Below are 72,089 nucleotides of genomic sequence, written 5' to 3'. Positions count from 1 at the left end.
AATTACCCTTAGGACATACCCCCGGGAAAGATAGATGCATACCAGAAGTTTGGTACGATTTCACAAAAGTTTGAGGGAGTAGTTCAGTGACAAGACAAGACAACACAATACAACACCGACACTGCTGGCGTGTCTTGGACAATTGCAAGTATCTCCTTTATACAACTTTTTTCATGCCACACCGCATGATCCCAGAGCGAAGAATTCCATTGCAGAGACAGACACCACAGACGACCATTTTAACAGGTAACCTTTTCCGATCACCATGCAAGCAGAAGTTGTAATCATGCATAATCATTGGCGTACAGCACACAGTCGTATAACTGCCAAGCTGCTGACATGAAATTTCACTGCAATAATACAGAGCTGAATCAAAATGTCCGCAGGCCGCCATTAAACAATTGACCCCAAGCGTTTCATTCTCCATGACCTCATTTCCTTTCCACCCACGCATCACTTGTGCACTTAATTCTCTCGCTTGTGGGTCCACCTGCTACAAAGATGAATTTTTTTTTTTTTAAACCTGAAAGCCTGATTCAGACTTATGCAGAAGGAGGGTAAATACAAGAAATATAAACTTTTTTCCAATCCAGAATCCACCATAATGATGTTTCAATAATGTGTGATTTCTCTTTCTACCTGACACTACTTCCAATGTATTCTTCTTTAGGCCCACCGATTATACAAACCGTGTCTGGTGGTTCCGGGGATGGATGAGAACCAATATTCAAACCCAACCTGGACAGCTCAAAGACTGGTGCACCACATCCAAGCTGTCCTGCGAGCCATATCGAGTGGATCCAACCAGGCACAACAGTTTCTTTCCTCCCCTCTACGAGACATCTCAAAAAGATTTGTAAATTGTTTCAGCAGTGAAGACTGAAGAGCAGCTTGTGATGAGCATACATCAGCAACAACGGAAGCATACATATCATTTTCTCCTTTAATTATACTTTACCATAGATGATTCATTGGCTGCGTTGTTCTACATAGGATTGAAGAATAGGAAAATAATAGGAAAAAGAGCGATTGGTTGGGGGGGCTTGGTCGTGGGGAAAAGGAGGGAGAGTTGGGGGTGCAGGGAAGGCAATACGAACGATGTCAAAATTCAATGTCAGTACTCAAACCCCATGACTCACCACGAGCATAGCCGGAAGCTTCGATTTGCCCTTCAATTCTTTCATATGTTTGTTTCACTGCTCCACCTTCTGCCCACACCTTCAACCCACCCAGGTGCTTATAGAAGTTATTGAGGGATTAGGCCTGAACTTGGTGGGCAGTTGGGGTGTGTGACAAGGACGAATTGATTCGATTTTGGTAAAGATCCTAATAGGAATTCAAATACACGTTTTATTTTAAAATTTCAAAGTGATTCTTCACCATTGAGCGATAGGGCTAAAACCGAAATATAGCGCAATATCTCAAAAAGTTGTGGACAAAACGTGGACAGGTTGGGTGTGTGAAAAGGACGAATTGATTCGATTTTTGTGAAGATCCCAATTCGGATCTGGTTGCGAGGATTTTTAAAGTGATTCTTCATAATATATTAAGAGATAGGGCCAAGAACGATATATATATATAGCACGAAATCTCAAAACGTTGTGGAGTCATAACAAAACTTGGTAAATGAGTTGGTTGGATGAGAAGAACAAGCCGATTGGATTTTGGTTCAGGTCCAGATCCAGATCCGAGACCTATCAGTGGATTGGAAACCTAAACTGTTCAGCCTGGCGGAGGTATGAGCTCCATCGAGTGTCGTTCTACTCTTCCTTTGCCTTACTTGTTCTTCATAACTTATCACAACCTCCCGACTTCAGTTCCGAAGGGTAACGAGTCGATGTATGTCAACATGCCCACAATTCTGCATTGACTGGACCCCTCCACATATTTCACTGAACTCGTCTAACCACCCATTGGAACGAATATGGGAAACAGTCCTCGGATCGTGTTGTATGATTTTAAATAAAATATAGAACTTCCAGGATTCAACTTCACTATACCAGACAAGTTGGTCTGAACGGTCGGTCGGAGCCAATGGTGAGTGGACCCCAAATCTTGGAGCATCCGGGCAAATGTGTGGCTTGAGGGGCGCATTAAAGAGGGCTATATATAAAACCGGAATGATGTGTCAATCTCCACAATAAGATGGTAAATACATACTAACCACGAGTAAATCACCGTTGAGTAATTTGTTATAAATATACTTACCATATACATAATCCATGAAGGTAATTACAATTCACTTCCTTTAATTGTAGAGAAATGGAACAGCTGGTTTGAGGTCAGAGTTTCGATTGAAATGTCAATTTTACAAGTTGCAGCTGCAGTGATCATCCGCTTGTTACATCGTGAATTCAGGTCCAGCTGGCACCTTTGTTACATCTCAGGGAAGTTCACCTGTTTGAATTGTTCTATTTGGCGTCCCCATTCTGACTATGCAGTTCATGCTCAAGTGTTACGTTTTGTATTCCATTGATAGGCCGGATCCTGATCTGGATCTTCACCAAAATCGAATCATTATGGCCTTTTTCACACACCTAACTCATCCACCACGTTTTGTCATAATCTATCGACAACGTTTTAAAATATCGTGCAATATATCGATTTTTGCCCGATCTCTCAATTGTGAATAATCACTTTAAAATTGCAGTGTCTGGATCCGGATCCTCACCAAAATCTAACCAAATTTGTCCTTTTCACACACTCAACTCACACACCAAGTTTGTCCGATTCCGTCCATAACTTTTAGATATATGATGCTATACTGTATATCGTTTTGGCCCTATCAATATTGTGAACAATCACTTAAGAAATTTAAAAATCCTCGTATCCGGATCCAGATCCAGACCAAAATCGAATCAATTCGTCCTTGCCACACACTCAACCTGTCCACCAAATTTCGTCCAAATCCGTCCATAATTATTTGAGATTTCCTGCTCAAAGGTAGACAGACAAACAGACGAAGGTGAAAAAAGAACCTCCATCCATCTTCTGCTCCAGTTCCTTCTTTGTTCTTTCTAATTTTTCTTATTCCCTGCTCTATATATCTTCCATAACCATATCTTCTGAAGGGATTGCCAGGATTGCCAGGATTGCCAAGAGGTGCAAATACTTATCTCTTAGCCGTCTAGCCTGAGTTCAAATCCTGACCAAGATACAAACTGTCATCGATATGTTTTATTTGTTTTTGTGATTTTTTAATTCATCAATTAGCCATTCCTCTAATGGACATTAAAGCGGATGTTATCACCGGTATCCCAACCAAATTACAAATCCCTGCCCTGCCAGACTGCTGGGAAGGCAATGGCAAACCACCCAGTATAACCCTTTTCAAGTAGGCAAGAACCTGCCTTCAGACAGGGCACACAATCAATAAATCAATCTTCTCAAGATCTTTTCTTTTTTTTCACTCACAATTGTTATATATTTGTAAGTCTCCACTCTCTTGATGGTGTGCGCGTCTCTACTCTCTAACCCTAACCCTAACCATAACCCTAACAACTCGGGCGTGGATAGTGTGCCTCCATTTCTCTCTTTCACTTATCTACGGCATTTCCATCTTCAAGAGGGTGGCAGACATCTTTGATTTCCTTTCACCATGACAGGACATGTCAATTTAGAACGACTTTCCATTCGTTTGAATCCATCCAAAAATGGCAGAAGTGCTGTTTTAAATCATCAATTTGAAGCTACAAAAAGGCATTTTCAAAAAGGAAGAAGCAGGAAGTTCAACTTTATGTTTGTAAAATTTGAAGGGAGCGGAAGGGCAACGCTATATCGTTGAATGAGCCACCGATATGCCATCGGATGCCACCGATAAAAAATTTGCAGAATGGAAACTGATTGGAATTTTAAAAAGAGTATAACATTACTCATTTTTGGGTGAGGGGTCAGAGAAAGCATCACAGGAGGAAAGGAGGGTGGAAAAAAAAACTTCCAGAATGAGTCACGGATTTACATATACGATGAGCCTCGCTTTGAGTGCCCCCGCCGCACCTGCTCCTAATCCCATCTTAAAGCCACCATCTCTCTCTCTCTATTCTTTTTTTCTTAATTATTCTCCTTCCTGAGCGAGGCCTACTCAATATCTGCAGGACTTTCTGTCGGTCTTTGAATATTTGTAAACACCACAATAATGTGTTTTTTTTATCATTCCTTCCTGTTTTCTTGTGGCGCTTAATCCTCGCATTGTACTGCGGTCCTCCGCGGGAGCTTTCCAGGAGAAAATGCCATTAAATTTAAATGCTGTGTCTATGGTGCTCACATCTGGCAGCATGGGCATTCAGCGGCACACAGGGAATTAAGAGCATTCTGGGGAGAAACGCTCCATTAAATAGGAAAAGTTTCACTTATCCCGCAATATCTTCGTGTCTTCTTCGTTTCTTGTGCATTTACACGCCATCTAAAGTTCATCGCAGAGCTTTAGTGTTTTAAACGGTGCGCGAAATCAGATAGCTGATGCACGCCCACACGTATTGCATATGCATATAACTCCACACATCATGAACCACCACAGCTCACATAGTAAGCCTAGTGCCTTACCCCGACGTCGACCCCTATAACCCAAAGTCTAACCGCAACCTCCACCGGGTTCTGCTTGGTGGGGCCCTAGACGGCTCATCCATCAGTAGGGGGTCGGCACGCTTGTGACGCCAGCAGAGTTGTTGACCCGAAGCAAGGGTACCCTGTGATGAGCGTCGGAGCAATGCTACGGGAGGGGTCCGAGGGTGGGGGTAGTGGGCGGGGTTGGAGGATAACGTGACCACAACGTTAGCGATGCTGCCCGAAGAGATGAAATGGATTATGACGAGCTCGCGTCAAATCATTTACGTAAATGCGCATCGCTTGCGATGTCATCACGTGACTCTAACGATGATAAATCATTATAATGTCTCTTTTTCAAACCTCACTCCATTCTCACTCCCGGTCCTGTCACACACGGTGCTCGAACAAACTATTTTAAAAACAACAAAAGTCGTGATTGAAGCTTATTGGGGCAATTTAAATGCAAATACATCACATTGACGTCCAAGCGTGAAAAGACAGGTCGGGATCGATGGCTGCATCGACATAGCGAAAAGCGAGCAGTGAAGTTCTTCTAGTTGAACATGAGCTCGTTGTGCATCATTGTGAATATATACATACGTACATATATATACATACACACAGACACACACACACACACACACACACACACACACATATATATATATATATATACGTATATATATATATATATATATATATATATATATATATATATATATATATATATATATATATATATATATATATACACAAAGAATTAAGTTAAGCACCCCCCCCGTTTTTTTACAACCTCGCACATTACAAGTTTGTTGTCGTCAAAACAGTGTAATATACCCATGATATTGCTATATTTTCTGGAGAAGTGATATTATGGTCACATAAAAACATAACAATCATGCCGTTTTCAATATTTTATTCTGAATAATTTAAGGTGAAAATTTTTGGGAATTTTAGGCATATTTTCACCTCAATTTAAGTATGGAGCTATAGGTCCATCACGGACAGTGTGGATGACGTTTATGTTTTCTAACGTACAGTCATTGTTCTGAGAAGACCTCTAGCGATCTTTGCGTCAATAACGTGTGTAGGACCCACGTGATCGGATCACTGACTCAACCCTACGTCTCATAGACCCTGTAAGCCGTCGTATGCGTTGCTGTGGCAGGTTGAACCCCCTCGAGCACGTTTGGGACATGTTGGGACGACAAATTGCGAAGATGGTCCCTCCAATAGCCAATCTGGATGAATTGGAACGTGCATTACATCGGGAATGGAACAACCTGCCACAGCAACGCATACGACGGCTTACAGGGTCTATGAGACGTAGGGTTGAGTCAGTGATCCAATCACGTGGGTCCTACACACGTTATTGACGCAAAGATCGCTAGAGGTCTTCTCAGAACAATGACTGTACGTTAGAAAACATAAACGTCATCCACACTGTCCGTGATGGACCTATAGCTCCATACTTAAATTGAGGTGAAAATATGCCTAAAATTCCCAAAAATTTTCACCTTAAATTATTCAGAATAAAATATTGAAAACGGCATGATTGTTATGTTGTTATGTGACCATAATATCACTTCTCCAGAAAATATAGCAATATCATGGGTATATTACACTGTTTTGACGACAACAAACTTGTAATGTGCGAGGTTGTAAAAAAACGGGGGGGGTGCTTAACTTAATTCTTTGTGTATATATACAGTATATTGTTGCGGACGCGGTTAAAGATGTTATTTACCGAGCAGTTGGTATTACCGCGACCGAACAGTTATTCCCCGACTAATACCCGATTCAACCAGACGTTGGCCAAATCGCGCTATGCCAAATCAATGATAGAAAGGACACGACGACTGGGAAAGAGGAAACGACGCAAGGGGTACAGTTCTCAAGACCTCCGGAGGAGGGTATAATTACAGTGGTGGAGAAAAGGGGTAGATTACAAGGCAGTGAGGTAAAGACACAGAAGAGATGGGCACTTAATTACCGTCTCATCTTATCCCAGACAGACCACAGACAAACGGAACAAGGCTGACTTACACAGGGATTGATGGCAGGAAGGGACAGGTAGTCGATAGCACAAGGTGCACCTTGGCTCGGGGACAGGATAAAGCACGGTCCAGAAGATGCGGGGAGGCCTCACAGCGCTCGGAGGGGACGTCTTTCTTGCTTCAAGCTCAGCGCGCATCTGACGTCACCCCCCCTCTCACCGTGCATGCTCAGCGGTGAGTGACACGCCCTCGGCTGGTTGGTTCCGCCCCACTGGGGCCGGTCCGCCGCTTCCATTGGGTGTGGGGGTTACTGGGCTCCGCCCTTGACGAGGAGCTGACAGGGAGCCCCTATTTGGTAACCCCGTCGAGCACATGTTTGATGGCGGCTCGTTGGGAAGGCCTGGTGCCCTCCCAACACCCCCTACCAACCAAGCCGGAGTGAGGACACGCACTTCCTGCACTCGTTGTTGTTGTTGTTGTTGTTGTTGTTGAACTGTGAGGAAGAGCTGCGGGGAGGTATTGGGAGGTCCTAAACTTCCTAACGGTGCCATACAATCACATTCTGGTGCAACGAAGGGTCAGAATTAATGGAAACGAGTCCTTAACTGACATAGACTAAGAATAACTAGCAAGATGTCCTATAGTTGTCTTACATGAGATGCGGTGAACCTGGGCATGACATTTAATGGGGGAAATAGGGGGAGGTTGGGTCTACAGAGTGTTGTTTACAGAAAATGGGACTAGGGAATGGGGGATTGGGGATAGTTGGGAAGTATTGAGGAAATAGGGGAATATTTACAAGCGGATATGGATGGATGCAAATCCCATATCCGCAACACTGCACCCTTCTCTACCTCGGGGCGGCCCGACCCGATAAATTTTTACCTACTTTAGTGTGGCACTCAGATGTAGTTCCCTCTACTATTAACTCAACCCTGAGTGCGACAGTTTTACAGATGTTCACAAATGAGTAGATATGTCCCCCTGCGACGTTGCACCCTTCTCCTAACAGAAACACACCCACAGGATAACCGAATCGCGGAAAGCATCCTCAAACTAAACATACAGCCGGTAGGGAGCATTATTTATACAACACTGATATTTACACTACGATCCAGGACCTGTTCTTTGAGGAACACATGCAGATGTTATGCACAGGGAGAGCACGCATGCCAGCATCGATACACCAACCCACGAGTGCCATGTGGCCCTACGGCCTTTAATAATGTGCAGAGCACCCCGTCCAAGCACCAAAAGCACCACCCCATTACGCACAGTCAGCACCATCCGGTGCACCAATAAAGTGTTCATAAAAATGCACAATTAAGTGTCCATGGTCACCGGTGGTGTCGCAGCCGGCCGATGTTCTGCCGCTGGTCTTGCCTTCATGGAGTGCACTTGGCCTTCTGGCTTCTTTAGAAATAAAGAAAGGCGCCAACCGCGTCCATTTCTGAATTGTGGCCGTCAGGGGGGCCAACTAAAAGTGGTTCACCTGTATGGCATAGGTGCCACGTTGACCAAGAGGTCCATCCACGGGTGGTGCTTGACCGCAAAAGAACTGCGGTCCATTGTGGGCGGCCACAAAAATTGCGGTCCATATGGTGTATCGATCCAGGCAGCAAGCAGCGGAAGTACAGGCCCACAACTGCGGAGCCAGCACCTCTCTCTCCTCTCTCTCTGCCGCAAAGCCAGATCCTCGGAGGTGGGAGACAAAAGAAGACAAGTGAGTAAGGTGGTAAGGGTGCAAAAGTGCATGCAATACAAGGTAATGCACACTGGGGGCACATGGGAACCAGGTGAGACAGGTACGTTCCTACCGTACGCCCCCCCCCCCCACCACCAGGTAACCTACATTGCCCCTCCCTTACCCCTTACTGTATCCACAAAACACAACACTACCCATAAACATCTACTTTACACATCAACAACGTCCCTACTGTCTTCCCCGTTCCTCCCATAAACCAAATTCGTCTTCTCTCCCTCCTAACCAATCAAATTTGCCATTTCCAACTCTCATCAAAATCTGCCATCTCCAACTCAACATCAAAATCTGCCATCACCAATTCATCATCAGTCCCTCCTAAGGAGGGAGAGATGGAATCACCCCAATGTCTCATCCACGTCATGATGCGTCTCACAAATCCAAACAGCAATTCTCCTTTCCTGCAACACAAAACAAAGAAAACCCAGGTGTGGAGTCATCAGCATCACCTCAGGTAAGTGGCTGCGTATGGTGCGACAGGTTCATCAATCCTAACTATTTCCTAAATGACTTTAACAACTTTACATTACCCGGGGTCTTTCCCTGCCAATCCATTGGCCAACTTACACTATGGGTTCTAAAAACCAATTCCCATTGACCAAACTGTGGTGCTTCTCAATTTGGGGTCTCACTCCCCCGATTCATCTCCCGGTGCCCTTGCACAATTTCTGGGCTGTGACGTGTAGCTCTCCCAGCAGGTCTACCCACCTGCACACCTCCACCACTGCAGTTGCCTCCTGAGCTTACCTGCTCCTTACCTAACCTATCTAACTGGGGAAGGCCCCTCCTGGCTCTGTCACCCCTTGGTGCCCTCTGGCACTGGGCTACCCGGGTCCGTCCTCCGGATCCTCGGGCCCCATCCACAACAACTACTACCGGCTCCCAGAGCCCACCTGCGGCCTCACCTGGCCGACATCCTCACAGTGGTGGAGTGCCCAAACCAACTACACACACTAACAGGCTACACGCCCAGCCATTTCCACAACACTAATGCACCCATACAATCATCATTCTTCCACCCGCACCACAGATGCCAATATCCAACCACAATTTACCTATACCCTCTACCTAACACTTACACTACCCGCCCCGGGTATCCGTGATGGGGGTCCACTCTTCCCCCATCCACACCTTCGCACCACGCACACCACTCTGTACCACTTACTCCAACTCTCTCCACACCACTCATTCTCTGCTCCATATATTCCACACACCTGTACTTGCACACCTGTGCTCTCATACTTGGTGCCGCCTGCACCCTTCTCTCCCCCAAGCGCATTCGCGCTGATCCACAACACTCACTACTCACCATGACACTCATCCGCAATGCTCTCTCATTCATCACTTGTACACTCACACACACCTCGGAGCATTGCCTCACCGATGCCTCATTTGAAGCTGCTCACCAGCACTTCCATTCATACTGCATCATCTGCTCTGTCTACTCCCTTCTAAAACTCGCGCTCCTCCGTCTTCCCTTACACTCAGCGCTCCCACGTCATTATCAAACACTAAGCTACTACGTCCCCACTACAGGTACCAAGTCTCTTACTTAAATCTTGTCACCCATAGTCACCTCTAGTCCCTATCATTATCCAAGCCCTCCCTGGCTCGGTTGTCATAGCCACCCCATAAACTATAGCGCATTTGCCCCCCCTTTGTGAGGGATGACAGAGTTGCCATCCCACCACATCGGGCATCTCCCACTACCAATTTTGCACATCAAATTTCAACAAATCAAAAATTTGCCAATCACTACCCATCATCTGCCAATCATTACTGCCAATCCTTTGCCAATCATCAAATTTTGTTTTTCTAATTTCGGGGCCAAAACACTATCCTCGTCATTACAGTCTACTTACTAATGCCTCTCGGTGCGCCAATTCACTTCTAAAGCTCGGCTTCGTACAGCCAAGCAATGAATGCGGGTTGTTTGGTGCCAGCGGCTGGATACATCCCGCATTCGGTGCAGGGAAGGAGGTTTACCCGGGCCGAGATCCCACGCACCATCTCGGCACGGAGCCATCCCATGGCCCGATCTCGACCTGCCGGAATGCCTCAACAAAAAGGGGTCGCCATGACGACCCTTCCTATCAGGCTGCCCGCTCCGCTTAATGGAGCACGGACGCGGCCGTTCAAAGCGCGGCCCGGCGTGGATCGCGTACGGCGGTTCTTTCGAAACCGCCGTGGTTCGGATCCCCGCTGGTCCTCGCGGCACGCGAAGCCCGGCACGCACCGAGGGCCCGATTCGGCTATAAGTCGCTCTAACCGCTAACCCGGTTACCGTCGATGCCTCACCTGCATACTTACACGCATACACTACCCCTTTCTTGCTCATACCTCCAGCTGTTCCCATGCTCCTCGTACCTTTCCTTACACACCTCGGTACACTCATTCCGCTCACAGACTTGGTCACACACCTGACCACCGAACACCTTGGCACACATTCGTCGCTCGCACACCTCACCAACACACCTCTTCGCGCCCCCTCCTCGGTCACCTCCTCTGTGACAATCACAGGTGTGCTCTCACTCGCACACCCAACCACGTGCCTCACGACCAATTCCAGCGTGCATTCCCACACACGCTCTACCATTCCAGGTGTGCTTCCTTCCATTCCAGGTGTACATCCTCTCTCACCTGCCACAACCAACTCACGCTCCGTGTCACTCTTACTACTCTCACCTCCACTCTGGACAGCGCACTCACCCTTACTCTCGACAGCGCACTCTTTCCTCATGCACCTGTCCATTACACACCTTTCTCGCGCACACTCTTGTGCACACTCTCCCGTTACACCCTCTGTAACACTCACCACAGGCGTGCATTCTTCCTTACTTTTGACAGCGCACTCTTTCCCCATGCACCTGTCCGTTACACACCTTTCTCGCGCACACTCTCCCGTTACACCCTCTGTAACACTCACCACAGGTGTGCATTCTTCCTTACTTTTGACAGCGCACTCTTTCCTCATGCACCCGTCCGTTACACACCTTTCTCGCGCATCCTCTTGCGCACCCTCTCTCGTTACTTCCTCCGTAACACTCATCACACCGCGCTTCCATGTGCTCCCTCGCACATGCGCTACGACCGACTCACTCTCGACAGCACACTCACTCCTTGGCGCGCACTTTTTCCTCACACACCCCAGAGTCGGACTTTCTCGCACACCAGACCTGTCGCACACTTCACCAACGGCCTCTCACGAACACCCGGGTCCATCTCGACCCCCAAGCTTATTAAATCACCTGGCGCATCATACGCACGACCATATTGGTCACCACTTACACCGGGTCCTCTTTCTCTTCGCTTCTCATCCATCACCTGCGAAACCCTCATCCGGCTAATGAGCACATCATCACGATCCGAACACAGACTTTGGACCAATTCTTTTACTTCCTCTTTTATCTCTTTCTTATCCCCTCTCCATCGCTTCTTAATTTCGCTCCCCCCTTCTTCCACTTCTTCTAATTTCTGCTTCACCTCTTTTATTTCCCGGTGCGTCTCCTCAAGTTCGTCCTCTAAGGCTACCTTGACCATTTCTATGTGCGTCCTCACCTGCCGGTCCTTCGTCTCCATTACCTCTGTCACCTCGTCCAACCTCGTTGTCAGTCCCTCACGTACCATCTGACATTGCCTCTGTGTCGCTATCAAGTCATTTTTTATGTCGTTTTGTGTCGCTTTTAACCCTCCTAGTACCGCAGTGTTCCTTTGAACCTGCTCCGTTAGTTCTTTTTGTCCCACTGTCAGCTGTTCTACTCCCAGCGTCAACTCCTCTATACCACCTTGCAATTTTACAGTCCCCTTTCTCACCTCCTTCTCCATGCGCTCCTTACAGTGCCTCACCTCCTCGCGCACTCTTCCGACCTCCTCACTCACACCTCTTCTGATCTCCTCTCCCATCACTTGCATCTCCTGCCCAGATGCCACCCTCATCTGCTCCATTTCCTCCCTGTGAGCATCCAATTTAGTTTCTACCCCCATTCTGACCCCCTCTATCTGCTGCCCCATTTGTTTAACTTCCCTTTCCGCTTGGTCCCTCATGTCCCTCAATTTGCCTTCCATACTGTTTTCTAACCCCTCTAACCCCTTTTTCATCCCTTCGATTTGATTCTCTTGAGCGGCCATTCTGTTTTCTACCCCCGTTAACCCCTCCTGTATTTCCCCTAATCTATTGTCTAAACCCTCAAATTTGTTGTCTAGTCCCTCAATTTTGTTTCCTAATCCCTCTATTCTACTCCCTAACCCTCCGATCTGGGCCCCCATGTCCTTCCTCAATTTCTCGCTATTGGACCCCATGTCCTCCCTCAATTTCTCGCTATTGGACCCCATCCGTTGTTCTAACCGTTGGCTATTGGCCCCCATGTCCTCCCTTAATTTCTCGCTATTGGACCCCATCCTTTGTTCTAACCGTTCGCTATTCTGGGCCATAAGGGCCTTCATTTGTATTAAAAAAAGGTTCAAATCCACCAGCGGCGCTGCTACGGTCGCGGGCGCGGTCGCCGTAGCCATCTGCGAGGCGCCATTTTGCGCGCCCGTAACCTCGTGCGCGAGGACGCCATTTTGCGAACCTGCCGCCCTCACTGCTTCGCTCTCCTCATGTCCCTCAATTTGGTCCTGGATCGACCCTGCCTCACTCTCCTCTACCGGAACCCAGCCGTCTTGATCTCCCATAGCGCGACTTTCAAAATTCGGGTTTTTTTTTTGTAAAACAAAATCAAATTTCGGTGACTTGTAATTTTGAGCGCGTTAAGCGTGCTTCGGGTCCGTATCTCACGCCCAGACACCAATTGTTGCGGTACTAACACAATTGGTGTCCACAATTTGGGCAAAATAAATTTAGTCCCAGGTTCGAATCCCAACTCCTGACGCCAATTGTTGCGGACGCGGTTAAAGATGTTATTTACCGAGCGGTTGGTATTACCGCGACCGAACAGTTATTTCCCGACTAATACCCGATTCACCCAGACGTTGGCCAAATCGCGCTATGCCAAATCAATGATAGAAAGGACACGACGACTGGGAAAGAGGAAACGACGGAAGGGGTACAGTTCTCAAGACCTCCGGAGGAGGGTATAATTACAGTGGTGGAGAAAAGGGGTAGATTACAAGGCAGTGAGGTAAAGACACAGAAGAGATGGGCACTTAATTACCGTCTTATCTTATCCCAGACAGACCACAGACAAACGGAACAAGGCTGACTTACACAGGGATTGATGGCAGGAAGGGACAGGTAGTCGATAGCACAAGGTGCACCTTGGCTCGGGGACAGGATAAAGCACGGTCCAGAAGATGCGGGGAGGCCTCACAGCGCTCGGAGGGGACGTCTTTCTTGCTTCAAGCTCAGCGCGCATCTGACGTCACCCCCCTCCCTCTCACCGGGCATGCTCAGCGGGGAGTGACACGCCCTCGGCTGGTTGGTTCCGCCCCACTGGGGCCGGTCCGCCGCTTCCATTGGGTGCGGGGGTTACCGGGCTCTGCCCTTGACGAGGAGCTGACAGGGAGCCCCTATTTGGTAACCCCGTCGAGCACATGTTTGATGGCGGCTCGTTGGGAAGGCCTGGTGCCCTCCCAACAACCCCTACCAACCAAGCCGGAGTGAGGACGCGCACTTCCTGCGCTCGTTGTTGTTGTTGTTGTTGTTGTTGAACTGTGAGGAAGAGCTGCGGGGAGGTATTGGGAGGTCCTAAACTTCCTAACGGTGCCATACAATCACATTCTGGTGCCACGAAGGGTCAGAATTAATGGAAACGAGTCCTTAACTGACATAGACTAAGAATAACTAGCAAGATGTCCTATAGTTGTCTTACATGAGATGCGGTGAACCTGGGCACGACATTTAATGGGGGAAATAGGGGGAGGTCGGGTCTACATAGTGTTGTTTACAGAAAATGGGACTAGGGAATGGGGGATTGGGGATAGTTGGGAAGTATTGAGGAAATAGGGGAATATTTACAAGCGGATATGGATGGATGCAAATCCCATATCCGCAACAATATATATATGTTGGAACCCATCTGTGGATCGGTCCCATCGGCCGATGGGTCTGCGCCATCTGCGGATGTGTTGTTCACCTTGAAGGAATGTGTTGACAGAATGGTGCTCTTCAATCAGGAACACAGTCATTGGAATTACATGTGGTAGGAATTTAACAGAGATGATTTTTAAATGTTTAACAGATTAAACCACATGTCACGGACTGCTTTATAAACATTTATGACATCAATTGCTTATTTTTAGGTTCAAATAAACATACTCATCCACCATTGATGCATAGGAAACACAGATGGGTTCACCTTCAAGGTGAAAAACACATCCGCAGATGGCGCAGACCCATCGGCCGATGGGACCGATCCACAGATGGGTTCCAACATATATATATATATATATATATATATATATATATATATATATATATATATATATATATATATATATATATATATATATACAGTCACGTGAAAAAGTAAGTACACCCTTGGCTCTTTTAGGTGGTATTGCCCCCTTTGGCAGAAACAACCTCAAGTAGGCGTTTCTTATAACTGTCTACCAGTTTCTGACATCGACTGGGAGAATTTTTTTCCCACTCCTCCATGCAGAATTCTTTCAGCTGTGTGATGTTTGAGGGGTTTCTTGCATGCACAGCTCGTTTCAAATCCCCCCACAACATCTCGATGGGATTTAGATCCGGGCTTTGACTTGGCCATTCCAGAACCCTCTATTTCTTTCTTTACAGCCATTCCTTGGTGGATTTACTGGTATGTTTAGGGTCATTGTCATGTTGCAAGGTCCACCCTCGGTTGAGCTTCAACTTTCCGACAGATGGCCTCACATTATCCTCAAGCACCCTCTGGTACAATGAAGAATTCATAGTGGATTCTATGATGGTGAGCTGCCCAGGCCCTGATGCAGCAAAGCTGCCCCAAACCATAATATTTCCACCACCATGCTTTAGAGTTGGTATCAGTGTTACGTGCTCCTCCCCGACCCCCTGGTCACGGTGTACCTCCGAGCCCCGAGAGGAGTCACGGCAGAAAAATGTGTTATTCTGTGTGTCAAAGATCAATGCAGAAGCCACCCCAATTGTTACTCACAAACAAATATTCTATTAAGATCACACAAGAATAACAGTACAACAATAATAGCAGTCAAAAGTACAATCAATACATCTTATGATGGTACCATCAGCTAGTATAAGATAACTCACTGTGTTCCAAGTGAGTGAAAAAAGAACATTCCCCAATGTCTCTATATTCCCATCTTCAAGCTCAAAGTTGACCCACTTCAGCGATCGTCAGAGCCATGTCGAATCGAAACCAGAATCCAGTTTAGATGACGGGCCCATTCACGCCGCCAAAACTGCACAAAGGCGTACGCGGCCAAAGCAGCGCAAAGAGTCACGCGGCCCAAAGCTGCGTAACAAAACACACTCAAGGTGACTGGGAAATCCAAAGGCGCCCTCCAGGTATGAACTTTCACGGCTCACAGTCGGCGAGCCGCAAATTAATCTTCCAAAAGCCACGGTGCACACACACACATCAGATACGTCTGAAAGCGGTGGAAACGGCTGACGAAGCAACGGAACCTTGCTCGACGCAAGAAGCGCGTGAGTCAAAATGGCCGACGGCCCGTTCTCGGGTCGAAACGACACGACGATGATTCCTCGGAATCAAACGCCAAACCTGACACGCAGGTTGATCAGTCACAGCGATAACAACTCGGTTGCAGGAATTCCTTTCTCAGGAAACCTGAAAGTTCACCAGTGACTTTCGTTCGACAACCTTCGCCCCGGACCTTGAAGCGACTAGCTTCTTGTCTGACCTCACTCGCTCCGCCCTTTTCTCTTCTTCCTCTTCGTCGTCCGGTTCCCGATCCGGTTTCCTGTTTCTTTCGACATTAACTTTTAACTTTTGAAAATAGAAATATCTATTCCCTTTAAATGACAACAATAATAACACATGGAATCAGAAATATTTACAGTGGATGCAAACCACCACAATGGAAGTGACGAATCCGTAACAATCAGGTTCTTGTGGTCAAATGCTGTCTTTGGTTTTCGCCAAACATGTCTTCTGGTACTGTGGCCAAATAGCTCTATCTTTGACTCATCTGTCCAGAGCACATTGTTCCAGAAGTGCTCGTCTTTGCCTAGATGTTCATTGGCAAACTTTAGTCTTGCCCTGATGTTCTTTCTGGACAGCAAAGCTTTCCTCCTGGCACACCTCCCATGTACCCATGTAGTTCAAATTTGTGCAGCCTCTTTCTAATGGTGAACTCGTGTACTTTGACATCAACAGTGGCAAGAGCTACCTGTAGGTCCCGTGATGACATTCTGGGGTTCTTAGAGACTTCTTTCAGCATCTTGCGGTTTGCTCTCGGGCTGAACTTGCTGGGGCGGCCTGGCCTGAACAAGTTGGCAGTTGTATGGAATCTTCTCCACCTGTAGATGATCTTCCGGACAGTCGAACGATTGATTTCAAATTGTTTGGAGATCTTTTTAAATCCCTTCCCAGACTCGTAGGCATCTATAACCTTTTTTCTGAAGGCCTCAGAGAGCTCTTTTGATCAGGGATGGTGATGCCACACACTTCAACAATAAAGAGCAAACCAATCTAAATGTCTGAGGTTTAAATAAGACAGGTTCCTCCAAGGTCCTCTACAACGATGTTCTAATCATTTGCACCTGAGCTGGTGCTCCTGATTCTAATTTTAGGTATTTGAAGTAGTGATAAATGTAGGGGTGTACTTACTTTTTCCACATGCGAAATTTGCATTTATGTTTATTTAAATTATACAATGGACTACAAAATGTAAATGTTTCATGATATTTGTTATATTATATCACCTTTATCTATCAATATTGTTGAAATGAAGATAAAATAGCTGTATGTTGAAATATGTTGAAAAAGTCAAAACTTTACATGGGGTGTACTTACTTTTTCACGTGACTGTATATATATACACTACCGGTCAAAAGTTTTAGAACACTTCAATTTTACCAGTTTTATTGAAATTTAAGCAATTCAAGTCCAGTGAATAACGTGAAATGGTACAAAGGTAAGCAGGAAGACAGACAGACCATTATAACCCTTAAAAGTGTAGGTATTTCCTTTACAGAAATTGCAAAGAAAGCCAAGGAGTCAGTGAGTGCAGTTTCCTACACCATCAAAAGGCCTTTGGAAACTGGAGGAAACTCTGACAGTAAGAGGTCTGGCAGACCCAAAGCAACAACAGAATCAGAAGACAAGTTTCTGAGAGTCAACAGCTTGCGTGATAGGCGGCTCACAGGACAACAGCTTCAAGCACAGCTTAACACTGGTCGAAGTAAGCAAGGCACAGTTTCAACTGTGAAGAGAAGACTTTGAGCTGCATGTTTGACAGGTCGAGTGGCAGTAAGAAAGCCATTGCTAAGATGGCAAAATAAGAAAAAGAGGCTTGCCTGGGCCATGAAGCACCGCCAGTGGGCTCCTGAAGACTGGAAGAAGGTCTTATAGACCGATGAATCAAAATTTGAAATCTTTGGTTCATCACGCAGAGTTTTTGTACGCCGTCGAGTAGGCGAAAGGATGGTTCCTCAGTGTGTCACACCAACTGTCAAATATGGAGGAAGAAGGGTGATGGTCTGGGGCTCTTTTGCTGGATCCAGAGTCGGAGACTTGCACAGAGTGACTGGCACCCTGAACCAAAAGGGCTACCACAGCATTTTGCAGCGCCATGCAATACCCTCTGGTATATGCCTAGTTGGTCAGGGGTTCATCCGACAGCAAGATAATGACCCTAAACATACCTCCAGGCTATGTCAAAACGACCTTAGAGGAAAAGAACAAGACGGTCGGCTTCAAATCATGGAATGGCCAGCACAGTCTCCAGACTTAAACCCCATCGAGCTGGTTTGGGAGGAACTGGACAGAAGGGTGAAAGCAAAGCAACCAACAAGTGCAACACATTTGTGGGAACTTCTGCAACAGTGTTGGGAAGAACTTTCCGAACAATATTTGATTTCAATTGAAGAAAGAATGCCACGAGTGTTCGGCGGTTATATCTGCAAAAGGTGGCTACTTTGCGGAGTCAAAAATTTAAATTTAATTTTGTTAAACAAAATGATTCTATGATTTCTTTTTTTATCTCCAATTGTTTATTTATTCTATGCCTAATTTCAGAGTACATCGAGACATTAAACTGCGTAAATTTCAATAAAAACTGGAAAAATTGAGGTGTTCTAAAACTTTTGACCGGTAGTATGTATGTATATATATATATATATATATATATATATATATATATATATATATATATATATATATATATATATATATATATATATATATATATAATATATATATATATATATATATATATATTTATTTATATATATATATATATATATATATATATATATATATATATATATATATATATGCCATTTTCCCACATATATCAATTTAATTATCTAATCCTGGTCATTAATCTAATTGCTTCACTACGTCCCCAGTGGTATTTATAATAGAGGACATGGATTTGTCCCCCTATTGGAGAAAGACCCTCTCGTGTTCAGGCCGTTGGTGCCCCTATGGTTGGCAGTGTCTACATACAGTATCTACATGTGGCAGTGTTGTCATCTACATATCTGGGCAGTGTCTGTGTTGTCACTGAACTACTCCCTCAAACTTTTGTTTCCATGGTTGTGAAATGTTTTTAATCATGTGGTGGTGAGGTGTTTTGAATTACGTGGTGGTGAGGTGTTTTTAATTACGTGGTGGTGAGGTGTTTTTAATTACGTGGTCGTGAGGTGTTTTTAATTACGTGGTGGTGAGGTGTTTTTAATTAAGTGGTGGTGAGGTGTTTTTAAGTACGTGGTGATGAGGTGTTTTTAATTACGTGGTGGTGAGGTGTTTTTAATTGCGTGGTGGTGAGGTGTTTTTAATTACGTGGTGGTGAGGTGTAATCGTCCCAAACTTCCAGTCTGCACCAACCCCTCCCGTATTTACAGTCGTGGCCAAAAATAATGGCACCCGTGCACTTTTTCAAATAATGCACCATTTCTTCCAGAAAATTGTTGAATAAAAAAATCTTTTGGTAGCCACATATGTATTTCTTTGGTTTGCAGTGGAATAAAACAAAAAAAGCTGAAAAATTGCTATATCTTAGCTTATTCCACACAGGAATCCTAAAATGCCTTAGACAATATTATTTGCACCTTTTAGAAGTTGTTGGAAATCATTAGATTTCAAGCAGGTGATTCTCCTTTACTTTGGAATTAAACTCACCCATGGTGAGTTGCAGGTGCCTGCAATATAAAAATCACTCATTCAACCAGTTTGAATGGAGAAACGGAGTCATTCTGCTGTTTTGTGTCACTGTGTGTACCGCAATGAGCATGGAGAAAAGAAAGAAAACCAGAGAATTGTCTGAGGAGGTCAGACACAAGATTTTAGCCAAGCATGTACAATCTCAAGGCTACAAGTCCATCTCCAGATGCCTTGTTGTTCCTGTGTCCACCATACGCAATGTTATCAGGAAGTTTAAGGCCCATAGCACTGTAGTCAACCTCCATGGACGTGGCCTCAAAAGAAAACCTGATCGAAGATTGCAGCGAATGATTGTTCTAATGGTGGAGAAAGCACCTTGATCAACTGCCAAACAGATTCAAGCTGAACTTCAGACACAAGGTACGACAGTTTCAACTCGCACCATCCGTCACCAAATCAATGAAAGGGGTTCTATGGTAGGAGACACAGGAGGACCCCACTGCTAAGACAGAGTCATAAGAAAGCCTGAATGGAGATTGCCAAAACACACCTGAACAAGCTTAAATCCTTTTGGGAGAATGGCCTGTGGACAGATGAGACCAAACTAGAACTTTTTTGTGAAGCACATCATCTCTATGTTTACAGAAAATAAAATGAAGCTTTCAAAGAAAAGAACACCTTCTGAGGTGTTCTGAGGTTTGGACAGTCAAACATGGAGGAGGTTCAGTGATGTTTTTGGGTTGCTGTGCTGCCTCTGGCACTGGGTGCCTTGAATGTGTGCATAGCATCATGAAATCATGAGATTACCAAGGCATTTTGCATTACAATGTTGAACCAAGTGTCTGAAAGCTGGGTCTCTGTCGAAGGTCATGGGTCTTGCAGTAGGACAATGACCCCACACACACTTCAAAAAGCACCCAGGAATGTTTCAAGACAAAACGCTGAACTGTTCTGAAGTCGCCAGCAATGAGTCCAGATCTAAATCCCATTGAACACGTGTGGGGAGATCTGAAAACAGCAGTTGGGAGAAGGCACCCTTCAAAACATGGGAGAACTGGAGCAGTTTGCACAAGAAGAGTGGGACAAACTGCCAGTAGAGAGGTGTAGGAAGCTCAATCATGGCTATAGGAAGCACTTGACTGCAGTTATTATGTCCAAAGTCCGTGCTACCAAATATTAAGTCTTGGGTGTCAATAATTTTGTCAATGCCATTTTTTTTATTTTCTGATTTAAAAGGATATATTAAGTTCTGAATCAAAAACAAAGGATCTGTAATATTAACAGTGAAATAAAGAATTGTGGAGATCAAATACTTTTGTCAATTTCAACTTATTTTTTGAGAAAATTGTGAGTTATTTGAATATATTTTTGGCCACGACTGTAGGTACTACATTTTGCATATAAATTCATAAATTAATCAAACGTTGCTGCCCGAGTTCAGCTTCCTTGAGTTTTTCTTTCCTGCTTCCTTTGTCATACTGGTCGATCAGCCATCAATGCATAAAATCTGAAAAAGAAAAGATTTGAAAAATTGAGAGCTGAATAAATACGAGGGCCTTATCAGCCAGCTGTGAGCCAACTGCCCACATCCTATTTGGACGCAGACTTGTAGGCCACCCTGTATTTTATGGACAAATTCACACAGTACATGGAATTTAAACATGGGGTTCCCATCATAATCATCATCATCATGCGCATCGTGCTGGGATGGAAATGCCAAACAATTCAATGCACATTCTTTGCAGTTCGTTATACTCAAACTCTACATTACCTTCGATGATGCCTAACCCATTGGTATTCCACAGAATATCTAAATTAGGATGTACTAGATAACGAAAGAGCACTATTTGCTGTGGCCCGAAAAACAAAAATTTAAAATTTACCATGAGCGCATTTTTGAAAACGAATCAAATAATCACCTTTTCTGTTGTTGTTTGAAATTTCTCGCTGTATGTTTTTAGAATAAATGATTATGAAATATTTAAGAATCAGCATAAGCAGTTTTCCTTCCATTTTTACCAGTCGACAAAAAGTGTCAAAATCATGTGCTTAATCGATTCAAAAATTGTTTCCCAATGCCATATCGATTACATCACATCAGTCTCTTTATCTTTCACATCCCATTTTTCGCATTCTTTCCTTCTGACCTGACATTCAAATTCGAGCCTTTCGCTTCATAGTTGAGACCTTACTGCTCGTGATTTGGCTCCGTCGAGCACATTGATTTTGTACACACTTATGTCAAATTGAGATTCAAAAACAATCAACGGTGAAAGTCATTTCGCCCTTTCGACCCATATCACAGATTTCTAAGTGCTTTTCACTTTGGGTGGTGGTGCACACCAGGAGATAAATGTAGTTATATGCAGGTGGAACAAAAATGACATTACTCAACCCTACCAATCATCAACCAGTCATTACAAAAAAGTTACAAATGAATTACAAGTAAGCGACAAATCTAACAAAACGAGGTCCATATCAAAACCAAACAATTATGTACCTTTCAAGCCTTCAAAGCTGCACTTTTGATTTTTCAGCAAGATGTGGTGTCAGCCCATGTAAGTGAATATGAGTGTTCAGCAAACAAGGGAGGAAGTGAATAACACCACGCTCAATAAGTGGACATCTCGAACTACAAATGATTAATAAGGAACTCGTCTTGCAGGTGAAGGCTAGTACTGATCTGCGTCCGGCGGACAGGTAGAACAATGGATGGAATCAACAGAACGTTGATTAAGGTATGCTAACCACGTTGGAAAGCATGCAAAGAGAAGCTGACGTTTCAGCCGTTTGTCGGAGCATATTCAATGAAGGGTTAAATCTTAACACGTTTCTACACCTTAACATAGATTTCGGCCAAGGCGGAAAATCCCCTGGAGAGGGGGGGGGGGGGAGGGAATGAAGTCCCTTCAGCCTCCACCATGTGACCCTAAGTCCTCCTGTAATTTGGTTGTGATTGGATAAATAACGAACAAATGTATCATGGACAGACAGACAGACAGATACCAAGTTACGTATTTTATAATGATGTTAAATCTACACGTCCCATTTTTAAGGTGTGATTGGGGACTGTGTCCTCGATGAGGACTTGTTTAAGCGGCGATTTAACAATTCTATTAATTATTTAATAAGTGCATCATTTGTCATATATGTAACTTGATTCATTTTTGAAAAGTAACATATGAGAGTGAGATTTTTGGAGGGAACCTTTTTTGGGCTTTTCAAAATGTTCAGAAAAAAGCTTTGATTTATTTTCAAATGGCATCAGGCAACTCACCAACGAATGGGAAAATAATGTGACCATAAGTAGTGACATTTGTGTTGAGATTCACTGGTGCATGGGGGACAAACTTTTTGACTCTCCCTCATAAGTTTCACTGTTAAGCAATTTAGATGGGACAAATCCATCAATTGTCTGCGTTTCCTGGACAGTTGTTTCTCTGCCACATTTTTACAGCAACTGTCATTTATATCCACTTTAGAACCAATTTACCTTAATGTCCCTCTGGTCTTCAGTGATATTCCATTGAATGGCCTGGCAATTATTGCCAACTGTAGTCTACGTGTTTCCACATCCATGGGAGTTTTACACTTGAAATGAAAATCAAATTCAGAATTCAAGTCCAAAATATTTTTACAGACGTTGCAGAGGAATGTTTTTTTTTTTGTTGTTTTTTTTGTATACAAGATGGAGGCTCGTGAGAGCTAACATTAATCACACAAAAAGTAAAACCGACACATAAAACACAAAATAAGGGGAGCGGTAGACAAGATGGGGGGAAAGAGGGAAGGATACACACACATTTGAGAGCAGGGACATCGAGAGAAATGTGGGAGGGAGAGGGCTTGGGAGGAGGTGGGAGAGGTATGAAATCTGGGGTGAATTAGCGGGGGTAGAAAAGATCAAGGTATTGAATGGGGGAAGATAAGAGATGGTGGTGAACAGCTGTTTTAAAGACATGGAGGGAGGAGTGGGATTGAAGGGAGTGGGGGAGTTTGTTCCAGAGGTGGGAGAAAAGGGGAATGAAAGAGTGAAGGTGAGCAGGGAGCCTAGATTTTGGCAGTTTAACCATAAGAGGGTTACTGGCAGATCTTGTGTGACCCTGTAGGAATATTTGGGGGACAGAGCACAGAGAGAGCAGGGGAGCAAGGCCGGAAAGGAGTGGTAGAAGACAGAAAGACCACCAATCTGCCTGCGGTGAGGGAGTGAAAGGCCCTCGGAGTTAGCTTCATCACAGGAGATTCCAATTATTCTGAAATCTTTGCTTTCAACAGCGTGAAGCCGAGCTAGGTGTGAGGCAGGAGCACCGGCCCAGAGGGGGGAACAGTATTCCATTGAGCTGTGGATGAAGGCCGTGTATGTGGTGAGGAGCTCAGGTGTGCCAAGGAAGGACTTCACACGACGGAGGATGCCCAGTTGGTGACTGGCTTTGGAGGCCAGCTTGGAAATGTGGTTTTCCAAAGAAAGATCATGGCAGATAGTGAGACCCAAAAACTTGAGCGACAATACTTCTTGGAGAGGATTGTTGAGAAAGTAGATGGGAGGGTTTTCCAGTCGGTCTTTTCGGAGAGACATTAAGAGTGTGAGATTTGTCAGGATTGAAAGACATGTTCCACTTGTTTGACCAGTCTGTGATTTTGTCCAGGTCTTCAGAGAGTGAGGAGGCTGCAGACTGACAATCTGAGGGATGAGGAATGGAGCGGCAGAGAGTGGAGTCATCAGCAAAGAGATAGAGAGGATTTTCCAGAGAGTCGGAGAGATCATTGATGAAGACCAGAAATAGCACAGGGCCCAGAACACTACCTTGGGGAACTCGAGCCAGAACAGGGAGGGGAGATGAGACAAATCCATTCAGGGCCACACGTTGACTACGACCAGAGAGGAAGTCCGCAAGCCATGCGTGGAGGTTTCCGTGGATACCATAGGAGAGTTTGGTGAGCAGAGCGGGGTGCCAGACCGTATCGAAGGCATGTGATATGTCAAGGGAGACAGCTCTGATTTCCTGTTTGGTATTTAGGACCTCCATCCATTGTTGAGACAGCAGAAGCAACATGTCCAGAGTAGAATGACCTGGTCTGAATCCAAATTGATGATCAGAGATCAAGCCATTGGAGAAGGGGAAGGATTTGATATCTGAAGCAATTTTTTTTTTGTTTGTTTTTGTATACTGAATCGAGGCTCGTGAAAGAGCTAACATTTATTTCACAAACAAATCAATCAGACAAACAAAATATATAAAAAGAGGGAGCGGAAGACAAGATGGGGAGAGAAGGGGAAGCACACAAACATAACATTTGAGAGCAGGGAGATGTGTGGGAGGGAGAGGGCTTGGGGGGAGGAGGCGAGGGAAGGGGGGGGGGGGGGTTGGAGAAGTATAAAACACAAGGACACCAGAGAATCCAATGATGGATTACATGACTTTGCTGATAATTGGGAGCAGGCTGATTGGTCTGGAGTTGCAAGGATCTGTTTTTGCACCATTTTTGTGTAAAGCGGTAATGTTTGCAGATTTCCAAGATGCTGGCAGATGACCTTGAGCAAAAGAGAGGGTGAAAAGAACAGAGAGAGGGTGAGATAGAGCGGAAGAGCAGGATTTTAGGACCCGTGGGCTGATGCCGTCTGGTCCAGTTGCAGAATCAGAGTCGAGGTTTGACAAAAACCTCTCCACCTTGTCAGGAGAGAAGGACTCAGAGTCCAGGAGCAGTTGGGTTCGACTGCGTAAGGTGGGAACAGAGAGAGATGGGTTTGGGACACAAGATTTTGAGGCAAACACAGAGTTGAGGCATTCGACTTTGTCATTTGCAGTGTCAACTGTGTAGCCATTTGAGGTAAGGGAGGGGATGGAGGGGGAACAAACACCAGAAACGGATTTGACCAGATGCCACCAGGATTTGGAGGAAGGAGACAGGTTTGAGAGTTCATTCTTGAGTGTGGAGAGATAGTGCTTCCTGGCACTCCTGAGGGTAGACACACACTTGTTCTGAGCTTGCTAGAAGGAACTGAGATTGCCTTCAGTTGGATTTGCCTTCCAAGAGGCAATGGCAAGTTGTTTCAGAGCAACTGCCTCACCACAAGATTCAGTGTACCATGGATGGGAGGAAGGGTAAGACAACCGAAGACGAGATGGGATAAATCTGTGCATGAGAGAGAGCAGTTTGCTTTGGAAGAATTGATGTCAGAGGCAGTGGAGATGGTAGACCAGTCCAGATGATTGATGGCTGCTTGCAGACCGTGCCAGTCAGCCTGAGTAAAATGCCAGACTCGTCGGCGCTGAGGAGGCTCTCTGAGAATGGCCAGAGAGATATCCACTTTAACAAGCACATGATCAGAAGAACCGATTGGAGAATAAGAAGAGCAGCAGACATTTGCAGGGAAGTTTGGCATAACCAAGTCTAGAAGAGAAGATACTCCATTGACTGAGATCCAGGTCGGGAAATTGACAAATTGTGTGAATCCCAATGAGTCGCAGAAGTCCTTTGCTGAGGTGCCATGCCTGGTGAGAGAGGAACCCACACCCAGCCAGCTGGCATGATGACAATTGAAGTCGCCACATATGAGGAATAGAGAATTTGGATGAGTTGATAGAAGTTGGTCTATGTTGACAGACACCGAAATATAAATGGAATCATCACTGTTTGGAGGACGGGACAGAACACATATGAACAAAAGGTGGGAGCGGAGAGGAAGCCATAGCCAGAGGTACTCCTGGGGGTGGGGTGAAGAGAGGACAGTGCAAGGAGAGTGAGTTTTTGATAAAGATAACAACCACACCACCAGGACGAGGCTCAGGTCTATCATACTGGAGGAGGGAGTAACCAGGAAGAAATATTAAGGAATCAGAGACATCTTGAAGGAGAAAAGTTTCTGTTAAGCAGATCAAGTCTGGATTGTCAGAAGCAACCTGAATGGAGAGATCAATCCGGTTTGAGCGAAGGCCCAGGATGTTTGAGGTCCATACCGTTAATGAGGAGAGAGGGGGTGCATCGGGTGCAGGACAGGGGAGGGGAGGGGTAGGGTCAGATGAAGGATGAGAGGGGGAGGTAGGGAGAGCAGTTAATAGTGTGTCAGAGATTACAGAAGAGTTACAAGAAAGGGAAGGTTGAGGAGGACGAAAGGTTTGATGGTGATGGGAAGAGGCACAGTGAGGGGTTGTTTGAGGAGGGCAGAGGAAAGTAGAAGGTTTGGGGGAGGTGGAGGTATGAGATAGAAGGGAGACGAAGTGGGGAGGAGGCAGCTTTGAGGAGGAGGGGGGAAGGGGGAGAATTGGAGAGGGATGGTAGGGGGGGGGGGGTTTCGAAGGGGAGGGGTTGGGGAGGGGAGATTTGAAGGGGAGGGCAAGGGGGAGTTTAGGAGGGGAGGGGCAAGGGGGCAGTTTAGAAAGTGGATGATTGATGAAAGACAAACATTTATAACAAATTGGGTTTATTGTGATTTTCAAGTTAGCGATCCGTTTAAGAACGATGGAGGAGGGGTGGAATGAATGTGAATTTAGAGCATGTAGTGAGGAAGAATTGTAAGAGATTGAATTTTTTTTGAAGTGGATTGAGTTGGAGAGGAAATTGAAAAAAGCCTTTTAAATAGGAAGAAAAACAGCGTGTTGTAATATACCACTGAATAAAACACTGCAGGGGAAAGTTTAAACATATTTAAACAGAACCGTGAATAACAATCTAATATTCACAAAATTACCAATGGGGAGAGGGCCAAGAGGGACAACCACAAGTCACGTGAACAGGGCAAAAGGTGGAAGGCAAGGAGATAATGGGGGCGGGGCAACACAGCACACGTGGACAGATGCACACGATTAGACAACAACACTCATGGAGAAAGGGAAATAAATGTTGTTTTTTGTGGGGGATTTGGGGGGGCGAGGGGGGTTGAAACGTTAGATAAAGAGTAAATGTTCGGGGAAGTTCGGGGGAGAAGGGAAAAATCTAAGAACCAAGCAAAAACAACAAAGGAAGGAACTTAAGTGGACAAACTTCGACAGGGGAAGCCTCAGGCTACAAGGCTGCACATATGGGGCAAACAGAAACGATTAATTTATGAAAGATTAACACCGAGAATCTTCCTAGGGACACACTATAGGTACACACACCGAAAGATAAATACAGTTTCGACGAAAATACAATTGTGAACAATTACTTAACTTCGAAAACGTGGAGAACGTGTACAGCCTCGAAAAACCGTGCCATCGCCGGCAAGATCTCGAGAGTTTTTCCAACATTTATGTTGAACAAAGAATGGCGAGATGTAAAGTTGCATTTATTACTTGCAAAATCGAAAATATTTCAAGTATATTGGTTGGTCTTGTGCGTTATTCTATCTGTATATTTGTCTGTTTGTCTGTCAGTCTGTCTGTCATTCGCCTACAGGTCACAATTTTAAACCAATCTTCACGAAACTTCACGAAATGGTAGAGTCATAAGGAAAAGCCGATTGGTTTTGAGGTCAAAAGTCAATGATCATGTTGAGATGAAGTTTCTAAAATTGTCATTTTTTATCAGATTGACAAGAAAGTTGAACAGCATTTGCATATTGAGTCACTAAATTGGGAAACTAACAATTTTTGAGGTCAAAAGGTCAAAGGTCGAACTTCTAAAATCATCAATCTTCATCTGAAAATTAACAAATTTTCATCTGATTGACCTGACCTTTGATTAAGATCGTCAATTTGAATCTTAATGAAATGGACAATCTTATGTATCCATGACAACTTTTTGGGGGGGTGAAGGGGGTGAATTTAGCAAGTATCGTGCTCTGCATGATGTCTTTCTTGTTTATTTGTTTATTCTAAAGGATGGGGCACACAGTTCCGTGTGTCTATTTATTTTTTCATCTTAGTTGCATATTGCAGTTTGATGAAAACAAGACCAAAAGTCTAACAGCGGCGGAGCCGGGCTTGTTTGATACTTTAGTCGAAGAGGATAGTATGATCTAGGTAGAGATACCAGTTAGCAAATAATGTAAGTATGAAATTATTTTGAAGTACTCCAAGTCTCTAAGCTGTTTGCCACCATGGAAGTGAAGAGATTGCATTGAGACACTGGTTAATTCTATATGTTGGTCAGTTAGTCAACAATATCAAAGTGACCTCAGCACCATCCCAACACACACCACTATGCGTGTTACGGAATGAGGTGTTTTACGGCTGCCGGAGTGCCAATCCTGCCACCAACCTCCTTGAGAGAAGACCCAGTGAGTTGGTACTCATTTTGCAAACCTCGAAGGGATGTCAGGTTGAGTCAACCCCACCTGGTGTTAATTCAACAGCTGACCAGGATTCAAACCCAACACCCTAGGATCCCAAGCCCTCCACCCCCCACCCCCCCCCCCCCCCCCACAACCGTGAAGCCAACACCAGGCAATAAGGTGGTTGGAGGCAGTCAAAACCTCTTTGTGAGTTTGAAGAAGAGGAAGAAGTGCTATTGTATGGTTTAGTCACACAGCAGTTTGAACGGAAACATTTATTATTCTATGACAGGAGAAACCGTTCAGAAGGACATGGAATGAGCATACAAAATTATATATACAGTAGTGATATTTTGTAAAGCAGTAGAAAAATATATAAAACTACACAGAAAAAACCCACAAACAACAACAATCACAGCCACGATAACAATCAAGTGTTATAAAAGATCCTTATTTTTACGTGTTTTACTTCACCTGTTTGTTTGTGTTTTACACTGAATGAAAACCGTTTAGGTAGAGCATGCAAATTGTGATATATGACGGGTTCAACGATATGTTCGGCCTGAACGGCATAGGAATCAAAATGGTGGTGTGTGGAGTCAGCCATCATATCGCCGTAATGACATCACATCACCCCTGTCATGTGACCAGATCTTCAGCTCTGATTGGTGTACGTTTGAGAGGACATGCATACATACATACAAACATACATACATACATACAGACAAACACTGTTCTAGATGGCTTTGCCCTATGGGCCACGCCGTAAAATTTTGTTTGCAGATAAAACAGCAGTACTGTAACAATTTTACATTACACGAGACATATTTAAATGATCCTCCCGAAACAAACAAAATAAATAACTAATTAATTCTTAGAGGAGTTTGCACATAAGAAATAAACACAAATATGGCATTAGTAGATTTCATTGTATGTTTACATAAATTACAAGAAGCATTAATTGACATTATTATCCGTTTTGGTATTGTTATGTAATCAAGTCGAGACGTCGTTTCCCAGATATGAGGCTTTATTGAAATCCTCTCAGTTCCAGGGTCCCCAGATACACAAAGAATCATCCTCATCAGTCAGCCCCTTTAGAGATCTTTTGCCATAGGGCCGCTGATGCCATGTACACATGCTGAGTAGCCGGAACAGTGGACCAGCTGTGTCTGCGAACAAGATCCTGGCTGACATAACTTTCACTGCTCCCAGTGTCGATCAAAGCATCTGCAGCTTCGCCGTTAATCACCACAGGAATCATGGCCCTCGCCAGGCCGCAAGGCGCAACCCCCAGAGTCGTCCTCGAGGTGTGCGTGCCGCGAACGTCGTTCTTCTGGTATTAACTGATTGACAGACTTTGGCAAAATGTCCTTTCTTCCCACAACTATTACACAGTGCATCCCGAGCAGAGCATGAGCTCCTAGGGAGTCTGCGATTCCCGCAAAAGAAACATTTGCCTCTCATCGCAGCAGGGGTCAAGGCCACTGTTGTAACCAAACTGCTCTCCTCTGCATCTGGATTCTCGTCGAGAATATCCAGGCAGGTGGCATGCAACGGACAACTTGACCCTGCAGCTGACACCGCGTCCGAGCGTTTCTCGGCGGTAGCAGCGTTTGATGTCAGATAAGGTCGCCCATATGTCTCCGATCAAGTCTGGGCCAGCTGCAAATCTCGGGCCCGTTCGTACGCAGCCTGGAAGGTCATCGTCTCGGTTTCTAGCAGCCGCTGATGGATGGCCAGAGAAAGGAGACCAGTAATTAAAGCATCTTGCATTAGATCGACCGTTCCGCCTTTAAAGAGGACCTTCACACCCGTCTCTCTGGCCGTTCCTATGTCACTGCAGAAGACCTCGACGGTTGCCTCCGCATAGCGTTGGACTGTCATGCTCCAGCGACATGGCGTGCAATTTCCAGATGCAGGAGTACTCCGTGGTTCAGCGCAGTCAGCGACGAAGTCAGGGCTGCCAAAAAGGAACGACGACGTGACGAGAGACAGTGGCTGAAGACTGGCCTCACAGTCCATAAACAGTTGTATAACATAGCTAAAAGACTCGTCATAAAAATCATTCTGAAAGCAAAAACGTCATATATTTCTGATCGGATTACTAGGAGCTCCTCCTGAAAGCAACTGTTCAGCATTACCAACCGCCTGTTTGCCACCAAAAATAAATCCGTTCTTCCCACTGTATTTCCTCAAAACGAAATGCCCCAACGCTTCCTGCATTTCTTTCACAATAAAATTCAGTCAATAAGAAACAATCTTGACAAGCAGTCACTCCTTTCCTTCGATGATGCTGAACACTGCTTTCACGGACGACCTCTTAGTTCGTTTACTCCTGTTACTGAGGAAATTGTCAAATGTACAATCCTCAAGTCAAACACAAAAACATGTGATCTTGACCCCCTTCCCACCGATTTGTTTATTGAGTGTTTGGACACCCTCCTCCCATTTATTACTGCAGTTATCAATGATTCCCTGACTACGGGTTCATTTCCGCTTCTCTTTAAGCAAGCTCTTGTTAAACCACTTCTTAAAAAGCCCACCCTTGACCTTAACGACATAAAAAATTACCGTCCTATCTCCAACCTGTCTTTCCTGTCAAAGATCACAGAAAGAATTGTGCTATCACAGATGAATGACCATCTAGTTTCAAATAATCTTTTCAATTCTCGCCAGTCAGCATATAGACCAGGCCATAGCACCGAGACCGCTCTCCTAAGAATAACCAATGATCTTCTGACCTCTCTTGACTGTGGTAAGGTTTCCGTTCTTGCTCTTTTGGACTTGTCTGCCGCCTTTGACATGATTGACCGGTGTCTTAATTCGTCGTCTTGAAATCACATTTGGTATAACTGGTACTCCCCTTTCTTGGCTGATGTCCTATCTTACTGATAGAGTGCAAACAGTTGTTGTCAATGGCCAGAAATCAGCCCCTTGTCCGCTTTCCTTTGGCGTTCCCCAGGGCTCAGTCCTGGGACCTATCCTCTTCCTTTTGTAGACTCAGCCTCTATTTGATCTTGTTGCCAGACATTCAGTTGATCACCATGCCTTTGCGGACGACAATCAGCTGTACAAAGGAAGCACGATTCAACAAATCGTGCCCACTGTTGAAGTGTTAGAAGGCTGTATTGCCGACGTGAAGGCGTGGATGACCCAAAACAAACTTCAGCTGAACGATGCTAAAACAGAGTCTATGATTGTAAGATCGCACAGATGTCCTCTACAATGTTCACTTCCTACCACTATTCATGTTGGTGAAACCGATGTAAACTTTGTTTCGTCGGCCAAGAACCTTGGTGTGGTTTTCGACTGTAACATGACATTTTCCAAGCAAGTACTTCAAACTTGCAAATCAGCATACTTTCAGCTGCGAAAGATCGCATCCATTCGCCACTTTCTTACTCCTCAAGCTGCTCTAACTCTGGTCTGTGCCCTTGTCCTCTCAAGGCTAGACTATTGCAATTATTTGTATGCTGGCTGCCCTCAGTTTCTCTTGGATAAGTTACAAAAGGCTCAAAACTCTGCCGCTCGTCTTGTCTGTAAGGCGAAGAAGTCTGACCATGTTACTCCGCTTCTTGAATCTTTACACTAGCTGCCTGTCTCTGCTCGTGTGCAATACAAAATTTGCACACTATGTTATAAGTCATTGTGTGGAACGGGACCTCACTATCTCTCTGATTTGCTCACTCTCTATGAACCTTGGCGATGGCTTCGTTCAAGCGACGACTCTATGACCTTAGAGCCGCCGCGCACCAGCACCAAGTCGTTTGGCGAGAAATCCTTTTCCTTTGCTGCACCTCTGCTCTGGAATGACTTGCCTTCCTCTGTTCGACATGTTGACTCTCTTCCTGCCTTTAAAACCTCCCTCAAAACCTATCTGTTTCACAAGTCTTTCAAAGTCTAAGTCCTGTTTTCCCTTTGGTTCGAGGTGGGACAGAGATCGAGAGTATGTCTGTGTACATGTGCGGGGAGGGAGGGGAGGAGGAGGGGGAGTACACATCTGTGGGTTTTGAATGGAGAGGGAGAGGATTAGGGTAAGAGTGAAGGTGTGTCTGTGTGTGTGTATGTTTGTGTATGTGTGTGCCGTGTGTGTGCGTTCGCATGATAATGTAAAGCGCCATGAGGGTCGTTTACTCTGCTTGATGGGGCTATATAAGACTCCTTTATTATTATTATAAAGGGCCGTCTGATCCAGCACTCCACAGTCCTTGCCGAGTTGTCGTTACTCCTGCGTATACTGCTCCAATATCTCAGTAGTCTCTTGCCTGTGTGTAGCGAGCAAATGTCGAGCGTAAATAGTGCTCCGTGGTTTTACATAGAGAGCTTGCAGGGCCGCTACAGAATCGGCATAGGTTTCACAGTGGGAGAAATATACATTGACATCGCTGGACACGTTGCAGGTGAGAACCTCCATCTTCTGTTGGTCTGCGGCTTTGGGCAAGGCTCACATGTAGAGCTCTAGGGACTTGAGCCAGTGGGTCCAGCGTCGTCCAGCATTGCTGGCATTGGGATCGCCGGCGAACCTCTCTGGTTTGAGAAACTTGTCCATGGCACTCGAGTGGAGAGATGGATTTCAATAAATTGTTATTAATCTCGTGGATTTTCAATTTAAAAAAAAAACTCGTGCTGGAAGATTGTGCCAACAGCCAACTCGTTTTGGTTGGTAGAGCTTTGCTTTGTTACTGTTGAGGTGCTTACTTGTTTGTATTATTATTATTAACGACAATGCTCTCAGCAGAGCTTCATTTTTGACAAAGCAACTCCTTGACCAGGATCTTGGATGTTTCACCATTCTGGTGCAAAATACCCAATCGAGTGCAGAGCAGGAATTTGTAATTTGTTCAGGGTGCTGGCGATAGCTCACCTACTCTTCACAAATATATTCCGTGGGATCTTTAACATCCATCAACTAATGCCAGCAGACAGGATTCCAAGTTTAACGTCTATCCAATAGATAGCACATACATTGTTGATTCACTCTGCCCATGAAACACCGGGATGGCAGTTTATAGCTGGGTCGAGATTCAAACCCAGACGAGACAGCTTATAGAGGGGTCTCCATACCTCCAGAGTATCTGGGCAGTGCAAATAGCCAAATGACACACACATATGGTACATGGGATTTGAAACAGGGTTCTTATCGTCACGAGCCAGGGGTTCAGTTGGGAATGCAAACAGGCCAAGCTCTATCCAAATGATGAATCCTAATTAGCATATGTGAGCTCACTCCACGTTTGCCATACTTACACCTCTCTTCTGTTCTCGCTTTCTCCTACTTTTCCATATTTCTCCCTTTTCCACGGTGATTTTTGGTACTCTTAAATCTGCTCCAGCAATGTTCAGAGACACTAAACAGAAATCCCGCCTGTCTTCATAGCAGCGATAAAATGACGTCATCTACCTTTGCCATATAATGTTATTATCATAATTATTATTTTACTGGCAGTTTTCTCCTTTAAGATTGCGCTTGTTTTATTATTAACAGCCATTGCTGGTATACCGAGAGAGCAATATATATTCATGGCATTTGCTCTTGCCATCTTTTTTGCTTGATTGCTTGTCTGTTTTTTGTTCATCGTGCCTGATTTCCCATTGGTAGATAATAATAATATTAATGAAATATTTTGAAACATCATGATTGGTAAAGTTGCCTGGGTGAGTTCGATTATTATTGTCTTGCATTTCCTTCTCATCCATAATGTAAAGGCAATGTTTTGTTTCAGATGAAGCTTGTATGGGTCAACCAATAAACAATATGGTAATCAAAAGGTTCCCATTAACCTGAAACTAATCTGGTTTAACATTTATAGGATAATCAAGGGAGGTGCAAAGCGCCCCTCCCGTTATATATGGGATCTTTTCTCTGCATGCAACTTTAACATAGGGAATGAAAATTCGTTTCTCGGCTTCTACTGGACTAGATTGGCTGCAAATTTCAGAAGTAAATGCTTTGTACGTCGAGGTAATATGTTGAAAATTTCAGCAAAGTCTGTTTACACATTCTTGAGTTTTATTAAGAAAACCCTCAAATTCAAGTTAGTGTCTGTCCGTCCATCAGTCCAAACGCCTCCCAAGTGACGTGGGTGAGCTCGAAGAAGCTTTGCTATTGGTTCTCGCCAGAGAAGAAGCTGCGCCATTCGTTCTCACCGGGGAAGACGAAGCAGTTGGTTTTTGCTCGAGCAAGAAGCTTGGCCTTTTTGGTGTTTCTAAAAAGAGCGGTTGGTGTGACGGGATCGTGAGGGAGCTTCAAGTGTTGGGCTCATTGGTGGGCTGGAGGCCGCGCTGTCTTTTCCCAAGTGGAGGAAAAACAAAGAGGGTGGTCTTCACGACTCGCCTCATTCCCGAGTGCACGCGGCACCTTTGACGCGCGGCATTCGACATCGCCATTTTTGACAGTTTTCCCGCCTGGTGGCCCCCCAATGCTGCCAACCTCACCAAAAGGATGCATTGGGGCCAGATAAATAAAAAAGAGATTATTTTATTTTATTACTTTACTCTGTGTACGTTTTGTGTCAGTATGAGAGGATCCTAGAAGTATAATTTGTTTACCTCAGCATTTATTTTTGTCCACGCCTGATTTTATTATTAATCGTTATTGTTGCATTTTTTTTATCATGTTTCGGTTGGATTTCGGAATAAACCCATGTGTTTTGTGTGGTTAAATGCCTCTGGTCTTTTCCATCCTACGCGCGCAATAACCGCCACATTGGATGTCTCCTCAGGAGTTAAAGCTTGTTCGGCTCATCTGTTCCAAGCTGGTCTTAACAAGCTAGGAATGCGACACTTTGTTATATGTGCTGATCTTATGTTAGGGCCTCAACATTCGTTACCACCACAGCTCAACATTCATGCAACTGTAGAAATTATGTGTGTGTGAATTTCTACTCATGTGTGGTCATACTGTGGTTAGATGTCTGCTGGCAATCCCCTGCCTCCATTATGCTTGATAAACGTGATGAAACGGAAGTAAAGGTGGATGTTCCACCAAGATGCAGCCAATGCTTCCCAGAAGCTGGTCGAAGGTCTTGGCGGGTAAACCCGTCGTGAAATGTTGATTTTCAGGAGAAGAAAATACCATTGCTTCGGGGTGACCAGAGCGGTGGTTAAAACAAAATAGGTATTTCAGCGGCAAAAAGCAATCTAAAATGGCGGAAGAAAAAAAACCCCCCGGGAAGTAGAAAAGTTTGTCGGGTTGTCGTGAGCGGGTGATGAAGTAGAACTCTGCTGATAGTCCCATGGGAAACCAAAAAACAGTGAAGTATAGTATTTATCCACTCCACGTAATTGTGCCCTTTTAGCTCAAAACCACTCGCGAGGAAAAAATCCATGTAAAACAACCTTTTCTTCTTCACCCTCGTGCTTCATCCTGGTGTACTCAGAGTTGATTGGTTGTTCCTGGTTTTAAATCATGCCCCACTAACCAAACGTTTGCTAGGAGCGTGTCATTATGTGAGGAACAAGCTTGGTGAATTGCTTCTGCCTTCTACAGGTACAGACACCGTCTGTACCTGTAGAAAATGATGCATGGAAACTAGAAGTCACTACACAACCTCTAAAGAGGTTAGAAACTTATAATAGTCATACTTAAGTTTCACATGATTTTTTTACCACTCCAGATAGTATAATTTCTGGGATACATATAACCAATCTGCTGATACATTGCTCCTGTAGGTTAAGACAGGGATTTGGAATTTGGCCAGGTTGCCATATCCTCTTCATCGAAAGATACATTCACCAGATGTTTTGTGTCTGCAAAGCATCGACAGTTTGCAGTCGGTTGGAGAATCAAAGCAACACAACTCAAAGGCAAATGCTCTACCTCTGCACCAATCTGTAAGGACACATAGGTCAACCATCAGCTCTAACTTCCAAAACGAAATTTGGAATTTTCACAAATTATCAAGAAATAGTCCAACTCATACTGTATAAGATGCTATGGTATATGGAAGTCATATATTGCAGGCTGACAGCCATTGTACCCCCAACAAATAATAGCATATTCCATGGTACATTGCCTCTTTTGAGCATAGCATCTGACAGTTCAACTTCCATGAGCAATCGGCACAAACATGAACATTAAGCTCATCTAATTTCTGAGCCATCCCGAAAATTGTTGACGAAATTGCTATCATAACTAATCAATTATAAATAAAATCAGTAATCAGTAAAAGGAAATTGCTTGGAAAATTAACCATAAACAAGCTTGGTGTTAGCTTAACGGTTAGGATGGCTGACTTAAGATCTTAGGGTCTTGAGTTTAAGCCCCTGTGAGGCTGTTGAATGAATACTAGGTGGGTTGACTCAGCCTGTCATCCTTCTGAGGTCAACAAAATGAGTACCAGCTTACTGGTAATGGGGAGAATTTCATCAGTGGTCACCATCAGTGTTGAGCATCTATAATAGTTGGTGTGGCTGTGACCTCTTTTTTGGATTCGGGATATATTGTAATATCCCCATGCGTGTGAAATAATGCGAAAGAACAAGGCTTTCTGCACATCAGTATCCCGAAGCAATAGGCTCACTTCCAAGGACTGTCGCTCATCCACCGGTGGCAAGTTGGTAGGCTCTCTATTTTACCCAAACTAGCATCTCGCCTTGCTCCACCTGCCCTCTCATAACTTTGTCTTCCTCAGGGATCCTCTGCCTCCATCGGGTGCCCTTAAGACGCATATGCCCTTAAGTCATGCATATGCCCTTAAGAAATCCTGACATACATACCATTAAGTGCTGATCCACTAAATCACATCTATTCAGCTTTACCACTCACCTGTCTGCTTTGATTCTTTATTCCTCTCACCCTCCCATCAAGGCTGGTTGCCCATATTCATTCATGCATCCCCTTATTCTTCTGATTGTGGAATCATCTCTATATATTATAAGTATTGTTCACTCTTCCCCAATCTGATCCTCACAAGGCCATGGTTACTTGTTTGTGTGTTGTTCCTCCTTAGCATATCCAACCCTTGCAATACCCTTTTGGTATTTTGTAAACCTGTTGCCCTTTGTCCTTCAGCTCCAGGAGGAGCCAAGAGTATGGCCTACATACTAGACCTTTGTATAAAATTGGGTGGATCTGGGGCAGAGTGAGCGAGTTTGAAGTCTGAACATCTTTATCTCCATTGCAGAAACTGCATTTATCATCATAATCCAGAAGTATATCCTCATTGTAAAATTGTTTTAACCAATATTTTAAACTAATTATAAAATAATGAAAAGTGGTATACTATACAAGAGAATACATAATGAAACTAGAATGGCACTCTTCGACATCACAACGTCGACTGATATGCCTCCGCCAACATTATTACATCATTATAATACTTGTATCAAGTTTGATTTAAATCCATTCAGCTGTGCCCAAGTTAGCACATTTTTAGCTGACATGACATCTGACCTTTGACCTATTGACCCCAAAATGTAATCAGTTAATGCGTACATCATTATACATACCTGTATCAAGTTTTACTTTAAATCGCTTCAGCTGTTCACAAGTTGTCACATTTTTACCTGACATGACCTCTGACCTTTGCCCTTTGACCTCGTGACCCAAGAATCTAATCAGTTTATCTTTACCTAATTATACATACGTATGCCAAGTTTGACTAAGATCCCTTTAGCAATTCTCAAGTTATCGCGGTAACAAAAACCTATCACGGATGGATGGACGGACAGATGGACGGACGGACAACCTGAAAACATAATGGCTCTGGTGACTACATCGGCAGAGGCATAAACAGTGGAGAGTAGCAAAGAACAATCGACAGCTAATAGCAAATTGATGTAAAATGACTGAATGGATTTCAAGGTTGGAATGCATTGTGCAAAGCAATTACGCTCAACACAACAAATTTGCAAATAAAAAGGGCAATAGTAGTCCTTATAGAGTCAGCCAAAAATAGAACTAGAACTGCCACTTTATAACTGCTGGCAGTGATGACCAGTTTCCTCCGCCTCCCAGCTTTCATACAACCCCGCTTCCACATTATTATTTTTTTCTCCATCAATTTGTCCCTAGATGATGCTCAATAAATTTAGATCTGATGAAACTAATGCCGACAGAAGGGACGGCCGGCTTAACGTCCATCAACCAATGCCAACAGAAGGGACGGCCAGCTTAACATCCATCAACTAATGCCGACAAAAGGGACGGCCAGCTTAACGCCCATCAACTAATTCTGACAAACGGGACAGCCCGCTTAAAGTCCACCAACCAATGCGGACAGACGGGACGGCCAGCTTAACGTCCACCAACCAATGCCCACAGATGTGACGTAATCACTCGAACCACGCCGACACGAGTTTACCTCAGTGATTTATAGCCCGCGAAGCCGGTGTTGTGAATGAACGTGTACGTATTATGTTGAAAAGCCAGATTTTGCTGGATCCCTTGAGAATTTCGAAGCTTTGACGCACCAAATCGCTCAATGGAGGCCACCATCTTCTGATGCGGAAGTATGCATAAAAAAATTGCGAAAAAGTTCAATAGGAGTTTGTTTCACCCATCTTTGTTTGATTCACAATCTTATGCACCTCTAATTTGTAATTAAAATACTTTAAGACCAACCTCGTTCCCCGGGCCCTGGTTGTCCTCAACGAAAATCGTCACCAAACACCGGAACCAATGAGATTCGAGCATTTGAAAAAATATTTCAAAAAAGCTTTTTACCACATTTCGGACGCTGAAAACGGCATCAAATATTCTTAAATTGACGAAGAATTATTTTTTAGAAATCTCGCGGCCGTAGGGGATAGTTTTTCACGGCCGGAAATATCCGAAGTTGAGACGGAATTCACCGAATTAATCAAGAAGGAAATTTTATAAATTTTAATCTCATCCAGAATGCAAATGGTGTCATTTTGAACTAGGTACGGTACCTACTACACCAACCTACTACCAACTACCTAACCTACTGATGCCATAGTGATGGGTAAAATAGTGGCAAGAGGCTTTGGCTTTGCCGGCTTTGCAGTCGGGTACTAGTATAATGATATCAATTTATATGATTTTATGCAATGATACCAATTTATATAATTAATATAATGACATCAATTTATATAACTAAGGTTGAACCATGCAACGACGAGTTTACCTCAGTGATTTATATAATTATATCACTCAGTGATTTATATAATTATATCAATTTATCCAATTTAAATATATATGAATGATCGTTTTAAGGCCATTTTCCCCCCCTGGGGTGGGGGTTGGCCTTGCCGGCCCCATGACAATCATGGTTCCCTGTTTGAGGCAATGTTTTTATGGCCGGATGCCCTTCCTGACGCCAACCCTTAGTCACCTCTTACGATGCGCAGGGATACGGCGTACCTATTCTAAATTGGGGGACACCCCGGGATCATTCATCCCAGCAAGCTGGTTCTCAATTAGCCAACCTCGGAAGGATAGCAGGCTGAGTCAACCCCCCTTGCGTTAATTCAGTGATCGACCGGGATTACGAACCCAGGATCCTAGGATCCCAAGCCATCACCCTAACCGCTAAGCCAACATCAGGCTCAATTTATATAATGCTCTCAATTTATATAATATCAATTTATACAATGAAATCAATTTGTATAATGCTATCAATTTATATAATTTATATAATGATATCAATTTATATAACAAAGGTCGAACCATGCAAAGAGGACGGCTGTATACTCAGTGATTTATAAAATGATATCAATTTATATAATGCTCTCAATTTACAGAATGATATAAATTCATATAATATATATCATGATATCAATCTTACTATAACACTGGTCAACAGCCAAATTGGTTCTGACTTATTTTCAACTGTTTCTAACTAATTTGGTGCCCACGAATCCGAATCTGACTTAAAATTTCGCTATCACGTAACCTTAACGTAGTACATCATAAGTGTGGAAAAAATATTTAGAGCATGCGAATTTCTTGATTAAGTCTCAATGAGTCTATTTATTGTCACAAAAAAGAATATGAACTTAAAGTTTTTATTTACATCACATTAAAAAATGTAAATCTCCAAAAATAATATGAACTTTATAAAATATCACAAAAAATAATATGAACTTAAAGTTTTTATTTACATCACATTAAAAGTGCTTCTGAACTTTACTTTTGCGTTTGTAGGAGCAATCACTTTCATGCTGTAAAGTCCAACAGTAGCCGCCCTCCATGTTTGGATTGAATCGGCCTAGATATCGAGTCTCCATGATGGCAATTTCCTAGTGAAACTTTCTCCATGTTCATCATGTTCATCATAACTGACATCGCCAAGATTTTGTGGAAAGAAGTCCAGATGAGAATGGAAGAAATGTATCTTGAGTGACATTCGAGCACCGAGCACCTGGTAACTCTTCAACATCTTGTCCACAAGCTCTTCACAATTTGGTGCTCGAAAGTTTCCAAGGTAATTGTTAGCAAGACCCACAAAGCTATCCCAAGCAACGCTTTCCAGCTCAGATAGTCTCGTTACAAAGTCCTGATTAGTGAGTACAAGACGAATTTCGGCTGTATACTGGTCTCAAAAACTGGCTGTGCGGGTGAAAATTGGATATCATAATCGAAATCTACAGGTTCATGTTGGTTAGAATCACCTCAAAATATACGAGAGCCATAAAACTTTAAAATTTTTGTTGACCAGTGTAATTCACACAATCTTTTTTCAAAATGGGCGCCATGTACTGTTTAGATTTTGATGATTTGCGTGTGATATAATTCAACAGATGTTTATATGAATCGTTTAAAATTTAAAAAAGCTTTCAATTTCTGATGTTTTGCCTTTTCATTTGGGCCTCCCAATTGAAGCCCCACCCATAGGGCGGGTACCGTTGCTAGTTTATATAATGCTATGAATTTATATAATTTATCTGATATCAATTTATATAATGATATCAATTTATATAATTTATATAATGCTATCAATTTATATAATCTTACTATAATTCACCAAATGTCTGTCCGTCTGTCTGTCTGTCTGTCTGTCTGTCCGTCCATCCATCTGTTTGAAGGTACCGCAAAAACGGCTGAACCGATCGCAACGATATTTTGGGTGGGTAATCCTGAGATCTCCTGGAGTAAAATAGGGTATATTGTTTTTCCAATTTCAGCTTTGGCCTCCAGCATTTTCAGGTTTGGACTCCCGCATAACGTTATTTTCCCGGGTGCCGCACCAAGAGCTGCACCGATCGGCTGGACCGATTGGACTCGATGACCTCGGACAAAGACCTTTTATAGGGACATGGGTTGAATCGCTGCTTGAGAGAATGCCAACCCCCTCCCTGCCATCACGGTCGTCTCTCCAACCCACAATCTCATGAGATATGCGGAAAGGACGACCCAAAACCAATTATCTTCTTTTTGATTCGTATATAAACATCATGAAAAGTAAATAATGACCTCGGCCAAAGTTCAAACGATGTGAGTTTAATCTCTACATGAGAGAATTCCAAATAGCTATTTGGGCGGTGTATATGCTAACAGATCGCTGTCTCCATCGATCTTGCCAAGGCCGTAACACCTATCGGCTCAAAATCCTTTTAACTGTTGACTTGGTAGTTTTTGCAATGAAGGAAACATTAACAATGTTGTTAAAAGTTTATTTTGTGATTAATTTGTGATTGGAGTTATGTTGTTTGGAATGAAAAAAAGAGATATCGTGTTCAAGTAAATGACGACATGCCGTGATGTTTTCTACTTTCTAAACGTGAACTTCGCGGATCGCCATATGCAGATTCGCCACGGACCCACGATTGATGTTTCTATACGTGAACGTACCCGTTTGCGAACGGGTACGTTTTTCATCGAAGTCCTTCACGAACTTGCTGTCCATGTCTGATGTGCGACTGAAGGTGCTACAGGAATGTGGAATTTATTGGTTTCATGCTTTAGCTATCGCAGTATCTGCATTGCCTGTTTGCTTCTGGCCTCCCACCCATGCGTAGCACAGGTATCTCACTAGTTTATATAATGCTATCAATTTATGTATAATTTATATAATGCTATCAATTTATATAATTTATATAATGATATCAATTGGCATAGCGGGGTTCTCTGTGCCTGGGGTTGGCGGAGCGGTTAGGGTGCTGGCTTGGGATCCTAGGATCCTGGGTTTGAATCCTGGTTGATTGCTGAATTAACACCAGGGGAGTTGACTCAGCTTGCCATCCTTCTGAGGTCGGCAAATTGAGTACCAGTTCACTGGTAATTCCCTGTGTGTCGCAAAAGGTAACCAACAGGGTTGGCGGCAGAAAGGGCATCCGGCTCTAAAACATTGCTTCGAAAAGGGGACCAGAGTGCCCAAAAAAGGTCAACCCCTGCTCTGCAGGGAAAGATGGCCTCTAAACGTGGTTCTTTGTTCTATATAATGCTATCAATTTATATAATTTATATAATGCTTTCACTTTATATAATTTATATAATGCCATCAATTTATATATAATTTATATAATGCTATCAATTTATATAATTTATATAATGCTATCAATTTATATAATGATATAAATTGATATAATTTACATAATGATATCAATTTATATATTTTATATGATGATATCAATTTATATAATTCATATAATGATATCAATCTTACTATAATTCACCAAATGTCTGTCCGTCCGTCCGTCTGCAGTAACCACAAAAACGGCTGAACCAATCGCAACGATATTTTGGGTGGGTAGTCCTGGGACCCCCTGGAGTAAAATAGGCTATATTGTTTTTCCAATTTTTCCAATTTTCCAGTTTTTCCAAACACGATGTAATAATATTTACCGACATGAACAGTGATGTGGCTTTTATTGAAATGCTACAAATAGTTTAGATTTTGATGTGAATTATGAACCTGCCACAAATGCGGAAGTGGACAGATGACGGAAATGCGCGGGTTTGATAATATCCAAATACAACCGTCATTCAGTCGTAATGTTAAATCGTTAAACGTTAATCGTGTTAATCGTTTTGTTAAAGTATCAATTGCTGATTGGAATTGAGTGAATACAATTACGATTTTGAATTCGTAATTGTGTTCACCCAACCGTACGGAACTTCACATCAGGATTTAAATATTTGTTTATGTCACGAATGTTGTTAAAAGTTTATTTTTTATATTAATGTTTTTTAATTTGTGATTGGAGTTATGCTGTTTGGAATGAAAAAAGAGATATCGAGTTCAAGTGAATGACGGAATGCCGTGATGGTTTCTACCTTCTAAACGTGAAATTCGTGGATCGCCATATGCAGATTCGCCATTGCCTTGGAATGGAACAAACGTACCCGTTTGTTTGCAAACGGGTACGTTTTTCATGGAAATCCTTCACGAACTTGCTGTCCATGTCTGACGTGCGACTGAAGGTGCTACAGTAATGTGGAATTTATTGGTTTCATGCTTTAGCATTCGCCGTTTCTGCATTGTCTGTTTGCTTCTGGCCTCCCACCCGTAGCACGGGTACCTCACTAGTCTTACTATAATTTATATAATGATATCAATTTATATAATCTATCTATAATTCCAGTAATCTCTGTCTGTACGTTTGTACGTTTGTACGTTTGTACGTTTGTACGTTTGTCTGTGACCGCTGTTTCTCGACAACCACGGGTCCGATATACTTTTAACTTGCCAGGTATATTGCTGGGGACCCGAGGATGTGCCTTTTCAAGGTTTCATATTAATCGGACAATTACTTACCGAGCTATGTCCAAAAAACGATTCAACCAATCAGAGAGCAGCGAACGATCGCGTGTGCCGAACGTGGCGGGCACACTCTGCCTCGGATGGCACATTTGAGAGCGTATTCATTTATTTCACGTTTGCAAACTATGTTGGCGTTAAACTATGTTTTACAACTAATAAAAACGAATTTGCGATTCATTCGCTTTCCTGCGCGTTTGTGCAATGTGCACGCGATGGCGATTTCTTTACCAAACTCCGGAAGCCGTTCGCTTTGGACCAAACCATTGCATGTAAATAGAGGGGGGGGATTGTCACCACTCGCAAGCCGTTCGCTTTGGACCAAACCATTTCATGTAAATAGAGGGGGGGGATATAATTTTAGATATAGATATAGTACGGGCATGCCCTAGTTTATATAATGCTATCAATTGATATCATTTTATATAATGATATCAATTTATTTAAATTTGTATAATGATATCAATTTATATAATTTGTATAATGATATCAATTTATATAATTTATATAATGATATCAATTTATATAATTTATATAACGATATCAATTTATTTAAATTTATATAAGGCCCCATAAAAAAGTATTATCTTATCACCCCATCCAGGCTGGAGAAGTGATGAGGGAGGGCGTTTTTTTTTTTGGTTTTTTTTTGCGAACAGTCATTGTGGTAACTGCGCATGCGCATAAAGTATAAACTATCGATCCGATGACTTCCGGAGTGCGAAAGGAATCGTTCATTGTTATTCGGAAGGAATCATCCGCTTTTCGAGCAAAAAAAAAACCGAAAAGACGATCGAAAAAAAAAATCGGAATTATACCAAAAGAGATGCGTGCAAGGGTGATAAGATAATACTTTTTATGGGGCCTAATGCTATCAATTTATATCATTTTATTTAATGATATCAATTTATACAATGTATATCATGATATCAATCTACATAATTTATATAATGCTATCAATTTATATAACGAAGGTCGAACCATGCAAAGACAAGTTCACCTCAGTGATTTATGAAAACAATATAAAACGAAGTCTTCGCTTTGCTTGAAGGCACAAATCGTCATTCGCAATGAAAATAGCAAATCCCATTAAATCCGACAATATACATCGAGTTCCAAAGTGCAGCATTTAATATGTATACTATTATAAAATAATGCGACATGATAAGAAATGCGCCAAAAAAATGGCCGCCGTTCTCCTTCCCAATCGCTGTAACGACACCGACACGAGTCTGTTATCTGAAACAATATATACTACAAAGGTGATATTTACCTGATACTCAAAAAACGGGCCTCTTTGGGAAATTCCCACGCAAACGTGGAAACAGCTATTGAATCGGATTTGCAAAGATAAGCAAGAGCACAAAAAAGACATCTTCCCCCCCAATGCAAATCCAACGGAATGGGCTCAAACGTCATCGCCCACGTGATCACATGCCGTCCACGTGACATGAAAGACCAATGATGTTTCTCAAATTTACCAAGGGACGATCCGTGAATATTGCCACGAAATTTCAAATATAATATATGATCAGATGTCATGATTAAAGGTTTATTAATAAATGTAAACTGCAAAAAGAAATCTGAAGTTACACATATATGGACCGGAAATATATATATATATACCTTAACCGGAAGACGTACACATAATACGTTTTTATCTATTGTACACAGTGGGATAAATACATTTCTTAACATTAATTAAAAAGGATTATACTTTCCATCAAATATCTTTATGAACACGGTAAAATATTGCACATTTACATATTTGCCGTGCTGCAAGCCTGAATGTGGCCCACGGGCGTTGATGCGTGGGGAACGGGGAGGAGACAAATGCGCACCTTCCTCCCCATACACACACCTACACACCTACACACACATACCCACATACACATCCCCCACACACACACATTAACACACACACATACATCCCCAAACACACACCCACATCCACACATCCCCCACCCACACACACTCAACCCCCACACACACACACACACATCCCCCACCCCCAACCACACAACCCCCACCCCCGCACACACATCCCCCACCCCCATCCACACATCCCCCACCCCCAATCACACATCCCCCACCCCCACCCACACATCCCCCACCCACACACACACACACATCCCCCACCCCCACCCACACATCCCCCCCCCCCCCCCACACACACACACACACACACACACACACACACATTTCCTGCACACATCTTTATTCACAGCACATAGCATGCACGGTTCCAGTACTGTCGAGGTATTTCAGTGGCTGTTTGACCGATTTTGACCAATTAAAAGTTATCAGCGGTTGCACAACCCCCGAGATTCCATAAAAAAAGAAAATATATAATTCAAATCCGAGCTAAGACAAGCACGTTTCTGCAGGAATCACGCCAATCAAGCCTGCAGGAATCACGCCAAGTGACAAATTAAATAATTACCCACTCGCCACCTGAGGTAACTCGGTCAAAATTTATCCGATTTGCACCAGGTTTGTGGTGTTCGAGTGTTAACACCCCCGAGCCACGACCAATTTCGAAAACCGAATCCACATCCAAGCTAAAACTAACTCGGACGGCCAGCCTACACGAATCGCGCCATGTGAAAATTACGGCACGGCCCTCAGCAAAGGCACGATTTCTTTATTGGATGATAACTTTAAAACTTCAAATCCCACAAACTTCCAACTTACCTTATTATTTTCCTCGTATTCTTATCTCTCGAAATCACCAAGAGTATGTGAAGCTGCGACGCAGGAAACCAATCAGTTACATGGCCTGAGGAAAAAGTGTTGCGTTTCTTCTTCTTACATCAGTGCTGGTAATGGTCTCATCACCCGACCTCTAGCTTCCAGACCGTACAACCAATCATATTGAAATTTCAAATACTTATTCCCCTTGATGACAGCTACATAATATTAAAGTTTCAAGTCGATCAATACAGCGGTTCAAGAGATAGAAGCTTTTTAAGATTTTCATTCAATGATTTATTGCGGCCAAACCATGTGACTTATCGAAACTTCCCAAGTAACGTTTTAACTTCCACACATGGGGAACGTTTTTGTAAAGTTTGCACTCGATAGCTTCAAAAGTTAGGGAGGCGATAGGATTTAAGGTTTATGCTTAAAAACGTCATAGCTCCGAAACGATGTGATGTACGACGTCGTTATGGGGAAACGTTTTGTTCATCATGGGCATGCGATTCTGCATGCAAAGTTTCGGTGCGATCTGTTCAGCCGTTGCAGAGAAAAGGGCGTTTAAGTGTTTTTGATGAAAAACAATATGGCGGCCGAACCATGTGATGTATGATGTCAATTTTTTGCATTCTGATTTTTTTTTCACGAAGGTCATGTAAAAAATATATTGTAGGAGCTGTGCTCCCACGTCAATCGGAAGAATGGACGCGACAAAATTCGTCCGAGTTTCTTTATTGTCACAAAACAACTCGGGTACTCTGAAAAGCCCGTTTATCGGGCAGCAATATATATACACACATTATCCCGGAGCGTTTGCCCGGGAAAGGCGAGAGGGGGCGTGGCCGGGCGTCCTGGCCGCGGCCTGGCAAATTGAGCGCGGGCCTGCCCCGGTGTCCTGGACGAGCCCGGCATGGTGATCGCTCCGCATCCTTGGTAGGTGCAAGGCGATTGTGTAAACCCAGCGGTAGCCACTACACACGTCCCCCCAGAATCGACTTGCACCGGCAGGGTCAATTTGAGGGGGGTCCTGATGACCCGGCCGAAGCGACCCCTGGCGGGTCGTGGGGGGGGGGGGGGGGGTCCGGTGTGGTGGTGGGCGGTCGAGTGGGGGGCACCGTGGACGGGGGGCGGCCTTGCCGCGGCGGAAGGGCCAACCGTGGCGGTTGGTCGATGTCCACGTGCGCCGGCTTGAGGCGGTCCACTGCAATCCGGTCCGACCTGCCGCCGATGTCGATGACGAACGACTTGTCGTCCCGTCGAAGGGCCCGTCGTACGGCGGCCGGAGTGGCCCCCGATGTGCGTCATGACGCACAAAAACGTACTCCGCTGTGCGAAGCGCTGGGGGGACGTAGGACTGGGGGTCACCGTGGTGGGATGTTGGCACGGGGGCAAACCGTCGGGCGGCCTCCTGGAGGTCCGAGCGCTGGTGAGCTGCGGACCAGGGACTGGTAGCGTCAGGCACGAATTCGCCCGGGACGTGTAGTGCCTGGCCATAGACAAGCTCGGCGGTGGATGCCCGGAGGTCCTCCTTGGGGGCCGTGCGGAGGCCCAAAAGGACCCACGGCAGCCGGTCGGCCCAACCGCCGTCTTGAAGGCTGGCCATGAGCGCGGCCTTCATGGAGCGGTGGAATCGCTCACACAACCCATTGGCTTGGGGGTGGTAGGCCGTAGTACGGTGGAGCTTGACCCCCAGGTTGTGGGCGACCACGCCCCACAGCTCGGAGGTGAACTGCGGTCCGCGGTCTGACGAGATGTCCGCCGGTGCGCCGAAGCGGGCGACCCAGGTGGCGATGAAAGCCTGCGCCACGTCGGCGGTGGTGGTGGAGACGAGGGGAACTGCCTCCGGCCACCTGGTGGTCCTGTCCACCATGGTGAGCAGGTGTGTGAACCCCCGTGATGGGGGGAGGGGGCCCACCAGATCCACGTTGACGTGGTCGAAACGTCGTTCGGGCACGGTGAAAGGTGCCAGCGGGGCCTGGGTGTGTCGGTGGACCTTGGCCTGTTGGCAGGCTGTGCAGGTGCTGGTCCAATCGCGGACGTCCCGTCGAAGGCCATGCCAGATGAATCGCGCCGACACCAGCTTCTGGGAAGCTTTCCGGCCCGGGTGGGAACGGCCGTGGAGGGAGGCGAAGATGCGGCGTTGCCAGGTAACGGGCACGATGGGGCGAGGCTGGCCTTGGGAGACGTCGCAGAGCAGGATAGTGTCCGCGAAGGGGATGTCGGCCAGGCGGAGGCCCGTGTCCGCCGCCCGTAGGGCTTGCACCGTGGTGTCGGTGGTTTGGTCCGCCGCCATAAGCGCGAAGTCCACGCCGAGGTGGACCGCGTTCGCGCTGGCCCGAGAAAGACAGTCGGCCACGGCGTTGTTTTTGCCGGCGACGTGCCGGATGTCCGTGGTAAACTCCGACACGGCGGAGAGGTGGCGCTGTTGGCGGGCTGACCACGGCTCCGTGACCTTGGCCATTGCGTAAACCAACGGCTTGTGGTCGACGAACGCCGTGAAGGGTCGGCCCTCCAGGAGGTGGCGGAAATGGCGAACGGCCAGGTGTAGACTGAGGAGCTCACGGTCAAACGTGCTGTATTTGAGCTCGTTCGGCCGGAGCTGCCGGCTGAAAAAAGCGAGTGGCTGCCAAACCCCGTTCAGCCATTGCTCATGTACGGCGCCTACCGCGTAGTCGGAGGCATCCGTGGTGAGGGCGATGGGAGCGTTGAGCACCGGGTGAGCAAGCAGTGTTGCGTCGGCGAGGGCCCGCTTTGAGCTTTGGAAGGCCGCGTCCATTGCTGCGGACCAGATGATGTCATGCTTCGGCTTGCCCCGGAGGGCTTCGTAGAGGGGCCGCATGAGCTGAGCAGCGCGGGGCACGAAGCAGTGATAGAAATTCACCATTCCCAGGAATTCCTGCAGGGCCTTTATGGAGCGGGGACATGGAAACGTGGTGATGGCCTCGACCTTGGTTGGCAGTGGCACGGCCCCGTTCTTGGTGATGTGGTGGCCCAAAAAATCAACGGCCGTCGTGCCGAAGTGGCATTTGGCCGGGTTGACGATGAGGATGTGCTCGCTGAGGCGCCCGAACAGTGTTCAGAGGTGGAGGAGGTGCTCGGCCCGGGACGTGCTGGTGACGAGGATGACGTCCAGGTAAACGAAGAGGAACGGCAGGTCACGTAGCACGCCGTCCATCAAGCGCTGGAACGCCTGAGCCGCGTGCTTGAGGCCAAACGGTATCCGTAGGAATTCGAATAAGCTGAACGGCGTGATGACGGCCGTTTTAGGGACGTCAGCCGCCCTGACATGTACTTGGTGATATCCCCGTATGAGATCGATTTTTGAAAAAATGACCCGTCCTGCCAGACGGGCGGAGAAGTCTTGGATGTGCGGGATCGGATACCTGTCGGGGGTGGTAGCATCGTTAAGGCGGCGGTAGTCGCCACATGGGCGCCAGCCGCCCCCTGGCTTTGGGACGATATGTAGTGGCGAAGCCCACGCGCTATCGGAGCGCCGCACGATGCCGAGGTGTTCCAAAGCGTCGAACTCGGCTTCGGCCACGGCGAGCTTGGCTGGGTCGAGGTGGCGGGCTCTGGCGTAGACCGGCGGGCCCGTCGTTGGTATGTGGTGCTCGATCCCATGTCGTACTGCAACGGCCGAAAACGTCGGCCGCGTGAGGGCCGGGAACTCCGTGAGCAGGCGAGCAAACTCGTTCGCCGCCGGGAGGGCGCATGCCAGCTCGGTCGGAGCGGAGCTGCTCAATGTGCATACCAGGGAGCTGAAGGTCTCGGCGTTGATGAGGTGACGCCGTTGGACGTCCACCAGCAGTCCGTGTGCGCAGAGGAAGTCGGCGCCTAGCAGAGCCATGGGCACGTTTGCGGTTACAAACGTCCAAGTAAAGCGTTGGCCGCCGAAGCAGAGGGTGATGTTGCATGGGCCGAAGGTGCGGATGGCCGATCCGTTGGCCGCAACCAAGGAGGGGCCGCAAACCGCGGACTGCCTGTCCTGATCAGAGGCGGGTATGACGCTCAGTTGGGCGCCGGTGTCGCACAGGAAGTGCCGTCCGGACGCTTTGTCCGTGATGAAAAGTAAGTTGCCCGTGTGGCCGGCGCTCATGGCTGGTAATGAACGCCGGCCCGGCCTGCTGAAGGTGCACAGGGGTCGGCATGTCCGGGCCTTCTGTCCGAACCTGGCATGATAGTAACACCACGCTTGGTCAGGTGGAGGCCCCGGTCATCATGCTGGAGGTGGTCGGCTCGGCGTAGCAGCCGCCAATTGCTTCGGCAGTTCGGTCGTCGACCGTGCCGGGTGCTCGGGCGCCATGGGCGTTGCGTCGGACAGCGGTGGGCCCCAGGTCGCTGCTGCAATGCGTTGGCCTGCTGCGGAGATCTTGTCGGCTTCCCTGGCAAGGGCGCGGGGATCTGTGATCGTCGTGCTTGCCAGGGCGAAGCGTACCGGGCTAGGCAGCTGATGGAGGAACAGCTCCCGGAACAGGAATGCCGGAGAGTGCTCGCCGAGCAGCGAAAGCATGTAGTCCATTCGCTCGGACGGGCTCGTGTTGCCGAGCTCGGGCAGGTCGAGCAGGCGCCGTGCGCGTTCCGCTGATGGGAGGGCGAAAGCGTCGAGGAGGAGCTTTTTAATCGCGCCGTATTTGTCAGTGGCTGGCGGGCTCTCGAGGAGGCTCAGGGCGTGGGCCGCGGTGGCTGAACCGAGCGCTGCTACCACATGGTGGAAGCAGGTGTCGTCGGCCGTGATGCCTCGCAGGGCGAACAGGGAGTCCGCCTGGGCGAACCAAATCGCCGTGTGAGCCTCCCAGAAGGTAGGCAGTTTAAGGGCAACTGCCGTGTCCATGTCGGTAGGTCACCAATGTAGGAACTGTGCTCCCACGTCAATCGGAAGAATGGACGCGACAAAAAGCTGGAATTCGTCCGAGTTTCTTTATTGTCACAAAACAACTCGGGTACTCTGAAAAGCCCGTTTTTCTGGCAGCAATATATATACACACATTATCCCAGAGCGTTTGCCCGGGAAAGGCGAGAGGGGGCATGCCCGGGCGTCCCGGCCGAGGCCTGGCAAGTTGAGCGTGGGCCTGCCCGGGCGTCCTGGACGAGCCCGGCATGGTGATCGCTCCACGTCCTTGGTAGGTGCAAGGCGATTGTGTAAACCCAGCGGTAGCCGCTACAATATCATATTTGTGGCATCAAGGAGTATTTGGTGAAGTCTAACTTCATAACGATAGCACTTTTAATATCCTAAATAAACATGTTTTTGGTCCCATTGCAGAGATTTTTAGAATGAGCCAACTCAACTTTATCCTTTGAGCCGTTTGGGAGATAAAGAGCGGAAAAGTTGAAGGTGTTTCCAATATGGCGTCCATACCACGTGACATATGACGTCATAATTAGCCGTAAAAAATATACATGTCTGGCCAATGACTTTGGTGAAAATTACGTGTCAATCTGACCAACGGTTGCTCAGAACATTAATTTTAAAACTTTCGAAAGTGAACGACTGGTGGAAGAAAAAGAAAAACACGAGGAAAAAACAATAGGTATTCCTCTGCATTTAAATGCAGAGGAAACCTAATTGGGTGGTGATCCACTAACTCACATCTTGTCTGCTTTCCGAAATCCGAGCTGCACGACTCACCTGTCTGCTTTGATTCTTCTCTCCTCCCACCTAAGGAATTGCCTTTCCATGTGCATCCAATCCCTTTCCCATCCAGTCCTTCAAAGTGGCAGCTCATTGTTGTCTCACGTCATACCACATAACCATCCACAATCTATTATTCCCTCGCTATCATTGTTTTTTTTTTGTTCTGTGCATTCTTTGTATGACTGATCTCCACTGCTGTTTTCCCACTTTTATGGAAGTGATACACCTGCTCCATTTTTGGTTTATCGCTTCCATAAGCGTCACCATTAGTAGGAAACCAAGTCAGGCATTCTAAAATTTCTCAGAACAAGAAACTCACAATAGGTTGTTCCAAACTTCTTCCATTTAAGAATTACTAGGGCATGCCCGTACTATATATAAGCTAGGACGTGCCCGTACGTGGGTGCCCGTTCCTTGCCAAAAAAAAAAAAAAAAAAAAATTTGTGTAGGGGTGTGTGTGTGTGTAAACATCCTAGGGCGTGCCCGTACGTGGGTGCAAAAAAACATGCGTGCAAACAACAACAACAAAAAAAAACTTTGAAACCACGTGGCAGTAACGACCACAGAACCCCCCCCCCCTCTATTTACATGAATGGTTTGGTCCATTCGCAACGACCTCAGAACCCCCCCCTCTATTTACATGCAATGGTTTGGTCCAAAGCGAACGGCTTGCGGTGTTTGGTAAAGAAATCGCCATAGTTCGGTAACTACTTCTGCGATTAATTTAAAACCTTGAAAAGGCACATCCTCGGGTCCCCAGCAATATACCTGGCAAGTTTCAAGTATATCGGACCCGTGGTTGTCGAGAAACAGCGGTCACAGACAAACACACACACACACAGACACACACACACACACACACACACACACACACACACACACACACACACACACACACACACACACACACACACACACACAGAGATTGCTGGAATTATAGATAGATGAAGGCCACTGTGCTCTTGGGAACCTTCAATGCAGCAGAATTTTTTTGTTGGCTTCCCCAGATCTGTGCCTCGACACAATCCTGTCTCTGAGCTCTGCAGGAAGTTCCTTCGACCTCATGGCTTGGTTTTTGCTCTGATATGCATTGTCAGCTGTGAGACCTTATATAGACAGGTGTGTGCCTTTCCAAATCATGTCCAATCAATTGAGTTTACCACAGGTGGACTCCAATCAAGGTGTAGAAACATCTCAAAGATGATCAAGAGAAAAGGGAGGCACCTGAGCTAAATTTCAAGTGTCATTGCAAAGGATCTGAATACTCATGTAAATGTGATATTTCAGTTTTCTCTTTTTCATAAATTTGCAAAACTTTCTAAAATCCTGTTTTCTCTTTGTCATTATGGGGTATTGAGTGTAGATTCATGAGGGAAAAATGAATTTAAACGATTTCAGCATAAGGCTGCAACATAACTAAATGTGAAAAAAGTTAAGGGGCCAGAATGCCAGAGGGCCAGAATGTATGGTCATAAAATTGGACCCCTCCTCAATAGGAGTGAGTCCTCACAACCTCAACACCATGTGGTATATATACACCACATGGTACACCACATGGTGTTGAGGTTGTGGGGACTCACCATGTGGTATATATATATATATATTGTTACGGACGCGGTTAAAGATGTTATTTACCGAGCGGTTGGTATTACCGCGACCGAACAGTTATTCCCCGACTAATACCCGATTTGCCCCAAACTTTGGCCGGATCGCGCCACCGCTATTCAATCGGGAAAACTCTAAAGCGACCGAATGCAAAGAGGAAAACGAAGGCAAAGAGAGGTTTGGAAATACTACTAAATTTATTTACTATTCACACACATAAGCAAAAAGACAGCAGTCACGTTTATTTACAAGCACATGAGACGCAGGTGACACAGTGAAAATACTAGCTTATACAGACTTATTGTTACTACCCAGGGACAAGACAAAAGACAGACTACGAGCACACTTACACGGGGAATGATGATGGGGATGGCAGGTGGGTGGCTGGTGGATGGCTGGCGGGATAGGGAGGTCCAACTAGTTCTGCAGCTGATCGACTCGTGGGCAGCCGCCGCTCCTTCGCGGCCCTGCTACAAACTGCCGTCCAGGCCTCACGCTGCTGTGGCTGCAGTTTCGGTGGCTCCAGCTGCAGCAAATGCAGTTTCAGTGGCTCGAGCTGCAGCAAGTGCAGTTTCGGTGGCTCGAGCTGCAGTGAGTGCAGTTTCGGTGGCTCGAGCTGCAGTTCAACCCTGGACTTCTTTTGCAGTTTCTCTGTCGTCAAAGCTCATCTCCATTGTCTGCCTTGGGAACGCCCTGCCGTGGGTTATATAGGCCCCACCCCTCAACCTTCGCGAACCTCCTCGATGTTTCTTTCCACACCCTCTCCAAGTCCAACCCCTTGTTCGTGGTTGGTTGAGTGGGGCTGACTCACTCCTCCCCTCTATGACGAGGTGGGGACCCGCCTTTCTTCCCCAACCCTGCCTCGTGGTCAATGGCGGCAATTGGAGCGGAGGTAGTTTCCAATCGACGAAAAGGGGGAATGGAGGTTTTGGGAATGGGAATGAAGGGAATCTATCTCTTTCACTTGGTGCAATGGAGTACTTCTATTAATGGGAGACACAGCCTTACCCTAAAACACAGAATAAGATATAACTATCGAACAGGGGTATTCTATGATTGGCTGACGTGTATGCTTGTGGACTAATTATGGGACGCCCTTTTGACCTTTACACAGCTCCGGAGGCAGGAGGCGCAGAATAACCAATAATAATAATAAAGCACACAATAAAAAGAACACAATCCTCATATCCGCAACAATATATACCACATTGTGTTGAGGTTGTGGGGACTCACTCCTATTGAGGAGGGTCCAATTTTATGACCATACATTCTGGCGCTTTGGGGTCAAGAAGCATGTGTTTTGATTGACCATGTGCTTCAGCCTTTGGGATTAGGTGCATGTGTATGCCAATGTGACAGTCTTGATGCACTGTGTGCCTTGGGTATATATATTGTTGTGAATATGAGAATGTGTTTTTTTTTATTTTGTGGTGGTGGTAAAATGTTGTAAAAGGTTGTTGTAAAAGGTTGTTGTAAAATATCACCCCTCCTCCCTCCGTTGTGGTTGTATAAAGGTCAAAGGGCGTTCCCGTAGTTAGTCCATAGAAAAACATACATGTAGGTCACGATATATCTTTTCTTTTGATAGTTATCTCTTATTCTGTGTTTTAGGATAAGGCTGTGTCTCCCATTAATTAAAAGTACTCCATTGCACCAGTGAAAGAGAATAGACCCCCTTTCCTTCCCATCCCCAAAAGCCTCGATTGCCCATATTACCTCCCCTCCGATCCAATTGCCGCCATTGGCCACGAGGCAGGGTTGGGGAAGAAAGGCGTGTCTCCACCTCGTCATAGAGGGGGAGGAGTGAACCAGCCCCGCTCGACCAACCATGAGCCAGGGGTTTGGCTACAGAGGGCGGAGGAAGAGCGGTGGGGGAGGTTCGCAAAGGTTGAGGGGCGGGGGCCTATATAACCCAAGGCAGGGGTGTGGCAACGAGAGATGAGTTGGTCTGAGTCGGTTGCCAGAGGAGGGTCAGTGGTTGCGGTGGTGAGGAGTGAGAGAAAAGAAGAAAGAGTGAGGGTTTGGACCAGACAGGCAGACGGGAGATGAGCCTTTACCGAGAGACGAGAGGGAGTCCAAGGAGTTGAGTCCAACCAAGAAGTCCAGAGTTGAACTGCAGCTCGAGCCACCGCAACTGCATTTGCTGCAGCTGGAGCCACCGAAACAGCAGCCACAGCAGCGTGAGGCCTGGACGGCAGTTTGGAGCACGGCCGCGGAGGAGCGGCGGCTGCCCAACGAGTCAATCGTGCTGAAGGACCAGTGGACCTCCCTATCCCGCCAGCCATCCATCTCCCGCCAGTCCTATCATCAATTCCCCGCGTGAGTCAGTGTTCTGTTTGTGCTGTCCTGGGTTAGTTAAGTCTGTAGATAAGCTAAATTTGCACTGTGTCATCTGCGTCTTGTACTTGTAAATAAACTGAATTGCTTTTTGTTGCTTGTGTGTAAATAGTAAATAAATTCAGTAGTAATATTTCAAACCTTTTGTCTTTCGTCTTGGCCTTCTTTTTCCTCTTTGCATTCGTCGCCTTTGTCTTTTCCCCATTGGGCAGCTACGGTGCGATACGGCCAAAGTCTGGGTGAATCGGGTGAGTTTGTTAGGTCGCGGTCTTACACCACCGCTCGGTCTATAACATCTAACCGCGATCTATAACAATTGGTGTCGAGGAGTGAGATCGGACCCGGAGCGCGTTTACGCGCTCGAAATTATAAAGCCGAAATTTGTTTGTTGTATAAAAATCCGAATTTTGAAATCGCGCCATGGCTGTTCAAGGCGACGGGATGCCGGTGGGAGAGATAGACGGGGTAGAATCGACCCAGGACCTCGGGGAAATGTATGTGGAAGAAAGGGAGGAGGAAAATGGCAATGTGGTTGCGGGAATATCAGGCGCGCAAAATGGCGCGCTCGCTCACGTGGTTGAAGGGTCCCAAAATAGCGGCGCCGCGGAGGGCGAGCCTGCGGTGGCGGCTGGGGACGCTGGGCAAACCGGGTTTGACCTCAGATTATTCTTGACCCAACTGAATGCAAAAATGGATAGGATGGAGGGCCAAATGGGGGTAATGAGGGACGAAGCAAGGGGTACCGTTGAGGGGTTAGACAATAATTTTAAGGGGTTAGACAATAATTTTAAGGGGTTAGACAATAATTTTAAGGAGTTAGACAAGAAATTTGAGGGGTTAGACAATGGGATAGAAGGGGTGAAACATGGGTTAACGGGGGTGGAAAATAGAATGGCTGCCCAGGAGAATCAGTTAGAGGGGGTGAAAAATGGGTTAATGGGGTTAGAAAATAGGATGGAGGACAAATTGCGGGAAATAGGGGAACAATCCGCCCGGGAAATCGAACAGATGGGGAACCAGATGGATGAAATACGACGAGGGGTGAGTGAGGAGGTCTCGGGGCTGCGCGAGGAGGTAAAGCGAGGCGAAAAGCGTATAGAGAAAGAGGTGAGAAATAATACGGCAAAGTTACAGGGGGGAATAGAAGATCTGACGGAGGAGGTGGAGCAGCTGACAGAGGGACAAACTAAGTTAGTGGAGCAGGTTCAAAAGAACACTGCGGTACTAGGAGGGTTAAAGGCGACACAAAAAGAAATTAAAAACGAATTAATAGCGACGCAGAGGCAATGTCAGATGGTACGGGAGGAACTGACAATGAGGGTGGAAGAGGTGACAGAAGCAATGGAGACGAAGGACCGGGAGGTAAGGACGCACGTAGAAACGGTCACGGTAGCCTTAGAGGACGAACTTGAGGAGACGCACCGGGAAATAAAAGAGGTTAAACAAAAATTAGAGGAAGTGGGAGAAGAGGTGAGTGAAATTAAGAAGGGACGGACAGAAACTAAGAGAGAAATCCGGGAGGAGGTGATGGAATGTGTACAAGGTCTGTGTTCAAATCATGATGCGGTGCTCACTAACCAAATAAAAAGTTTGCAGGTGGCAGAGAAGGTGCGACGAGGTACGGAGGTGAGTGGCAATGTACATGATGTGAGGGGAGATTCAGTCGGCTTGGGGATTGGTTTGGATCCGGGTGTTCGTGAAAGGCCGTTGGTGAGGTGTGTGACAGGACAGGTGTGCGAAAAAAGGGGTGTGCGAGAATGTCCGACCATGGGGTGTGTGAGGAAAAAGTGCACGCCGAGGAGTGAGTGTGCCGTCAAGAGTGAATTGGTCGAAGCGCGTGTGCGAGGGAGCACAGGGAAGCGCGGTGTGGTGAGTGTTACGGAGGAAGTAACGAAAAAGTGTGCGCGGGAGGACGCGCGAGAAAGGTGTGTAACGGACGGGTGCATGGGGAAAGCGCATGCTGTCAAGAGTAAGGGTGAGTGCGCGACTGAGAGTGGAGGTGAGAGTAGTGAGAGTGAAACGGAGCGTGAGCTGGTTGTGACAGGTGGGCGAGGATGTACACCTGGGATGGAAGGATGCACACCTGGAATGGTAGAGCGTGTGTGGGAAGGCACATTTGAGTTGGTAGTGAGGCACGTGGTTGGGTGTGCGAATGAGGGCACACCTGTGATTGTCACAGAGGAGGTGACCGAGGAGGGGGCGCGAAGCGGTGTATTGGTGAGGTGTGCGAGCAACGAATGTGTGCCAAAGTGTTCGGTGGTCAGGTGTGTGACCAAGGCTGTGAGTGGAATGGGTGTACCGAGGTGTGTCAGGAAAGGTACGAGGAGAATGGGAACAGCTGCATGTATGAGCAAGAAAGAGGTAGCGTATGCATGTAAGCCTGCAGGTGAAGCGTCGACGGTAACCGGGTTAAAGGTTAGGTCGACTTTTAGCCGGATCGGGCCCTCGGTGCGTGCCGGGCTTCGCGTGCCGCGAGAACCAGCGGAGATCCGAGCCACGGCGGGTTCGAAAGGACCGCCGTGCGCGATCCACGCTGGGCCTCGCGTGGAGCGGCCGCGTCCGGGCTCCACTAGGCGGAGCGGGCAGCCCGATAGGAAGGGTCGTCATGGCGACCACTTTCTATTGAGACGTGCCGGCAGGTCGAGATCGGGACATTGGATGGCTCCACGCCGAGGTGGTGCATGGGATCTCGGCCCGGGTAAGCCTCCGTCCCTGCCTCGAATGCGGGACGTATCCAGCCGCTGGCACAAAAGAACCCGCGTTCATTGCTCGGCTGTACGAAGCCGGGCTGTAGATGTGAATTGGCGCACCGAGAGGATGTAATAAGTAGACGGGTGATGGTGATAGTGATAGTAGTGATTTGAAACGAAATTTAGAAAAGTGAATAGAATTGGCAGTAAATGGAAAATTTTTGAATTGTTGGATTTGGACGAGCGAAATTGGTAGTGAGAGACCCCCGATGTGGTGGGATGGCAAATCCACCATCCCTCACAGGTGGGGGCAAATGCGCAATAGTTTATGGGGTGGCTATGACAACCGAGCCAGGGAGGGCTTGGATAATGATAGGGATCTAGAAGAGATTGACATTAGGTGACGTTAAGGTTAGTTAGTGACTGATACCTGTAGTGGGGACACAGGTAGATTAGTATGGATGATAATGACGTGGGAGCGCAATAGTTTAAAGGGACGACTGGGAAGCGCAAGTTTCAGAGGGGAGAAGTTAGCTGAGATGATGCCGTGTGTGTGAGGATTGAACAGGTGAGAATTGAACAGGGGTGATTGCACAGGTGTGCAACTGAACAGGTGAATGGAGCAGTGTATGAGGGAGTAGTGGTGATTGCGTGTTGTGTTGACCAAATGGTCCAGGAAGAGGAGGAGGGTGCAGGTGGCACCAGGTAGGATTGCACAGGTGTGCAACGACAGGTGAATGAAAGACAGGTGTATGGAATAAATGGTCTGGAGGATTGGAATGGATGGTCGTGGAGTGAGAATGGTGGAAATTGTGGAGTGGAGTGGATGGTGCGAAGGTGTGAATGGGGGAAGAGTGGACCCCCCATCACGGATACCCGGGGCGGGTAGTGTAAGAGTTAGGTAGAGGGTACAGGTAAATTGTGGTTGGATATTGGCATCTGTGGTGCGGTTGGAAGAATGATGTTTGGATGGGTGCATTAGTGTTGTGGAAATGGCTGGGCGTGTAGCCTGTTAGTGTGTGTAGTTGGTTTGGGCACTCCACCACTGTAAGGATGTCGGCCAGGTGAGGCCGCAGGTGGGCTCTGGGAGCCGGTAGTAGTTGTTGTGGATGGGGCCCGAGGATCCGGAGGACGGACCCGGGTAGCCCAGTGCCAGAGGGCACCATGGGGTGACAGAGCCAGGAGAGGGGCTGTCCCCAGTTAGTTAGGTTAGGGTGAGGAGCTAGGTAAGCTCGGGTGGCAACTACAGTGGTGGAGGTGTGCAGGTGGGTAGACCTGTTGGGAGAGGTACACGTCGCAGCCCAGAAATTGTGCTAGAGCACCGGGAGATGAATCGGGGGAGTGAGACCCCAAATTGAAAAGCACCACAGTTTGGCCAATGGGAATTGGTTTTTAGAACCCATAGTGTAAGTTGGCCAATGGATTGGCAGGGAAAGACCCCGGGTAGTGTAAAGAGTGTTAAAGTCATTTAGAGGATAGTTAGGATGAAGGATCTCCTCGCACCATCTGCATCCACTCACCTGAGGTGACAGGTACTCCACACCATGCCATGTTTTGATTATTTTTTATGATGCAAATGTTTGGATTGTGCGACGCATCATGACGTGGGTGTGACATTGTGCGTAATTCCATCTCTCCCTCCTTATGAGGATTGATGATGAATTGGTGATGGCAAATTTTGAAGTAGAGGGATTGTGGAGACGAATTTGGTATAGGGGAAATATGGGGAAGACGTGACAGTAGTGACGAATTGGTAATGCGTAGATTTTGTACATATGGGGTAAGGGCAAGGGTAGGCTAGGTAACAGGGGGGTGACGTACGGTAGGGACGAGCTTTCTCACTTCGCCCTCCGTACGCATTTCGCCTTGCATTGCCTTTTTGATGTGTACCCTTGAGACCTTACCCCTCGCTCATCTGTCTTGTCCCCCCTTTTTGTCTCCCACATGAGGACCTGAGCGCCGTTGGGCGCCGAGGGGAGCGTGTGTGGGTCGGCCATTGTGCGCCCGAAATTCCCAGAACCAGCTGTCTGCATCGATGCACCACATTATGGACCACATGTCAGTGGCCGAGCACCACTTATGGACCCCATGGGTTGGGGCAAGGCCCCTCTGCTGGAACCGGCCATGAGGGCCCGAAATCTTGCTGGCGGACCTTGGCCACAGGGCACCGATGCCCCACAGGTGAACCACACTAGTCGGCCCTGTGGGCCATAAATAAACGAAAATAAAAAGGACACCTTGGGCACACTTTATTACAAATAGGCCGCCAGTAAGCAAAGCAAAATGGAAATGACAACAACTGGAAGAAATAATAATAACCAGCAGAGGGAGCCGAAGAGCAAGAGACACCTGCAGGGTTGGGTTTGTTGGTTTTATTTTATTCATTGAACAATGGTGACTGCACCGATTGGTGCTTGGGTGTGTATTGGTGCGTTTTTGGGTGCTTTAATGGTGCATTGATGCAGAGCAGACTGTCCTCCCCCCAGAAAGAACAATTACAGGTCCTGGGTTAGTTTTGTAAATAAAAATAGCGTCAATTGTAAATAATGCTTCCCACCGTCAGTGTGTAGTTTGAAGACCATTCCGCAATTCGGTTAACTGTGGGCGTAAGTCTGTTAGGCAGGGTGCAATGGAGCAGCGGGACACATTTATTTATGTTTTAAAACTGTCGCACTCAGGGTCAGGCTAAAAGTAGAGGGAACTACACCTACATGCCACACTAAGGTAAAAGTAATAGGCCCGGGACGTGCCTAAGGGGAGGAGGGTGCAGTGTTGTGAATATGAGAATGTGTTTTTTTTTATTTTGTGGTGGTGGTAAAATGTTGTAAAAGGTTGTTGTAAAAGGTTGTTGTAAAATATCACCCCTCCTCCCTCCGTTGTGGTTGTATAAAGGTCAAAGGGCGTTCCCGTAGTTAGTCCATAGAAAAACATACATGTAGGTCACGATATATCTTTTCTTTTGATAGTTATCTCTTATTCTGTGTTTTAGGATAAGGCTGTGTCTCCCATTAATTAAAAGTACTCCATTGCACCAGTGAAAGAGAATAGACCCCCTTTCCTTCCCATCCCCAAAAGCCTCGATTGCCCATATTACCTCCCCTCCGATCCAATTGCCGCCATTGGCCACGAGGCAGGGTTGGGGAAGAAAGGCGTGTCTCCACCTCGTCATAGAGGGGGAGGAGTGAACCAGCCCCGCTCGACCAACCATGAGCCAGGGGTTTGGCTACAGAGGGCGGAGGAAGAGCGGTGGGGGAGGTTCGCAAAGGTTGAGGGGCGGGGGCCTATATAACCCAAGGCAGGGGTGTGGCAACGAGAGATGAGTTGGTCTGAGTCGGTTGCCAGAGGAGGGTCAGTGGTTGCGGTGGTGAGGAGTGAGAGAAAAGAAGAAAGAGTGAGGGTTTGGACCAGACAGGCAGACGGGAGATGAGCCTTTACCGAGAGACGAGAGGGAGTCCAAGGAGTTGAGTCCAACCAAGAAGTCCAGAGTTGAACTGCAGCTCGAGCCACCGCAACTGCATTTGCTGCAGCTGGAGCCACCGAAACAGCAGCCACAGCAGCGTGAGGCCTGGACGGCAGTTTGGAGCACGGCCGCGGAGGAGCGGCGGCTGCCCAACGAGTCAATCGTGCTGAAGGACCAGTGGACCTCCCTATCCCGCCAGCCATCCATCTCCCGCCAGTCCTATCATCAATTCCCCGCGTGAGTCAGTGTTCTGTTTGTGCTGTCCTGGGTTAGTTAAGTCTGTAGATAAGCTAAATTTGCACTGTGTCATCTGCGTCTTGTACTTGTAAATAAACTGAATTGCTTTTTGTTGCTTGTGTGTAAATAGTAAATAAATTCAGTAGTAATATTTCAAACCTTTTGTCTTTCGTCTTGGCCTTCTTTTTCCTCTTTGCATTCGTCGCCTTTGTCTTTTCCCCATTGGGCAGCTACGGTGCGATACGGCCAAAGTCTGGGTGAATCGGGTGAGTTTGTTAGGTCGCGGTCTTACACCACCGCTCGGTCTATAACATCTAACCGCGATCTATAACAATATATATATATATAATACAAGCTGAATGCACCCGGCGTTGCCCGGGTTCTTTTTGAATGAATTTAATCTTCTGTACATAGGTCTGACGCGAGCCCAGTATCAGTTAGTGCTCAACGATTCCTTGTTCTTTCTTCTGTCAGGACCCGCGAGCGAGAATTTTGAAAGCATGTGTTGCAATCAGTCAGATATTCCTATTAAGTGCATAAGTTGTACTTCTCGAGAATTTTGAAAGAAGAAGAAGATTTATTGCGAAATGGGCCCAGCCTGGCTGAGGCGGTCTCGACCGGCCTCGCCACCTCGCCTATAACCTTCCCGGGGCCCGTCCCGACATTTTTGGTTTTAGAGATTTCCTCCTATCTTTCACCGTTCAGGAGATTAGCGCGTGCAGACAAACAAACAAAAACTTTCTTTTTTATATATAATAATATGTTGGAACCCAACTGTGGATCGGTCCCATCGGCCGATGGGTCTGCGCCATCTGCGGATGTGTTGTTCACCTTGAAGGAATGTGTTGACAGAATGGTGCTCTTCAATCAGGTACACAGTCATTGGAATTACATGTGGTAGGAATTTAACAGAGATGATTTTTAAATGTTTTATTATCTATTTCTACCCATCTATTTATACATTTTGTCAATACATTTTGTAATTAACAGATACATGGCAGTTTTAGTAAAGCTTTACATAACATACTCAACATTCATACAAAACATTAGGTGTTCTTCTGATAATGGCGAAGGGGAATGGTGGCAGGGTAGAGAGTGGCAGGTGCTGATGAAGGTGTTGGCGAGGGTAAATGTAGTTTTGGTGGCAAGTATCCTGACCTTCCAACAGGGTTTTAACAAAGGCAATGCCGAATATGCCACAATCGCTGCCATTTGTTTGTCGATGAACATTCATCACTTTGATGGAGAGGTTTTCTGGGGAAATGGGTAGAAATAGATAATAAAACATTTTAAAATCATCTCTGTTAAATTCCTACCACATGTAATTCCAATGACTGTGTACCTGATTGTGTACCTGATTGAAATAAACATACTCATCCACCATTGATGCATACACATTCCTTCAAGGTGAACAACACATCCGCAGATGGCGCAGACCCATCGGCCGATGGGACCGATTCACAGATGGGTTCCAACAAATATATAGAAGATAGATAGATAGAAGAAGATATCTGTGTTGATATCTGTTGAAGATATCTGTCTGTGTTGTCACTGAACTACTCCCTCAAACTTTTGTGAAATCGTACCAAACTTCTGATATGCACCTATCTCTCCCGTCAGTATGTCCGAAGTGTATTTGTTTTGACTTTTTTTTTTGAAAGTTTTTTTTTTGAAAGTTTTTTTTCAGCTTCATTCAACTTTAATTTTTTATAGAATGTAATATCACGTATATTACAAATACATTTGTGCAAAATCATTGTTTGTATTATGATTGGTGTAAAGTGTAAACCATGGCAATGCAGCCAATCAGGCGCAGTCATCCATCGATATGTCTATATATCTGGGCAGTGTCTGTGTAGTCACTGACCTACTCCCTCAAACTTTTGTTTCCTTTGTTGTGAAGTGTTTTTAATAACGCGGCTGTGAGGTGTTTTGAATTACGTGATGGTGAGGTGTTTTGAATTACTTGGTGGTGAGGTGTTTTTAATGACATGGTGGTGAGGTGTTTTGAATTACATGGTGGTGAGGTGTTTTGAATTACGTGGTGGTGAGGTGTTTTTAATTACGTGGTGGTGAGGTGTTTTGAATTATGTGGTGGTGATGTGTTTTTAATTACGTGGTGGTGAGGTGTTTTGAATTACGTGGTGGTGATGTGTTTTTAATTACGTGGTGGTGAGGTGTTTTGAATTACGTGGTGGTGATGTGTTTTTAATTACGTGGTGGTGAGATGTAATCATCCCAAACTTTCAGTCTGTACCTTCCGTATGTATGTGCTGAGGGGTTCTTTTTTGAATTTTTTTTTTTTAACCTAAATCTTCAACCAAAATTGCTTTTGAAAATGTAATATCACAAACACTACAAATAAATTTGGGCAAAATAATTGTTTGTATTATGATTGGTGCAAATCATGACAAAACAGCAACTCAGGTACAGTCATTATCCTCAGCTAAAATAAGCCCGTTCCTCTGGAACTACCTGCGCTTGCCTCACCAAGCTTATATATATCTATATATATATATATATATATATATATATATATATATATATATATAGTGGTAAGAGGTGGAAAGCAACAGGGCTGTCAGATGCTTGTGATTGGCAGGTAGTGGCAGACCAACAGCCACAATTGGTATTCCCAGAGGAGATCTGTGTGACAAGGTTGCGGCCTGACATTGTCATTTCGTCAGGTGCAACAAGACAGTTCATCCTAGGGGAATTGTCTGTACCTTGGGAAGAGAACTTGAAGGAATGTACAGTGATCTGGAGACAGAGTGTCGGGAGAAGGGTTGGCAAGTTTCTTGTCAGACATTTGAGGTGCGGTGCAGAATGTATATTGGCAATTCCTTTTCTGCATTTCTTGCTCTTCTTGGAGTGTGTGATACAGAAAGAAGGATGATGTGTGACAGAGTTGCCCAGTTTGCCTTGAAAGGCTTACTTTGGATATGGAGGAAGTTTATGGAGACACGTCGAACGGTGTTGGTTGAGGGTGGTGGTTCATTTCAGCCTAAAAGGGCAGTTACTGAGCGCGGAAGAGAAATGGAGATGTGTGAATGGTGTGTGTGTGTGTGTGTGTGTGTGTGTGTGTGTGTTGCAGAAGTGGATGTGGTTTTGCTTGAATGTGTTTTTGTTTGAGTGGTGCATGTTTAAGGGTAGGTGGTCGGTTTTTTGTTTTGTTTTTTTTGATGTGTGAGTGAGTGGATGAGGGGCTGTGGATTCTGGGTGTGGAGGCAGTTTTGTTGTTGTAGTCTGTGTTCTCACTGGCTGGGGTTGGGGGTATGTACGCATCTGGGTGTAGCTGCTGCATGTGGAGGCATATCGAGCACCCTGCTGGCCCATCTTAGCTGGCGGTATCGAGATTGAAGGGCCGAAACGGGATGATGCTGAGGACCTCGACTGAGAACCCAGTCAGTAAGGAACACTTGTGACCAGGTTTGTTTTGAAATTAAATTATATATACATACATACATACATATATATATATATATATATATATATATATATATATATATCTGAGGTCGAGAGAAAGAAGAGTGGAGAAGGAGACTGTTGGGGGAGAGGTGTGGTTTGTCAAAGAGGGCCAAGTGGTAAGAGGTGGAAAGAGGAGGAGGTGGAAAGCAAGAGGGCTGTCAGATGCTTGTGTTTGGCAGGTGGTGGCAGACCTAAAGCCACAATTGGTATTCCCAGAGGAGATCTGTGTGACAAGGTTGCGGCCTGACATTGTCATTTCGTCAGGTGCAACAAGACAGGTCATCTTAGGGGAATTGTCAGAACCTTGGGAAGAGAACATGGAGGAGGCGCATGAGAGGAAGAGAGGAAAGTACAGAGAGCTGGAGGCAGAGTGCCGGGAGAAGGGTTGGCGAGTTTCGTGTCAGCCATTTGAGGTGGGGTGTAGAGGGTATATTGGCAATTCCTTTTCTGGATTTCTTGCTCGGCTGGGAGTGTGTGGGACAGAAAGAAGGAGGATGTGTGACAAGGTGGCCCAGGTTGTCTTGAAAGGCTCATTTTGGATATGGAGGAAGTTTATGGAGGCACGTCGAACGGTGTAGGTTGGTTGTGTGTGTTTTTTTGTTTTTTTTGCCATTATTTTTTCTTATTTTGTGTATATGAGTGAGTGGGTGAGGGTGTGTGTTTTTGCATGAATGAATTTTTGCATGAGTGTGTGTTTTTGTATGTTGAGTGGTGTATGTTGTAAGGGTAGGTGGTTGGTTGGTTGGTGTTGTGTGTGTGTATGTGTGTGTATCTGTGTGTATCTGTGTGTATGAATGATCTGGTGTGTTTTGTTGGTGAGTGGTGAAGGGTAGAAAGGTGGGTATTTGAGTGTTCCACCATGTTTGTTTGGTGCTGTGGATTCTGGATGCGGAGGTGTTGTTGTTGTAGTCTGTGTTCACACTGGCTGTGGGTGGGGGTATGTACACATCCAGGTGTAGTTGCTGCATGTGCATGTGCATGCTGCAGCCCCTGCTGGCCCACCTTAGCTGACCGTATCGAGGTTGAAGGGCCGAAACGGAATGATGCTGAGGACCTCGACTGAGGACCCGGTCAGTGCGCCACACTTGTGACCAGGTGTGTTTTGAACGTTATATATATATATATATATATATATATATATATATATATATATATATATATACATATATATATTGTAACGATTTTGAGAAGTGTGTAACGAATTTGAGAAGTGTAATGAATGTGAAAACGTTACAATGGAAACGTTACAATGTGAACGTTACAAACGTACGGTACCACCCTGTAATGTAAATAATGGTCGCAGTCAGCGTCCTAGTTAATTGCATGAAATATACACGCAGGTCACGATATATCTTTTAAATAGTGTATTTCCTTATTCCATGTAGGCTAAGTATGTGTTTTCCCACTAGATTGACTTTGCATTGTATCAAACAAAATAAGCGTAGGCCCTTCCAATTTCCCCAAAACCTCCCTTCCATTTGCCTTCCGCATTTTGGTCGGTTTTTCTCTTCAACCACCATTGGCCACGAGGTAAGGTTGGAGAAGAAAGGCGTGTCTCCACCTCGTCAGAAGAGGGAAGGAGTGAACCGGCCCTAACAGCCAATCAACACCGCGGTGATCGACCCGGTAGGCGTGCCCTCGGAGCCGGCGGCTTGATTTCGCTCGAGGTGATAAAAGCGACTGCAGGGGACTGCTTTGGAGATGAGCTGGAGAGGAGCAACGAGGCTGCACCAAAGAGAGGCGGTGAGATGCGAAACGCTCCAAGCCAACGAGGAGAGGTACTCGGCAAGGAGACCAGCTTTGGAGAGACGCGCTGAAAGGAGGGAGACGGCCCCGCCCCAAGAAAAGGAGCAGGTGTGCCGAACCAGCGCGTGACGTCTGCCGCGGTGGATACACGACCAAGGGTTTCCCGCCAAAACCGCGAGGGATTGTGAACGGCGGCCTCCCGACCTTGCCTCCATCTCAAGCCTTACCTGCCTGCATTATCCCCTGTGTAAGTGTGAACGTCCTGTCCTGCTCGTTTGTCTTGGGGCTAAGTAAAAAATGAATAGTGTAAGTTAAGGATTCGCTGTGTTACTGCTTCTTCCATCCATTGCTTGTGTGTGTATAATAAAATCTGTTCTTCCGCCGTATTCTTCTTCTTCTTCTTTTTCATTCTCTTTCGGTCGCATTAGAGGTTTCCCGATTGAATATCTGTGGGGCGATCTGGTCAACGTCGGGTGAAATCGGGTTTTAATCGGGGAGTAACTGTTCGGACGCGGTTAAATACACCACCGCTCGGTCAATATAACATCTAAAAGCCGCGTCTGTAACAATTGGTAGTCAGGAGGTGGGATTCGAACCTGGGACTAAATTTATTTAGCCCAAATTTTGGACACCAATTGTGTTAGTAGAGTAACAATTGGTGTCGAGGAGTTGGATTCGGACCTGGGACTAAATTTGTTAGGCCCAAATTTTGGAACACCAATTGTACTATTAGAGTAACAATTGGTGTCGAGGAGTTGAATTCGGACCTGGGACTAAATTTGTTAGGCCCAAATTTTGGAACACCAATTGTACTATTAGAGTAACAATTGGTGTCGAGGAGTTGGATTCGGACCTGGGACTAAATTTGTTAGGCCCAAATTTTGGAACACCAATTGTACTATTAGAGTAACAATTGGTGTCGAGGAGGGAGATCGGACCCGAAATCGGACCCGAAACGCGCTTAACACGCTCAAAATTACAAGCTGCCGAAATTTATTTTGTTTTATAAAGCAAAACCCGAATTTTGAGATCGCGCCATGGACAATCAAGGCGATCGGATGCCGGTGGGAGAGATAGAGGGGTTAGAAGTAACCCAGGACTTCGGGGAAGAAAGGAAGGAGGAAAATGGCAATGTGGTTGCGGGAATATCAGGCGCGCAAAATGGCGCGCTCGCTCACGTGGTTGAAGGGTCCCAAAATAGCGGCGCCGCGGAGGGCGAGCCCGCGGTGGCGGCTGGGGACGCTGGGCAAACCGGGTTTGACCTCAGATTATTCTTGACCCAACTGAATGCAAAAATGGATAGGATGGGGGGCCAAATGGGGGTAATGGGAAACCAAATGGGGGTAATGGGGAACCGGACGGATGCTCGGGGTGAGCAATTGTGGGTAATGAGGGACGAAGTGAGGGGTACCGGTGAGGGATTAGAAAAGAAATTTGAGGGATTAGACAAGAAATTTGAGGGGTTAGACAATGGGATAGAAGGGGTGAAACATGGGTTAACGGGGGTGGAAAACAGAATGGCTGCCCAGGAGAATCAGTTAGAGGGGGTGAAAAATGGGTTAATGGGGTTAGAAAATAGGATGGAGGACAAATTGCGGGAAATAGGGGAACAATCCGCCCGGGAAATCGAACAGATGGGGAACCAGATGGAGGAAATACGACGAGGGGTGAGTGAGGAGGTCTCGGGGCTACGCGAGGAGGTAAAGCGAGGCGAAAAGCGTATAGAGAAAGAAGTGAGAAATAATACGGCTAAGTTACAAGGGGGAATAGAAGATCTGACGGAGGAGGTGGAACAGCTGACAGAGGGACAAACGAAGTTAGTGGAGCAGGTTCAAAGGAACACTGCAGTACTCGGGGGTTTAAAAGCAACACAAAAGGACATAAAAAATGAATTAATAGCGACACAAAAGCAATGTCAGATGGTACGGGAGGAACTGACAATGAGGGTGGACGAGGTGACAGAGATAATGGAGACAAAGGACCGGCAGGTGAGGATGCACATAGAGACGGTCACGGTAGCCTTAGAGGACGAACTTGAGGGGACGCACCGAGAAATAAAAGAGGTTAAACAAAAACTAGAGGAAGTGGAAGAAGGGGTGAGTGAAATTAAGAAGAGACGGAGGGAAACTAAGAGGGAGATAAAGGAGGAAGTCATGGAATATGTACAAGGTCTGTGTTCAAATCATGATGTGATTCTCACTAACCAAATAAAGAGTTTGCAGGTGGCAAAGGAGGTGCGGAGACGAAGTACGGAGGTGAGTGGCAATGTATATGATGTGAGGAAAGCTTCAGTCGGCTTGGGGATTGGTTTGGATCCGGGTGTTCGTGAAAGGCCGTTGGTGAAGTGTGTGACAGGTCAGGTGTGCGAAAAAAGAGGTGTGCGAGAATGTCCGACCATGGGGTGTGTGAGGAAAAAGTGCACGCCGAGGAGGGAGTGTGCCGTCAGGAGTGAGCCGGTCGAAGCGCGTGTGCGAGGGGGTACATGGAAGCGCGGTGTGGTGAGTGTTACGGAGGAAGTAACGAGAGAGTGTACACCTGTGGTGAGTGTTACGGAGGAAGTAACGAGAGAGTGTACACCTGTGGTGAGTGTTACAGAGGATGTAACGAGAAAGTGTACGTCTGTGGTGAGTGTTACGGAGGAAGTAACGAGAGAGTGTACACCTGTGGTGAGTGTTACGGAGGAAGTAACGAGAGTGTACACCTGTGGTGAGTGTTACAGAGGATGTAACGAAAAAGTGTACGTCTGTGGTGAGTGTTACAGAGGGTGTAACGGGAGAGTGTGCGCGAGAAAGGTGTGTAACGGACGGGTGCATGAGGAAAGAGTGTGCCGTCGAGAGTAAGGGTGAGTGCGCTGTCAAGAGTGGGGGTGAGAGTAGTGAGAGTAGTGAGAGTGACAAGGAGAGTGAGTTGGTTGTGACAGGTGAGCGAGGATGTACACCTGGGATGGAAGGATGCACACCTGGAATGGTAGAGCGTGAGTGGGAATGCACGCTGGAGTTGGTGGTGAGGCACGTGGTTGGGTGTGCGAATGAGAGCACACCTGTGATTGTCACAGAGGAGGGGGCGCGAAGAGGTGTGTTGGTGAGGTGTGCGACCAACGAATGTGTGCCAAAGTGTTCGGTGGTCAGGTGTGTGACCAAGTCGGCGAGCGGAATGAGTGTACCGAGGTGTGTAAGGAATGGTACGAGGAGAATGGGAACAGCTGCATGTATGAGCAAGAAAGGGGTAGCGTATGCATGTAAGCGTCCAGGTGAAGCGTCGACGGTAACCGGTTTAGCGGATAGGGCGACTTATAGCCGAATCGGGCCCTCGGTGCGTGCCGGGCTTCGCGTGCCGCGAGAACCAGCGGGGATCCGAGCCACGGCGGGTTCGAAAGGACCGCCGTGCGCGATCCACGCTGGGCCTCGCGTGGAACGGCCGCGGCCGGGCTCCACTAGGCGGAGCGGGCAGCTGGATAGGAAGGGTCGTTATGGCGACCACGTTTTGTTGAGACGTGCCGGCAGGTCGAGATCGGGACATTGGATGGCCCCACGCCGAGGTGATGCGTGGGATCTCGGCCCGGGTAAGCCCCCGCCCATGCCCCGAATGCGGGACGCATCCAGCCGCCAGCACAAAAGAATTCGCGTTCATTGCTCGGCTGTACGAAGCCGGGCTGTAGATGTGAATTGGCGCACCGAGAGGATGTAATAAGTATACGGGTGATGGTGATAGTGATAGTGATTTAAAACGAAATTTAGAAAAGTGAATAGAATTGGCAGTAAATGGAAAATTTTTGAATTGTTGGATTTGGACGAGCGAAA

The sequence above is a fragment of the Myxine glutinosa genome, chromosome 4, assembly GCF_964187855.1.
Source record: "Myxine glutinosa chromosome 4, kmMyxGlut1.1, whole genome shotgun sequence".
NCBI lineage: Eukaryota > Metazoa > Chordata > Myxini > Myxiniformes > Myxinidae > Myxine > Myxine glutinosa.
The sequence above is the reverse complement of the archived record's forward strand: the minus strand, read 5'-3'. Positions refer to the sequence as shown.